Source organism: Microcaecilia unicolor, chromosome 7 (assembly GCF_901765095.1).
Source record: "Microcaecilia unicolor chromosome 7, aMicUni1.1, whole genome shotgun sequence".
NCBI lineage: Eukaryota > Metazoa > Chordata > Amphibia > Gymnophiona > Siphonopidae > Microcaecilia > Microcaecilia unicolor.
Window position 1 is genome coordinate 41,692,525 of NC_044037.1, and position 72,089 is coordinate 41,764,613.

Consider the following 72,089-nt stretch of genomic DNA (forward strand, 5'->3'; position numbering starts at 1 on the left):
TTGTCCCCATCCCCGCCCCGTCCCTGTGGGTTCTGTTTCCTGTTGTGTATAAATTGCAAATAGAAAACAATAATAACAATGAGCGGCTATAATAACCCTCCTTCCCACCGCCACCCTCTACCCTTCCAACCCCAACAATAGGTGATTTCTACTACACCAAGGAATCCTAATTCACACTGTTAAAATGTCCAGGGGTATAAAATACAACCCGTTCTATGTACCCTAGAGGGGAAAAATATGCCCTATGAAGCACTGCTATGTTTTTTAAATCTGTTGGTAAATAAGAAGTCATCAACAATCTCAGGATTCAATCTAGCGTTCCTGTCTTCCACAGTCCTTCTCTGTGGGCTCTGTCCCTGTCCCTGCCCCATCCAAGTGAGCTCTGTCCCCATCCCTGCAATTACTGCAGTTCCCCATCCCCATGTCATTCTCTAGTGTATAGTTGGGGGTAGTGGTTTTGGGGGGGGCTCAGCAGACAAGATAAGGGAGCAATGGTGAGATGTGTACCTGGGAGCATTTTTCTGAAGTCCACTGCAGTGCTCCCTAGGGTGCCCCATTGCTCTCCTGGGATGTCGGTGTGGCCAGTCTTCTAAGAATGCTGGCTCCTCCTACATTCCAATGGCTTCATTTTGTGTGTTTTTCACTTGTGCATTTTTATTTTTGAAAATGGACCAAAAAAAATAACGCACTGAGCACAAAAACATCTAGCAAACAGCCATTAAAAAACTCCAAAAAGATGTTTTTCTGTTTTGAAAATCGCTATATTTCCCACTTGAATTTTGGACTTAGACATCATATCGAAAATACCCCTCCATGTAATTTTATAAGTCTAAGTGCTTTGAAAATTCACCTCCAAGTAATTGTGTAAGTCTAAGTGCTTTGAAAATACACCTCTTTGTCTTTTAAAAGCGTACAATGACACAGTTGTTCAGAATTTGCCCCTGAGAAAAACATTTTGGGCATTTGACTGAATATTTGAAACATTTAGATCCCTATTTGTTTGCAAAGCTGCTCATCTAATAAACTTATTATTTTATAACTGGCTGTCTCCAAGGTTGTTTCCTGTTCTTGAACTTAGTCACAACAGAGAGGCCAAAAACAGAACAACCATAATGACTGCTATTGAATTTGTTCTATATCTCTTCGCTATTTTTAAAATAAGCCCTAATGGACATAGAGCACCTGAGCACAGCATTGTTTTACATTGAGGCACTAATTTAGCACCTTAATAGTTTAGAAGGAGAGAATAAATTGATTACGTGCAATGCACTGTAATTGCTGTACAAAATGCAATGTGCCGGTTTTAATGCCAATGCTTAAAAAAGGAGAAAACCAAGAACCTCCCACACAGTCATACAGCGAAAACAAAGGGGTGGAAGATGATAATGCACCAGGATGTTCGGAAAGTGGTGATAAAACAGTTCCTTTATTTAGTAATTGTAGATATATTTCTTAATCAGGTTGAAATGCCGATACACAGTCCCAGACAAACTCAACACTGGCCATGTTTTAGCTTTACATCCTTCTTCCGGAGTTAACTGTCAATGCAGACTGAAAATAAAAAATGAAACGTGGCAGAAAAAACTTATGACAGCAACTTCAACATCTGTATCATGGGTAGCTCGACCCAAGAGGGAAATTAAAGCCGCAGTAGAAGTATCAAACTCAAAGTATTCGAACACAGAACTTGAGAGACACATGATAGCATTCTCTAGCATGTGCTTCTCAACTTCTGCTTTTGAATACTCTAACAGTGGGCATAGAGGGCTTTTAATGTGTACAGTAATTGTATAGAGTGTAATTCGTATAGTAAAACTTGTTACACCTTGATTTAAGTATTAAAATCAGGACACACCAGGAAACTGCAATTACATCACAAATTGCAGCCTTGGTTTAAAATACCCTTATTTCCAGCACTTACGGCATCTATACTGGGTTGTAAATTGTGTTTCTTTATTAGCACTGGTGCTATGGTTGAAGCACTGGGGTAAAGGAGTTGTAAATGAGACCAGTATTCATTAGGAAAAAAAAAAAAAAAGACCTTTGCCAAACAGACATGCCTAGAAATCATTTGTCTAGGCCTCCTCCCTCTGCAGTTTATTAGACTCCAATGTGACTGTAGAACTACTTCTATACGGATATATTAAGTTAAATGGGTTTCTTTAAAGCAGTGATGCTAATAAAAACTTTTTTCTTTTTTTATTTATTGCATTTGTATCCCACATTTTCCCACCTATTTGCAGGCTCAATGTGGCTTACTTAGTTTTGTTATGACATTTTGTCATACAGCATATCAGATACAATTAGTGATGTGCAAAGATTAAGTGAAGGGGAGAAAAAAGGAGAGTGTTAGGCGGGTAAGTAGAAGGTGGGTTTTCATAACTGGGTGGTTGGTGAGGTGGATTAGTATGGTTGTGGGTTCTCTTTAAGGTAATTCATTTGCCAACTGAAACAAAGGGGTCAGTAAGTTTTAGGCTTCGGGTTTCATATTTGATATACTTGCGCATTGATAACTCATCTGAATGGTTTACAATAATCAAATATTAGGTAATTAAAGAGGTATAGAGAGAAAAGGATAAACAAGACCGTGGAAAAGAATTAATACACTGTGGCAAATAAAACAGAAAAGAAATAACAGATCACTCTTCTATGGATTCCAGCTCCACTCTTCCTTCATTCTCTCCCATCAATCTTCAGCATTATGTGGCAGTAGAAGTGACGCTCAAGAGTAAAAATCTTAAGGCCATTCAAACTTTGAAAAAGATGTCTCTAATTTTAAACATAAAGGAAGATTATTCTACAGTATGGGGGCTGAAATACTGAAAATTGATTTTTTTTTTTTTTTTTTTTTTACAAATTCTATATCATTTGTCTTTAAGTAGGAACCACTAATAAGTTCTGTTGTGAAGACCTACAGTAAGATCTTGAGAATAGGTATAAAATGAGATAAAATAATGGTAGATGAGTAATGTAGCTTATAACTAATATCAAGATCTTAAAAGGGATTTTTGAAGAAATTGGTAACTGATGCTGTTCTTTTGGGAATAGGATGACATGATTGAATTTTCAAGCACCTATCATGACTTTTACTGTTACATTCTGGACCATTTGTAACCATCTGATATCAATAGTCCACACTCCCCGAAATGAAGCATCACAATAATCAAGACAATTTAAAACCAATGAGTGTGTAAGGAGAATGCTTTCCTGTCTAGTAATCCCTGAACAAATCAAATCATTTTCAAAATGAAAAAAGCATTTCCTAACTAGGTCTGAGAAGAATAATTGAAACCATAATTTTAAAATGTCCAGAATCACTCCTAGAATTTTGATGGAGTTAATTAAAGGGACTTATGAGGCAACAATACCACTTTCTCCCTCCTACAGAAAATAAGCTTGGTTGATTTATTAGACTTAAGTTTAAACGTATTAGACTTCAACCACCCTGTTATCTTGGAGAGCTTATTGTTGATGGACAGAGTATTGATTGAGGGGGTCAGTTTTTGTGAGTATCTGAATATTTGCATTGATGAATGGTGATAGTTCTAGAGTTTGAATCAAACAGGCTGGTGAGGCCAAGAAAATACTAAGCAATATAGGTGCTAAAATGGAACCTCGTTGGACCCCACAAGGAAGGGAGAAAACAGCTGAAAGCGAGCCCTGCTGTTGTAGTATACAATAAGAGCAAAACTATTCTAGGACTGTTCCTAAGAGACCAATATCTATCAATTTGTTTAAGCAGTGTAGTTTGATCAACCAGGTTGAATGCTGTAGAAAGAAGTGGATAAATAAGCATTTTACAGTCCTGGTTTAGGTTATCCTAAATGAATGTGGTCATTTCTAGAAGAGTTGTTCCTCTACTGTGGTGTTAGTGGAAACTGGTTTGATGGGGATGCAGTGTATTTGTCTTCTCCAGGTAGTTTAATAAGTAGCCTCTATGGGTCTAATATTCATAGTGATGTAACTGGGCAGGAGAGGCTCCTGCCTGGTTAAATTCCTTATCACAGCTTAAGTGGTGATATTCAGCGGCACTTAACTGAAGAGTGCCGCTGAATATCACCACAGACCACCCCTGTGCTGTCTGGTCAGTGCCAGGGGAGTCGATGGGCAGAAGTTGGGCGGAGCTGGAACCTAACCAGTTAGTGGCCATATTCAGATCGCTAACTGGTTAGGTAAGTGACTAAAATTAGGGCAGCGAAAAGGCTGTCCCAACTTTAGCTGCAAAACTAGTCAGGCACCTGCCTGAATATTGACCAGTGCTTGATTAGCTTCTAGGTTGCAGCACATTGCTGCCTGCTGCCGCCCTCCCTTCCCCATGACCCTGATCCTCCCCTCCTCCCACTCCACACATATTTGAAGTTGCCCAAGGCCTCACAGGCCTACTAGGAATTATCTGGTGGCCCAGTGAAGTCATGAGGGCAGGAATGATACCCACTCATTCCTGACCATCTCAGTATTCACAGATCCCATTGGACCTAGTGGTTTTAGTAGGCCTGGGGGGAGGGTGGAAGGGAAGAGGATTGGGGTTGTGGTGGAGAGAGGGGGGATGTGGAGGATCAAAAAGCAATTTATGTGGGTCCTGGCTGATATTCAAGTGTCTTATATGGGTCCCTTCTGAATTTTGGCTGCTTCCTTATATGTATTTAGCCCCAGATTTTCAATGACAGTGGTCGGACATGCCTGACATTGAATATTGGATGCTAAATGTGCCTGTGGATCATTTAAAAATACGCTGACTGCCAAATGCTGAATATTTTTTTTCTTTCTTTCTTTCTTAAAAAATTATGGAGGCAAAGGGTACATTTGCTGCAAGGCAGTAGTTGATTATTTACTAAAGCATAGTTAAGTTTTTGCACTTAATGCATGTTAGTTCCAAAACTTAACATTTGGTAAGTGCAAAGCCTGCTGTGCAGTAACATGAGGATGTGGCCATCTCTGCCCCCAAATCTTCCATGCAAGGCAGATATTTAACACATGTTAAAAGTGCACTGCTGTTAGTGTGGTTACAACTGCGCTTTCCTCATCATCTCTGACAGCCAGTATAGGTCCCCCATTCTCTACTACAAACCCCCCACCCCATCCCCTCATGTGGCACCCCCAACATTTATGTATTTATTTTAAAATTTTATGTATCGCCTATAACCTAGGTGGTTTACAAATCAAACATACATAATAAAATAAATAAAAACAATAACAACATACTACATATCACAAACCAACTACAAGTTTTATTTATTTATTTATTTATTTATTTGTTACATTTGTATTCCACAGTTTCCCACCTATTTGCAGGCTCAATGTGGCTTACATAGTACCGTAGAGGCATTCGTCAGTCCGGTAAAGAAACAAATACAGGTGGTATTATGGTTGAGTAAGGAACAAATGTTTCAGTTACAATGAGAATCAAGGAGAGGAAAGATTATTTAGTGTCCAGTACAAGCTTTGGTTATGTTGTGTTGCAGAGTGCAGGCATTTATGTTAGGTCGGCGGGGTATGCCTTTTTGAACAGGTAGGTCTTTAATGATTTCCTGAAGTTTAGGTGGTCGTAGGTTGTCTTCACAACTTTTGGCAGTGCGTTCCGTAATTGTGTGCTTGTATAGGAGAAGCTGGACACATAGGTTGTTTTGAATTTAATTTTTTTGCAGTTTGGATAGTGGAGGTTTAGGTACGTTCGAGATGATCTGGTTATGTTTCTGAGTGGTAGGTCTATAAGTTCTGTCGTGTATCCTGGGACTTGGCCATAGATAATTTTGTGGACCAGGGTGCAGATTTTGAAAGTAATACGTTCTTTGATTGGCAGCCAATGCAGTTTTTCACAGAGTACTGGAAGTACTGCTCTTCATTAATAAAATAAGCACAGAATGCGCCTACATGAAAGCTTCAACAAACAATTGCGTTTTTAGCAATATCTTGAACTGAACCACATTGCTGTATAAGTGAAACTGTCCATGGAGGGAGGTCCATAAATGAACCCCAGCAAAAAAACAAATAGTCCTCACTTTGCCAGATCCCCTGTCCCCAACCTGTGACATCACCTCCTAGTTCCTACCATTGTGGTGTCTAGTGGGAGTAGGAGTGATCCCCAGCTGCTCCTACTCTGTCTTGCATCCTGGGTTCTAAGTAATGGCTCTGACCCTTAGTGGTAGTCTTGTGGAAATACTGCTAGGTTTATAGCAGCCAACAACTGGGGATCACTCCTGCTCCTTACTAGATACTGTGGGGGGCCGTCGGGGATTGAAAGGTCGGAGGAAGTGAGGACTAATGTATTTTCACATATTTACCCTGCAGCCTTATGTTACCTCCACCCTTGTACAACCCATGGGGAAACACTGTTTTTGTAAGTAAAATCATTTATAGACTACGTCTTTGTCTATTATGTGGCCATGTAGAATTTGGTTTGATGGTCTTTTTAAAGGTCATAAACTTCTACACAGGAAGCATTTATTTTGGCATTTCTTTGGAAGAACTATTTCTATTTGGTGGTTTATAAAATATAAATTAAGTTTTATCTTGACTTTGGGAATAAATGCAGTAACATTATCAACTGGCATATTGACTGTGCATTAGTGTTTTAGAACTGGTCTACCCTGACGAAGGTACTTTGAAACATGGCCATGTTAGGTTTTTACTGAATTAGTAAATTTTACTGCTTTCGACTCCTAACCATGACTCTCTTACTCAACACCCTCACTTATCACCCCTACCACTGCAATTTCCCCACCCCTAGCTGTCTGTTCGTCTGTCCAATTTAGATTGTAAGCTCTGTTGAGCAGGGACTGTCTTTTCATGTTAATTTGTACAGCGCTGCGTAAGTCTAGTAGCGCTATAGAAATGTTTAATAGTAGTAGTAGCAGTAGTAGTAATTAGACTAATAAAATTGGTTTTGGACTTTTTGATTGGTGGTGATCTGGTTTCTTCTGGGATCCTCTAGTTTGTTGCTCTTCTGCTGTGGGTCTTCACCTCCAGGGCCGTGCCAACACGGTAACAGCGCGAATTCCAAGGACAGGACGAGCAGGGAAGAGAGGATTCACCTTCACCTTGTTCTTCAGGTTTGCAAAGAACTGAAAGTCTGGACCATGCAAAACCAAGTTAATAAAGAAAGCTCACATTTTGGCCACGTTTACATATGTAAACGTGGCCAAAATACGAGCTTTCTTTATTAACTTGGTCCAGACTTTCAGTTCTTTGCAAACCTGAAGAACAAGGTGAAGGTGAAGGTGAAGGTGAATCCTCTCTTCCCTGCTCGTCCTGTCCTTGGAATTCGCGCTGTTACCGTGTTGGTTTAGTAAGGATATGAGTGTGTTTTTGCACAAGTTTGTGTATAGCATTTTGCAGTGGAGAGATTGTGTGTTGGCCTTACTGAGGTGGCACCAAAACAGCGCTCGGCTCTTGGCACTACCCAGCACTTCCACGCGCCTTGGAGCCAGGCAGGTCCGGGGGGGCGCCAACTGATAGTCTGCAGGGGGGCACCAGAGACCGGGCTTGGACTCCTGTCCGGTGTCCTTGCTCGAAGCCTATTTGGAGGTTCACCCCAGGGGCCTGGCCTCTCTACTAGTGCATGTGGATGGCTCAGTTTTAACAAGATATCAATTCGCAGCTATACTTCGCCGCTGTCTCGCAGATGTGGGGGAAGACCCGAATCAATTTGGCATGCATTCCTTCCGCATTGGGGCGGCTATGAGTGCCAGTCAGGCTGGGTTGGGGGCAGAGGCCATTCGAAGCATTGGCAGATGGACATCAGGGGCCTATTGAGGGTATATTAGGCCTTCGTGAGTGGACGGGGAGGGGTGCAGACTGTGCATTGCCTTGAGCTGTCAGTTCTGGCTTGCCTTGCTTTACAGTTGTCTGTCTTTTGGTTGGGGGTCTTTAACGGAATGCATGAGTGTCATCGATTGCCCAATGTTGTGGTTGGCCCTCCCCTTTTAGATGCTAGAGGTGAGGCATACTCCGTATGGATTGTGGGACATTCCTTCATCCACTGGGCTGGCATCAGGGCAGCACAGCGGCCAAGAGGGATTCACCTTGGACTGGCTCAGCGAGGGATCCGAATATCTTGGTGAGGAGAGCGTGGCATGCGGTGGTGTCAACTCCTGCCTTTGCTCTATCGGTTGCGCAGCAGACCCCGGCACCCCCAGATGCTGCTCATTCATTTGGGGGGCAACGATGTTGATGGCTGGATGGGCAAGAGGCTCATTGACACCATGCAGGAGGACTTGCTTTTGTTAATGGACTGGTTTCCCCATGCCAAAGGTGGCCTGGTCAAATATAATATGCTGGCCGGCCTGCCTGCCTACAGTCGTGCAAGTGGCGACGGGGCGTAAGTAAGGTAAACCAGCAGGTGGGGGTTCGGGTCATGGCAAGGGGGGGAATCCAGATTAAGCACAGTTGGGTTGACACTATGTGTACGGGGCTATTCGCAAGGGACCGAGTGCATTTGTCTGATTTGGGTTTGGACTTGTTTCTGCTTAATATTCAAGAATGTTTAGAGCGCATTTGTGGGACAGGGTCCTAGTAGGCCACAGCTTTTGGGAGGGAGAAGGGTCTTTGCAGGTGCGAAGGCCCTCCCCCTGTGGCAAAAAACAAACCCTGAGCTACGGAGAGTGGGCTCAGGGGGTCTGAGCCAGGGCTTGAAAGGCAGGTCGGGTGACCCGGAAATTGTGTGGAGGTCCACACGGATCGGTGCACTTGCTGTGAAGGTGGAGCCCAGAAGATGGCGGCCAGAAGCGGAAGTGCCGCTTTGCTAACATGGCAAGCGGTGAAGGGGGGGTCGACTGCTGAGATTATGCCTGGACACTTGTAGCTCGGGGTGGGGGGGGCTATACTGTTATAATGTTAAAGTTGAATTGTTAATAATAAATCAAGCTGTGGCCTATGGTTATCCCACCTTGGTGTAAAGAGTTATTGGTGATGGGAAAGGTGAGGGGGTAAAAGGCGAGAAGGGGGAGGGGCATGCCGGTTCGAACGGGTCCCGGCTCCAAGGTTTAAAATCAGCCCGAGAGCTTGTCTCGAAGGGCCCCCCTTAAACGAGGGCTGGGCCCGTTCGAGAAGGCTCAAGGAAGAGGAAGCGAGCGGGGGGGGATAGCGACCTGAGTGCGTGAACGGGGGAGCATGATTGGCTGATTCGTAGGACGCTGGGGTGCCCTTTTACCCCAATGGAGCTACCCGTTGAAGGAGAGGTGGCTAGGGGGCAGGGCTAAGGGGGAAATTAAATACGAGAGCTCCTCCGAGGCTCTGGGCATTCCCTGATCCACGGAGGTGGTTTGCCCACCCTCCCACCCTTACATCAGGTGTAAGAGGTGAGGCGGCGTATTGCGGTGGAGTCTTGTTTTTGTTTCTTTCAGATGGATGGCAGCGGAGTTGTCGCAGTGGCAAAAAACAAACCCTGAGCTACGGAGGGTGGGCTCAGGGGGTCTGAGCCAGGACTTGAAAGGGGGTCGGGTGACCCAGAAATTGTGAGGAGGTCCACATGGATCGGGGCACTTGCTGTGAAGGCGGAGCCCGGAAGATGGCGGCCAGAAGCGGAAGTGCCGCTTTGCTAACACGGTGAGTGGTGGGGGGGGGGGTCGACTGCTGAGGTTATGCCTGGACACTTGTAGCTCGGGGTGGGGGGGCTATACTGTTATAATGTCAAAGTTGAATTGTTAATAATAAATCAAGCTGCGGCCTATGGTTATCCCACCTTGGTGTAAAGAGAGTTATTGGTGATGGGAAAGGTGAGGGGGTAAAAGGGGAGAAGGGTGGGAGGGGCTTGCCGGTTCAAATGGGTCTCAGCATAGGCGCAGACTCTGTGGGTGCTGTGGGTGCTCGAGCACCCCCAATATTCACCCACCGGAAGTTTGTTCCCTCCCTTCCAGTTCCAGGCCCCCTCCCTCCGAATTTTAAAAGTAATTTTGACTTACCTCGTCAGGGTTATGGCGGCTGGCAGCAGCGGTAAAAAGCGTGCAGGCTTGGCACTTACTTCAGTTTCCCCTTCTCTGTCTCTCAGCTCTGGTCCCGCCCTCATTTCCTGTTTCCACAAGGGTGGGACCAGAGCTGAGAGACAGAGAAGGGAAAACTGAAGTAACCGCCAAGCCTGCACGCTTTTTCCGCTGCTGCCGGCCACCATAACCCCGACGAGGTAAGTTAAGATGACTTTGAAAATTTGAAGGGAGGGTGCCTGGAACTGGAAGAGAGGAAGGGAAGAAGGGAGGGATGATGACCCTGGAACTCGGAGGGAGGGAGGGACGGACGATGACCCTGGAACTGGGAGGGAGGGGGACCCCAGATCTAGGAGGGAGGGGGGACCCTGGAACTGGGAGGGAGGGAGGAGACCCTGGAACTGGTAGAGAGGGAGGGAGGGGTCCAGGAACTCGAAGGGAGGGAGGAGGGACTAAAACTGGGAGGGAGGGGGGCCTTGAACTCAGAGGGAGGTGGAGGGGGACGGGGGGCGGGGGATGAGGGGGACGGGGGAGGGGGGAATGCACCACCTGTTAAAAAAAAATTTCAGCACCCCCAATCATTTTGAAAAGTTGGCTCCTATGGGTCCCGGCTCCAAGGTTTAACATCTAGGTAGCCTTCAAAAATGTGGAGATATTGGAAAATCATTTATATTGTTCATTATGTAGAGTTTACATTGAAAATCAAAATTTTAATAGATTAGATAAATGTCAACATTTTAATTTTAATGCTTGTGTAATATGCTTGGAACCATCAATATTTGTCCATTTGTACAGAATGGTAGTCGGTAAGCAAAATCCCTGATCCCCAAAACTCATTAGTACTGCGGTATGTGTAAATCCGGGAACTGATCAACCTTCTTGCCACATATAAGAACACTGAAAAACACAGGGTGGGAACAGGCAGCCACATCAACGCAAGTTGCAATAATGAATTCAGATAAGACATCTTTCTCCTTGTCACTTTTCGGTATGATTTGCACAGATTAAAAATAATCGAAAAAGAAAAATCACTGAAAAAATTCACTGTGGCAAAATTAAAAAAAAAAAAAAAGTTTTCAAAATTGTAGCCATATTTTGGAATAAAGTATTTAACAAGACATAACAAGACTTAAGTCAAGGTCCATTCAAATGACAGAAGGCGTAGCTGTAGAATTTATAACATCTGTGAAGGTGTAGTCGTTTATTACAGAGAAATATATTTTATATGGTGCTTTATGTTTGGCCAAAACATGAGATAAACAATGAATTATTTTCAGGGTTTCATGCTTCACAAGAATGAAAAATAAAGCCATCAACCTAAAATTGTTTAGTTTCTTTGTTCTGTTGATTTTCACTTTTAAACATTTTAAGGAAAATCTTTTTTAAAATTCCTGATAACATGTATACATTTTAAAAAGAAAAAAGTTAAAACATATTAGTTATACTGGATATTCGCCATAATTTATCCATGCAGTATATAAAGTCGATTTATAAATGTACACTCATATCAAGGAAAAATATATTATAGATACACTGTATAACATTGCAATATGCTTTGTCAGACATTTTACCTATATAAATTAACCTTTTTATATACCAAGCAAGCTTAACTTTATTGTATTACAGTTTCCTACATTTTCAAAATAGTGCTTCAAAACAAACATATTATTTTAAAAAATTGAACCTATCCAAATAAAAAAATGTATATAAATTGTAATTACATTGTCTGCTGCTGTCGAAAGTGCATTCAGAAGCAAATCGGCTACCATTTCATTCTAAGGTAACTGCCCAAGCCCACTTATAAAATGGATGCATTTGACTTATTTATGTGAACGGTAGTTTCTTGTACTGAAGCTTTTTACCTGAATGGTTTGCATTTTGCACAAAGCTGTAAAAATCATATGCGGCCATTGGACAAACAATGATCGGGACTCCAGATTCCCAGTGTCAAGTTCAAGATGTGACTGTCTGGTGTTATTCACGGTCATTGCAGAGAATCCACAGTACTGCAATAAATATTGTCCAAGGTCGAATTATTTATAGCTTTGTTCATCTCAATTATGCATGTCTTGTATTAAAATAACAAACAGGCAATTTACTTATTGAAACAGACCATTTTCTATCACAACATTATACAGGACAGCCTTTTCCAGTAAAGTGCACCTGAATATATCAATGGTGTTTGTCATTGGTATAGGTAAGGGTGATAATTAATAGATAAATTTATTAATGAATTTATTAAGTATGCAACACTTTGAAAGTTTTGAATGCGAACTGATGAGTTATCACAACATAAACCTCACCAGAATTTTTTATTCTGATTAAGTGTATGCTTTTAGCTTTAAAAAATTTTTAATTGTCATTAGTGTAGTCCTACTGAAACTAAACTGAAACAACTAATGCACTAAAGCATAGCTAAACTTCCTGAAAATGAGAGAAGTAATTTTAGGGATCAGCTTTCCCATTGCTAAAAAATAAATAAATAAAATAAAATAACTAATCGACAATTTGTTGAAAGATTTTTTTAAAAAAACCCTTCAAGATACTGAAAAATACTAAAAAAATAAAAATTCCATTTCAAGAAAATATTTCTTTTGAAAAATTATTTTATAGTTCACAATTTTTGAAATAGACATGTAAATAAATATTTAAATGAACATTTTACTGTGCAAATATACATATTTAAATTTCCTAATATTTCATTTGATCAATGTGTTTATTTCATTTGTGTGTTTCTTTTAAAAAGTGCCAATTTAATTACAATAAAGATCACTGCTCATGCTCTTACTTACCTACAGCTTACTGGTGATTGGTAAAAAATATATATATATATTTATATAACATTTCAGTTTATACTGAGGGGTAGTTTCCCCATCAGTGCTTTACAGATACATCAACTGGATTCTTAAAAATAATCAAGTTCATAAAATTTGCATCAATAAAATATTGGAGTGCACATTTTTCTCTCTGGGAAAATGTCCCTCACTCTGTAACTAATAAATATGGTTGCATAAAATATAAGTAAATTACATATAAGCATGTGCATACAGATATTCGGGCCATAAGTTCTTAATCTGTACTTATTAGACTCTTTCCAGTGATGAGCAGATAGCTAGCAGTCAGGAGGCTCATTAGTAGGTTACCTCTTTAAGCGGTGGAACGATCTTAAATGCGGCTTCTGCTTTCAAACCCAGGATGGAGATGTCACAAATGTTAAAATGCCAGCACTAAAGGGCAGACACATTGGGCTCTTAAGTGAAGGAAAACACATCGACACAAAAGCCTAATATTGGCCCGGTACAGGTGATATTTGTACATGCTTATACTTCAGAGTGAATACAGTTAAGAAGCCCTAATTTATAATACGGAACTAATCAAAAAAAATGACTTTTCTCTCTGCATTAGCATTGTTTTTTGAAGATATCCACTGAAAATATTTCACTATATGTGGACAATGTGTAAAGAAAAAGGACTCATTGGTTCAACTTCCTGTTTTGTTCCTTCAAAACAATAAACTTTTAATGCTAAAGCAGTTATAACCAAAAGCTGTACAGAGTTTTGTTAGAAAACGCATTTTCCATAAATATTGTTCAGTTCCCGGCACTTGTTCAATAATTAAATTACAAACGATAAATATGGCATAATGGATATGTATTTACAAAAAGTTATTACAAAAAGGGAACTGTATACTTAACTGTCACAATCTGTGTAGTAACACCACATCCCCAGCTTGAAAAATACTGAACAACAGTTTCGACCCCATTAGACAAAGAATACATTCACAAGTGTAATGCTTTGAAAAAGTTCAAGACATAACAGGACTTTGGCACGGTTTAAGACTGTGAGAGCTTAACAATCACCACTAAGGCGAGAGGAATTCCCATCATTTAAATACACCACCTAAAAGCCTTCTTTAACTTATTTTGCAAAACAGGACAATATTGTTAAAATGAAGGGCGGTGGGAGGGGGGGGATATTTACTTCCAATGCCAAAACGTGTTTTCTAATCCTGAGAAAAGGGCACGGTTAGTCCAGAGCCTGAATCTTGCCAACAAAAAATATATATATTAAAAAAAAAAACCAGCGTGGATAATTGCAATTAACAAGACGTAAGCCCTGTATGTTTTGCTTCGGGGTGGGGGGGGAGGGAAGGAATCCATTTTTCTTCTGAATGTTAGAACAATCAAAGTGGTTTCGGTTGTCTTTGAAAATCATTTGGTCCAATCTGTTTGCTTTTTTGAGTTTCTCAGATGTACCATTCGTTAAAATTAGGCGGAAGAAGTCCAGGGTTGTGACTGTTGCTGTTAGTCTGAACCCCCACTGCTGCTGGAGGGGTTTTACTAGATTCTTCTCTGTTTCCAGAAACCAGAGTAGGTGGGGTGGAAGATTCATAGCCTGAACTAGCAGCAGGAGAGGAATCGGACCCTTGAGATTCATGAACCTAAAATTACAAGTATAAATAGATATTTATACATATAATTCTAATGCCTGAAAACAATTGAATATACTGTAACAAAGAATTATACATTTTTATTATTTGCATGGCACTAATGGGTTGCATGTGATCCTAGAACAGGCTAGTTTGAGACAGTATTTTGTCTTTTATAAATGAAAAATATAACAATTTCTAAATATTTTTCAAATTAAAATAGTAGGTAAAATTATCCCTGCCAATACTTGTAATTTTAATATTTTAATCTTATTTTTTGAAAGGTTTGTTTTATGTAAGATTTTCATGCCAAAAATTACTTACTAAAATTGTTCTGTTTCATGGCCTAAGTAAAGTTTCCTCTATTAAAAATAATTCCTGGGGCTCTTAAAAGAAGGTTATCTATAGATACTTCAAAATTATTGTAGGAAAGATTTTCCTGATCACTCAGCCCTTAAATTCTCCTGCACTACAACTGTATGGCCGAGTAATCAGAAAGAGCATTCCTACACCTTTAATTGTACTATTTGTGTCTCCTTTTAAATGGAGTGTGTAGATTAAGGTTGTAACCGGGCAAACTTGAAGAAGAATTATTATTAGTCCTTAACTCCTTAAACGCGAAAGTGGAGTTTCAGCAGCAGAGGCTATGTTTACAACCAGTAAACCAAGTAACACTAAATTACCTTCATGTGTTTCCTAAGTGAGCTGGGGTGTGTGTAAGACTTGTCACACACTTTACAGATATATGGCTTGTCTGAAGTGTGAACGTGCATATGCTTCTTTCTGTCACTGCTATTAGCAAAGCGTCTATCACAGCCTTCAAACTCACACTTAAACGGCTTCTCACCTGCAAAATGAAAAAGAAAAAAAAATGATTAGGACACAGTTCAGAACAGCAGATGCTTCTAATGCAGATAGTGACACATTTGTGTGCTGAATTTAGTCTCAATTTGGATTTGTGCAAGGTCCTATTTGAAATGCTGCGGCTTTCTCTTCATTCTGTTTTTTCATAGATTTTCTGTGTTTAATATAGTATAGAAAGGTTTAAAGCACAGAACTTTTTTTTTTTAAACGCTACTCCCCCCCCCCCCCCCTTTATTTAAACATTCACTAAAACAGCTCAGCAAGGTAATATGTAAAAGTAGCAAACAATAGGTCAATTGTTAGATTGCAGTTAAATCCAATCCGGTCTTTGTTGCTTTTAATTTACTTCTTTCACATGCAAGCATTCTGCTAAGTGAAGTGTTAAAGGCAGAGAGTCCTAGTACTTAATGTTAGAGAATGGGAAAACTATATCAATTCAAGAGCCAAGGCATTTTTAAGATGGAGCACACAAAACAGGGAAATACTCCTGTCCTTCCTTTTTTTTTTTTTTTTTTTTAGTTTCACTTTATTTGTGAAGGGCTGAATTGTACCCAGAATTCCAAATAAAAATACTTTGACAAAAGTATCACTGATTTAATTAGGAGATATGCCAATCAAGGCTAAAAAAAGAACGGAAGTAAGCGAAAATTAGATTTAATTAGCATTTCTATAGTTTCCTTCACAAAATGTATGCAAAGAGCTAAATCACTTGTAAGCAATCCACACTGAACAGTTTCTGCTTTGCCCCCACATTAGTGCAAGAAACAGAGAGAGACAAAAAGCTGGCAAAATCCTGCCTATTCCACCCGTCTCCGCATCCGAAGCAGACAGCAAATCCACATTTGGCATTCTTCGGCTGCAGTAGCAGAAAGCAAATCTCGAAGAATATTAATCAAGGCAACTAAATGAAATTATCCAGTTAAAAATTAAAGAAAGTGCGGGAGAGGGGGAAGCAAAATTAGGGCCCTGAAAGTATTCACAATCTAAAACTAAGCCACTTGGAAATGAATATTTGGAGGCCCTTTATAGCTATCTTAGGAACATTTTTGATTTCCGAGGGAGGAGGCGAAACACCCTGTTTAAAACCATTCTATCACATCTTACCTGTGTGCGTCCTTTTGTGAATTTTAAGGTTTTCAGACCTTGCAAAAATTTTTCCGCAGCCTGGGAAGGGGCAGGGAAAGGGTTTCTCCCCCGTATGCACCCTGATATGATTCACCAGCTTGTATTTCGCTTTGAAAGACTTGCCTCCCCTAGGACATTCCTCCCAGTAGCATATGTGGTTGTTTTGTTCTGGTCCCCCAACATGCTCCATGGTCATGTGGGTAACCAACTCGTGCATGCTGCTGAATGTCCTGTCACAGCTCTTTTGGGGGCGATTCATCTGAGAATCCTCCAGCCATTTGCAGGACAGTTCTTGTTTTATAGGTTGCCGCATGTACCTGAAGAAAGCCCCCGGGCCGTGATGGTGCGCTGCCACGTTCATGCCCATGTTCATGTTCATGTGGTTGTAGTTGTGGAACTGGGCAGCGGTGTAGGGATCTGCACGGGGGCTGGACACTGCCCGGTACGGATCCGGCCGGCCGAAGAGATCTCCCCTTAAGCCTAAATGCATCTGGCCGTTCACCACATGTCCGTTGGGGGAAGTGTGACTGGGGTTCTGCTCGTGCAGTCCCGGAAAGATCAGGTGCCCCGGAGTGTCCGTGATGCCAGGGGGCCCGTGCAGGCTGCCGGCCGAGCCTGCAAAGAGCCCGTGCTGGGCGCTGGGAGAAGCCGACTCCCCGATGGCCGAACCCCGCTGGCGGAAAAGAAAGTCCCGGGTAGAGTTGAAGGCTGCGCCGCCGTAGGAGGACACCTGGCCGGCGTGGTGCCCCAGCGCGTTGGCATAGCCGGAGCCTTGCGGGGTGAAAGCCGAGCTCTGGCCGGAGGAGAGGTCGTGCGCGGCCGGGCTGAGCTTGAAAGCGGCTCCGTGCGAGGACTCCACGAAGGGATTGAGCGCCATCGCCCCGTCCCGGCTGGACATGTCATGGTGGTGGTGGTGGTGGTGGTGATGGCGCGGAGTCCCAAAGCCACCGACTCCCAGGCTGGGAAACTGCGGTCCTCCGTCTAGTAGCATTGTCATGAAGCTTCCCGAGCACTGGATACCGCCGCCCGAGAATAAGAAAGGCAATAATAATAACAACAGCAACGAAGGTTCACGCCAGGGTGACCACAGTTGAAAGAACCATAAACTTTTGCCTTAATTCCCTTTTTGCTGCTGTACTTTATTTGCAAAAAAAAAAAAAAAAAAGGAAAAGAAAGAAAGAAAAATCCCGGAATATTTTGTTGTTGTTGTTTTTGTTGTTGTTTTCTTTTTCAATGATGCTGGGAGACCACAAAAAAGGCAAGACGTGATGGGGGTGGGAAAAAAAAGTCCTGGAAGGAAAACGGGGGTCCCACAGAAGAAGGCTCCGAGTTCACCCTTTCCAACAGCGTAATGTCCTTGGACTGATAAAGTCAATCACTCACTCCTTGCACATAAACCAACTCAGGAGGCAGCCTGTCTTCCGCCAATCAGCAGTGGGATGGGGGCCAGCCACGTGACCCTGGCCCTAGGCGCCCATTCGCTGTTAGAGTCTTGATTGGCAGCGTTTAATATTGAATATGGCAGCCTCATTTAGTCGGGGTCTGTGATTGGTCTTCTCGGGTTTAGTAGTCGCAGGTAAGGTTAAAGGGTGTCAGATCTCCAAAATATTTTGTTTACTTGGGATCTGTGGTGCATATTACAGTTATCTTCAAATATGCATAATTATTTTATTTTAGCGGATAAACTCTTTGACGTAGCTCTCTGTTTTTGTCGAGTCGGACTTTGAAACATTTTGAATCAAATTGCAATCCTACAGTATTCATAATTGATTTTTAAATATGCATTTCTTTTAATTTTCGAAATAAGAAATATGCCAATTAAATACGTCTGACTACAGTTTAAAATGTTAATATGATTATTTCATAGCTAGCCATTTCGCCTTCTAGGTTTGTTTTTTGTTTTTCAATTATTCCACAGCATTGAACTCTTAAATCATTACTGTTGTTCATAATATTAAAATGCTTCAAATCCAAATCATTTTTCAATGCACTCTGTAAAATGATGATTTGTTTATTTTGTTAATTATTAAGAATAAAAACTAGGTTTCCAAAAGCCTGTTTAGAAGAATTTTAATATAGGCCTTGATGCCATTGAAATATAGCTTTTCTTTTAAAACCTATACGTTATTTGCACAAATAGAATAAAGTTGAATAAACAAGTATTTCTAATAACTGTTATAATTTAATCTGCCCTTACATTTATATTTTGCAGTCGTGTCAACCCTTCAAATCTGTAATCATTGTACCTATAAAAATTGTAATTAGAAATCTAAACAAGTACATAAAGCTTTATTAGTAGTCGTAGTCGTAGTAATATTTAATAGCAGTAGAGGTAGTAGTAAAGTGTCTGTTTTGGAATAGTTATTCGGATTCCAGACAGGGCTACGAATCCACTAATTTTCTGTTCTAGAAAGTATGTGCAAAGACCTATAGGGAGCAAGATTGCAAATAAAAGGCAGAAAGAAAGATGGCCGTAATTGTAATATCCTGAGATTTGCTGAGCCCCAAAAAATCTGTCTATTGAGCCGGTTTCACAGGATTGCCGCCGTCTCTCTCTGCAGGAAACATAAAATCTGATCAAGTTCAGAGACACATTGAGAGACTGCTTCAAGCAGCGCTTTATAACTGCAGGCCTTTTCACATCTTTCCCCCCCAATCAGCCCCAGGAAAGAATTCACATTCTTTTTTCGTTTTGGAAAAAAAAAAAAAAAAGAAAGAAAGAAACAACTCCCCCTATAAAATCTCCTTCAGTAGCAATACCATCTTTCATTAAAACCAATCAAAATTCATACTACACATCCATCAAGAGCAAACTAAAAGTTGGGAGGTGAGTCACTTTTCTCTTACATTTTAGCATCTGCAAATCATGCAACGTTTTAGTGCTGCCTGGTTACGTTTATATATATATAACGGATCTGTCAGTAAAGATAAGGCACGTCTGTAAATCAAGCCCAAGCAATCTGCTTTAGAAATAAAATTAAGATTTTGTTCTTCTAGGATCAGTTTGTTTTGAAAGCTTGTGTTTTTATGGATGTTTGCCTGGGACGGAGACGGGTTTTGGTTTTTTATGTGCTAGGACGGTGTAAAGCCCTGAGCCCAATGAAATAGCGCGCTTTGATGTTCCTCTGGTGAATGCAGTACATTTCAAATACCCTCCTAGCCTCAGACTCTTTCTGTAGGAAAAACTACGACGGTTTATGGTGACTTCAGTTGTTCTTTCCTGGGTGTCAGCAAAGTTTTTCTAACTTCTTCTTCTTTTCATTGGTTTATTGGTTTATTACAATGACGGACGAGCACTTTGTTGCCGAAGTTATACCTGTTTATGTGTCTACCTATGTATATGGTCCCAATAAGATAATTAATTACCCCAAGCACGTGTTCTGTTGCCAGTGGAACAAAAAGACATAAATCAATTAGGTCATCAACTGAGAATTCTGTTGTGTAACATCTATGAAGTTGCCGACCTAGGGCATGGGAGGGCAAATGACCTTTGATTTGTAGAAGGCCTCACGTGTAGTTTTCATTGTCTTTTATTCTTAATATAATGCAAAACAATCTTTCTGCTATATTAAAAAAAAACAGGATGGAGTTATGTACGTCACAAATGTAGATTTGGAGTTCAGGTTGTAATTTTTTTTTGTTGTTGTTGTTGTGTGTGGGGGAGGGAAGCGGAGCGGAGGAGTAATGGGGGGAAATGAGACAGAGGAAAACGAGAGAGAGAGAGAGAGAGATTTAGGAGGAAGTTGATAAATTCATCCAGATGTGTAAATCTTGTCGGCTGTAAAAATAAACAGTCTTCCGAGAAGTAAGTGAAGTTCGTAGCGCTGTGTCGGTCTGCTACACTTTAAAAAGAAACCTTCCCGCACGTTCAAGAGAAGGACTTAAACTTGGCATTTCCCAGGAAAGTGTAGACAGTTTTGCAAACAAACAAACAAACGAAAAAAAAAAAAGTCGATCATTAGCTGCAGAGCCAGGGTGAAGAAGCGAAGTGGCTGGAGAGCGACAGGAAATGGCAGCTTAGTTTAGACAACACAAAGGCGCTACCGAAATATTTTTCGCGCAAAAGTTTAAGGAATGTTAGGTTGAAATACCATTGTTTTGCACGTGCAACCATCTACATCAGCAAACCTCCATATAATTATTAAATGGTTGCTATTTCTGCATATTTCTGACGGCACAGTAAAACAGCATCCCATGATATATGTTTTGAGGTTTTTTTGTTTTTTGTTTTTCTTTCCACAGGTTGTAAGGAACTTATATACATCCAATCTTTACCATGTTTTTAATATCAAGCTATATATTAACCATTTCATTAAAAGTAAGGGAAGAAATGCAACTACAAGATCTCTGGATTCGTACTCGTGTGACTTTTACATTTATTCCTTTTCCTTTGACGTCTTAGAAACTTAATTTATGACACTAGGACACTACTGTTGATATGTTTGTGTCGAGGCAATGGGTACATAGTGCAGTGCATTAACCCTTTCCATTCTAATTTCGATCAATCACAGAAAGGGGTTGAATTAGCACAGGGTTCTGAAAGTTGTGGGTAGTGCTGCCAATCGTCAAGGCTTCAACCTCAGATACTGTCCGCAGTTTTTATTGTGTAATTTTCGTGAAAAGAAAAGGAACCGAATGTAATAGTTATAGGAGTTCACCATACCTAATCAAAAAAAAAAAAAGTGTAAGGGTGAGCAATGCTCTTGCTTCTGTTTTAAAAGTACATATGTTTTCTATCATTTTCCTCCCCCTCCCCCCCCCCCCACACTTGGTTTATAGTGGTGAAATCTTACACCCATATGATTTTCAAAATCTTTGAAAGCAGCAGGTCAACTTTCCGCAGGCTGCTGTTTTCTGATTTATTTCTGTATATAATGGCATGAACTGTTTTAAATATGGCATTCCTGAAAGGAAAAATACACTCTTTCCAGGCTGATTGTCCCTATAATTTTAGAACAGGAAGGACGATTTTTTTTAATTTTTGTTACATTTGTACCCCGCGCTTTCCCACTCATGGCAGGCTCAATGCCGCTTACATATTGTATACAGGTACTTATTTGTACCTGGGGCAATGGAGGATTAAGTGACTTGCCCAGAGTCACAAGGAGATACCTGTGCCTGAAGTGGGAATCAAACTCAGTTCCTCAGGACCAAAGTCCACCACGATCCTATACCTGATCAGAATACTATTTCTAACTTCCCTTCTTTTGCTTTTATCTTTCGTGAGGTTCCTAGTCTCTCTCTGTGTTTTAATGCAGCTTTGTTATTATTTTATTTTTTTTTCCAGTGTAATTAATGAGTAAACTGTTTGTACAGCAGTGAAGGATGGATAGCCTTTCAAAGAGATTTTTCAGTGCTACTGAATCAGCTGGCAAATATTTTAATTCTAAATGTATGCCTAAAGTCACTGTATTATAAACAAACATATCACTAATAAGCCTGAAAGAAAATAGTTTTTATTCTGCCCTCCACAGTCATAAACATCTTGCAGTTGTGAAGTAATTAAATGCAAAACCAGAAGAGAATGAGGTATTTGCATTGTGACTGTCAATCACTGCAATTTAATCACACGTACCCTTGAACTTCGGGTGGACTCGGGGAGGTACACAGGGCTCAGCTTGTAGAAAAGAAAAGAAATAGGAAGACTGGTTTTTGTCAGTGGTTCTCGAAGTGCAGCTACAGTGGTAAAAAAAAAAAAAGAAAAGAAATAATGCTATCTTTTGAAAATGTAAACGATATATATTATATACACAGTTCTGCAGTCTGTGTAATACGTCCCACTGCAAAATGTTAATTCATCTAAGAATAAATGAAAATATGTGTGTAAAACAGAGACCAAACGCCGGATAGTGTGAACTTATAGGAAGGTAAGGCATTTCACAAATGACCACCTAAAGAATAGAAACTGTCAAGCTGTTTACGAGATCACGTTACATTTACCAATCCCCTCTTAACTGTGTTATGCGTTTGAGGAAGTCGTGATTTCACTGAGATACAATAAATAAAAAGAAGACAGATTATGAATTCACTTCCATATTTTGATGTCTTCTGTCTGGAATAAATTGGGTTCTGTTCTAGCGTGGTGGTGGGGAAGTTGGAGAGTGGGGAGTGGAGCTTAGGGAGGGAGGATCAGTGCAAAATGATTAGTTACAGGAAAATTCTGAAGAAACATTGGCGTATTAGGCAATACAGTTCTGTATTTATTTATTTATTTATTTATTTACATGTAGCTCAACATTTTATATAATCTCTATAATCAAGAACTTATGGGAAACAGTCTGGCCAATAAGTTCTAGTAAGGATTGTGAGCAAACATGGAGAAATCTGAGTCCATAAGCTCCTAGAATGTACTTTTTGTAGTGATAAAACTGTATCTTCTTAAATAAAGAACTCTGTCTATCTATCATTCCTGGATAAACACACACGCACACACACACACACACACACACACACACAGGGATAGATAGATAGATAGATAGATAGATAGATAGATAGATAGATAGATAGATAGATAGATAGATAGATAGATAGATAGATAGATAGATAGATAGATAGATCCAGGAATTATAGAATTAAATGTGTTTTGTCCCTCTCAGTCTATTGAACTTTTGTTGGACTATTTCACTACACACTCCTCCTTCTCCCTTCTTGACACCTCTCTTTTAGAAAAATAAAATGTATAGCTGTAAGATTAGGTGATTCAGGGGCAACCGAACATCTTTTTGTTGGAGAGGGCCAAGCTGCGTCCCAGCCCCTCCATCTCTCTGCAAAACTATTTGTAGGGGCATCATGGCCCCTGTGGTCCATCCCATTCCGCTGCTTATGATGGTGATTGAAGCAGCTTCTGAAAGATTACCTATTCTAGTTCACATCAGGATCATTAAATATAAAGCTACATAGCCATTTCTGTCAGCTCTTGAATTTGTCAGCAGTGGCAAATGCTGGACTTTATTTTAAATACTAATTTCTGAATGCATAAATATTATATTGTTGAATATCGTTGAACAGCCCCTTGTTGTTTTCATCTGCTTAGAGATGTAAAAATCCAACAAAACGTGCTACCTAGAAAGTGCTTTAATTTTAAGTAGCAATAGCAAATTTCTTTTTAGGTCCAGTAAAGTGCAACTACTTTGAGGACTTTGTTCTTGTTGTTTGTTTGTTTATTCTTTGTTTGTTTGTTTGTTTTTGTTGTTTGTTTGTTTCCAGAATGAGTAAAGGATGAGAGAAGACAGTTCTCTTCAGGAGCTCTTTCTGTTTTCCCTATTTATATGTATGTATACTTCTATGCATGTTGCCAAGATCAGGTAGAACAACAAACAAATGAGTTTTGACATAACTTGAAGCAAAGAATGTACATCACAGAACCAGTCAAGAATCCACATATTGCAGGCTGCAAATACAAACCCGTTCCTTTGAAGATTTTCTTTATTCTCCCCACATTAATCAGCACTCCTCCAGAAATAACGGTTTTCTAAAATATTCTTGGCTTTTAAGGGGAATAAAGTTGTGAATATCTCAATCAGTGAGGAGGTGACCTGTGACCCGGAGGGTGGTTTTATTGTCCTGCTTTTGCGGGGACACACAGTTTATTGACCCTTTCCGCGTGACTGCATCCTGAGGGGCAACCAGAAGCACCAAACTGCTCGAAGGCATGTGAGCTGAGCAAGTCACCAGTCGCCATCTACCTAGGCTATCAGCTGGCAAGTTCCAAGATAAGACAGTTTTATCTGGCTGGGGGTGGCAGAACAGGCTTCCACTAAGTATAGATTCTTCCATCTAAAATATGAATACAGTTCACAATTCTTGCCTTTGATTTGATCCACATAACAGAGGTAAAAAAATAACATTGTTATATTGTAGTAGTGATGTTTAAACACATTATAGTAATATACACCTGTATTATCCCAAACAAACAATTTATACATATCATTTGCTTTCCGAAATGACATGTGCACAGGTTTTTGCTTTGGGGTTGTTGGGTTTTTTTTCATTCAGTTATTGGACAAATTCAGAAAAAAATTACTTCTAACAGATAATGGAATGGTACTTGTCATTTATTTAAACTGTAATTTTTTTTTTTATAGAAAATGATCACTTCATCATTATTTTGAAAAGCTGTCCAATGAAAGCTCTTCCATTACACATTTTTTTTTTGGCTGCTTAAGAACATGCATGACAAGAAAAAAAAACACTGAGTGGACACCTTTTTAAATGTATAATATAAAGGAAATCTGTAGCCACCTATCAAATGTATATAATGTGAATATTATAATTTACTGTGGTCTGATGCTGGGTTTCTGCCATTCCCACAAGCATAACCTTAGAGATCAAGTTATATATGTCAATAAACAAAAGTTTCTTATTTTTATCAAATTCCACAACCTCCAAAGAACACAGTAGGCTATCATCAAAGTTAACCTGAATGGTTTTTTTCAAACATTTTTCTTATTTGTGTGAAAATTGGTAGCCAGATATTTCAAGATTTCCAATTTTTCAGAAGTTAGGCTTAGATGTGGTGTAATATCTATTATTTTCCAGATTTAATTTTTTTTAATATCTAGACAAACTGTCAACACTTAAAGCTTCATTTAATTACTTCACAAATGCATTAGAAATGGTTAACAAAAGCACAACACTATGATGCCTTTTTTATTGGACTACATTTTTTTCTTGATTAGATTTCTGATCTGAGGAAGGAAGTATTTGCTCTGGAAAGTTAATCAAGAAATGTAATAGGTTAGTCCAGGAAAGGACAGCTTAAGTAGCAAATCCAGCAGTTGGGAAGTAAGGCTAGTGCCGGCAGACTTCTATGGTCTGTGTCCTGATTGTGACTTGTTAAATTTGGTTGGGCTGGAGCCAGCTTCAACTGCAACTCCAGTAGTTGAAAATTAAGCCAGTGCTGGGCAGACATCTAGGGTCTCTGCCCTGAAAATGACAAGGACAGCTAAAGATTGGCACCCCATTAAAGCCAGGATCTAGTTCAAGCTTTGTACCTTTATATTCCAGATATTACATGGCCTGGCTCCAGATTATATAAACCATTTAATAGAAATATCTTCACATAAAGCCTTCCTTGGAAGCAGGGCCTCTCATACTTCCTCCACCAAATTTTACAAATGTGGTATATAAATCAGTACTTTCTGCTGATTTCACCTATATTGGGACCAAATGTTGGAACGTTCTCCAAAAATCTATTAGATTTCATCCTAAATACTTACAATTCCAAAACTTGCTAAAAACTCATTTCTTTGCCAGTGCATTCCAGAATTCATTACATTAGTTAATATAATAATAAGCAGTTGATAATCTTGTCTCTTTTCTGTATTGTGAATCTATCAATCTGTACACTTGTAGTATATTTGCTAATCTGTTACTCTCAATTCAAGCTTTGCTTTTTTATGCTAAACTGTAAGCCACATTGAACTCGAATTTGTTTTTGGGATAATGTGGGATATAAATGTCATAAATAAATAATATAATATAATAAATAAAATAAAGATCAAGTATACATATGTTATCATATCATATACTAGGAGCTTATCTTGTTGTGCAACCTGGATGAATCGCAGGTCTTTGTCTGCTATCATCTACCATGTTACTATGTTACTATATCATCATTAAAAAAAAAAAATAGAGTGTGTAAAATAATTTCCGTGCACTCAAGTGGACTGATAGGGTAACTACATCACTTCATCACAAAAGAATACATGGTGATTCAGTATGCACTCTATTTTGTACTGATGATGCTGTGACCAGGTTATATAAATAGGAAAACTCATCTACAAAGCATCCATTGTAAAGAATACCCAGTACACTTGTATTTCATTGGAATCAGTTTTTATAGAAAAAGGTATCCCTTCTCTAACTGGGTTCTAAGCAAGTTATTTCATGTGCCCTAACTAGGAAAGAGTGCCTCCCTTCATACCAGAATTGTTTGCCAAAATATGGATAGGCTACACTGAGTTTTTCCATTCCTCTTGCCATTAAAATTTAGCATTATCTAGCATTTGTGCAAGCAAAAATAATGCTTTCTCAATCTACATAAGAAAAAAACATGTTTTCATATAATATTTAAATCTTACCTCACTGTAGGTTTGACTGTTATTAGGACGTTTCTGATAATTCACAACTCTGAGTTAATAAGCTTTTCACAATTCAGGATACAGCTCTCAGTAGCTTACCAGTTGATTTCTTTTCTCCTATATTCAGTGTTCAATAAATATGAAGCACTCATCTCTAGGAATTGTATAGTTATGGAAGCTTGTATTTAAACACGTATTTGCAAAGTACTGGAAAGATCTCCTTGTATTTACATATTTATTTAGTCAGCAAATCCTCTCCACGTATTCTATCTTCTGCAGAACTTCCAATAAAATATCAAAACGGTTACTCTAAAGTGTCCCTCACTTTTTATGATACTTTTTTGCCAGTAGAAAGGATCGTATCGCTGACGAACTTTCATCTGTTAATCTTTTTTGTTGGAAAAGGATCAAGTTAATTGATTTGTTTCCATAGTGTGAATGATGTAAACTATTGAGCAAAACTTGTAAGCATTTCTGCTGATTAGACTTTCTTCCTCGCCCCCCCCCCCAAAAAAAAAATATAATTTATGAATCGTCATTCAAGATAAAACGGAGTACTGTAAGACAGTCATTAAGAAGTTTTAAGTTGGCAAAAATCATTTACTCTTATTTGTATCTGGTATCTGTTTTCGAAATAAGCAGCATATGGACTTGCATTGTCGGAGTTTTCTGACGGAAGGGATGTAGGAGTTGAAGGAAATCCTGCACCCCAAATGTTATTATTTCAGTTCTGATAGCGCTAAAAGGGCAAAGCTTCCACTACATTTCGTTTATGATTTCTAAACTTGAGGAAAAACTCCAATATAGCATACCCTATGCGTGGTAAAATATCAATACCCGTACCAACTTGTTGCAAAGTTAAAATTAACAACGTTCCCTCTTTCATTCAAAAAATATATATACACAGCTTGATACTGTCTGACTGGAATCTTGACAGTAATTTAAAGATCTCGATACCAATTTAGATCATAGTTGTTGTTTTTTTTTTAATTCAGTACTTTTTTTTTTTCTATCCGAGTTTAAATGTCCACATTGGCTGCCATTAGATAACACAGATAGTTCTTGGTACCTTCGAGCTAATAAAGGTCACCTTACAGACCAGGTGGTAACAATAAGCCGCCTGCAAGTTGGCCAGGAGAACCTGGAAGAAATTCAAGTTTCCATTGTTTAGCATGAGGAGAACCAGCCCCAGTCCTCATTCTGGATCCCTGTCCTCGGCTATACAGGCTTACTTCCTCAGGCACTGTCAACGCGTTAATATGAATAACGGGGGACATTTTTAATTTTGTGAGCCATTCTTATGCTCATTTCTTTATAGTATCTGTGGTGTGTGTGTGGGGGGGGAGGGAGTTAGGAAATATAGCAGCATGTTAATTCTGAGACTTGGACCATTGTCTGTCTCATTGGGTATTTTTTCCATGCTTTCAAATACAAAGTGATATAACAAGTAAGTAAAGCAAAGCAAATTAAAAAATATATATTATTGCTGACTATTCTGTCCAGGAAATAAAGACGTTTTGACTTGTACCAAAAATGAGTTTAAGATGGATTATTATTAAAACAGGTATTCAATAGAAATAGAATAAAATAAAATAAAACAGAGAAAAGAAAATAAGATTGGACTAACGATACATTTTTTTGATTAGCTTTCGAAGGTAGCCCTTCTTGGTCAGATCAGACATAAGCAAATTTTGATAAGTAACAGCATGAATAAGTGAAACATCAGAGTATTTCAGTGACAGTCTGAAAGGACGAGGGAGGGGTGGGTTAGGTGAGAGACAGGGAGGGCTGAGAGGGAATCCACATTTTTTCATTACTTTCATTTCCTTGTTTTAAACTGTTTCAAAGAAATCCAACTATGATCCACTTGATAACTACCGTACGATCAACTTTCACTTTTCAAACGAGACTCTAACTAACATTCAACAAATATGAGGGGAAAACAGCTTAGTCCCATGAAAGAGAAGTAGAGATTACACTGCATAGTGAAGTCCCTTTCCTTTTTCTAATTTGTTGGTCTTGTAAACCGCTCTGCTGCTATTGGATTAAGGGCGATGCAAACAAGCCCAATAAATGTAAACATTTGAGGGTTTATGTTAGTTGTACGGGATTTCTAGAGTTTTCTTTCTTTGCACTTATTTCTTTGGATTTGACCTCACACCTCATTCAGCAGTAGTAGCTCAAGGTGAGAGTTACAGTCAGGTACACTGAGTATTGCTGTCCTTGGAGTCTAATAGAGTGATTGTACTCCAGGCAATGGAGAGTTAGGTGGTTTAACCAAGACCACAAGGGGCAGCAGCGGGATTTGAACCTGCGTTTCCGCGGTTTTCAGCAACCCCGTGTTCTAACCACTAGACTACTCCTCCCCTATATGCAGCCATATACCTACAATTGATCATATGCAACAGGAATATCACCTCTTAAGAAAAAAGTATAGAACAATATCAAATATAGCTCCAATTTAGGATTTATATGTTCGCTTCTTTTTTTTTCTTTCCTGATAACAAAGCTTAAGAGGACAGGAGAAAGTATAATCAGAACAATTATAAATCATGGTATGAATATTAACATTGAAATTATGTGAACACCTTTCTTCTACAATCCATAAAATCTTTACCGACATTGTAGTTTGGAATGATTTAAATAACGTATTTCATATAACCCAATTGTGTTTGATTTAAGGGTCTGAAACATTCTGGTAATTTTGTTTTTATCAAAATCTCGTGAACATTTCAAAGTATTAAGGGAAAACAGTATCTTTATCATTTAAGCTAAATTCTTACATGTATTTTTCTTATTTTGTGCTAATCTCAAATGTGTGGTTGATTTCTTTGGAACACTTTTTATGCTATGTCATCATGCTTTATTTTACAGCTATGCAACCTTATCAAATTGCATCTTTATCAAAATGATCTTAGGGCAATCCATTATCCAAAACTGAACATTTAAAATGTGTTGCCTTTTATTTTATTCAATCAGAACGGACTGTTTTTAATATGTTATATCAATTTGTCACTTATATGTCACTTCTTTTCAAAGTATGAGTTTTAAATTCCGAACTATTTATAAATTTGGTTTCAACGCATCCTGTGTGTAAATATCTTAATTGTTATCCGTTGAATTATTTTTTTTTAAAGTACCTTGCGGACAAATCAAACATTTTATCTCTCTTTCGGGATTTTTATTCAATGAAGTGTCAACAGATACCTATTTCCCTTTCTGGTAGACTTTTGTGAATTGTTTCCTTCCTCTTCTAACAGGAAGACCAGAAATACTTCTGCTAATGAACTTCTTAAATGTTTACTCAATGATTCCCTTAGTCCTATTAAATTATTAAAGATAATAATAAAAGATAAAGAAGTACCGCATTCTTACTGATATTTAAATTTAAACATTAATTGTTACAACGTACTCTGCTCCAGCGATTTCTACATAAAACAATATCAATATTTAATCCTATAACAAGTAAAATATATAATATCTACACAAATAAACTCTATTAGCTTAACCCCTCCCCCTAGGTAACATGTAAGACTTGTCACAAACTTGACTGCTAATCATTTCCCACAAATATATAAGAACCTGCATGCTTAGTTTTAATCAACACTTTAAATGTTCATTTTATTATATATTAGGTTAAGCATCAAGTACTGACGATAACCTAGACTAATATTTTTTGAAAACAATATACACATGTGTGACAGAGACAGGACTGAAATTTTATCAGGATGAAGTAATATCAAAGTAATACTAATTCCATGAGTCAAATTTGTGTGGCATAAAACAAACCGAAACCTTGATATGAGAAAGATGAAATTATACACAAACTGTCCGGCATCTCAGAATATAGGTTCCGCCCATGGAAAAGAAAACGTAAACGTTTTATTTGCCATTAGCCCTTCAGAGAAAACCCTAAAATACAATATAATTAACACAAAGACCACCCCACTCTCATCTTTTAGCATACATGCTACAGAAAATGACCTTAATTAGTTCTAGGTCACATAGTAGTGAGTTGTCTTAGACTTGTTCGCTAGTTTTTACATCTCCTTAATCCTGTTACCGCTGTAAACAGTGTTATAGTAATCCTTAAAGTTATGATCCCTTCTCTGTTTTTTTACTGCTACTTTTATATGTGTTCCATATTATGTATTAGTAAAATGAAGGAAGGTAATGAACTGAAACAGAATTAAATTCCAGTCTGACACAGTAATAAACAACACACACTACAGGAAAATGGCAAAGTGGCATATTTAACAATGTCACGTGTTAAGCATGATTTCATAAAGTCCTCATACAAAAGAGAAATGCCAATTGTTCAGCATTATCTATGTATTATATCATAACTATGGTTTTGTGGCCTCCGAACTAGTGTGGGTAATTTACCACCGGAAAACATAAGGACCCTGAAGCTGCTTCATGGAGTAGTATTGTGAGTTCTAAGTTATACCGTCTTCATTTACTTGTGACCTTGGTAGATAATAGCAATTAAAATAACGCACATGTTTTTTTTTTAACACTGCACTAATTTTATTAACGTATTTGTTTGTTTGCGTGTTTATTTATCAAATTTGAGATGTCACCTTACATTCCAAGGCGAATACAATAAAAACATAGAATACAGTACTCCTGAGCCATCCCCCCCCCTCCCCATTTTACTCTCAGATTTTTCCAAAAAGAAAATTGGCACAATTTCCAAGTATTTCAACCATCTGCAAGTTTCTATACAAGGAACTTTCTGGTTTAGTCACAGTGTGTTTTGGGTTTTGTGTGTGTGTGTGTGTGTGTGTTTTGGTTTTTTTTAGTTCTGCCTGTCAGGTTTTGTGCCAAGTGTACAAAGGAAAAGGTTGTGATTCTGAGGTTCAGGGGTAGCTAACGGTTGAGTTTCAAGGGTACTCAAAATATGTACCAGCACTGAAGAAACAATGACAGAACAAGCTAATTAAAACATTTTATTTGGAACTTTTTGTTTTCGTTTGTTTGTTTGTTTGTTGTTCTTATTTTTTTTTAATTTCGGTTGTATTTTTTTTTTTTAATCTTGCTATAAAGCCAGCAGTGAAACGTTATTTTCTTATCCTGTGCGGTGCTTTTCAAAGGATAGTGTGATATATTTTAGAAAAGATATCATGCTGGGAAAGCTTGCGTGTCTTCTTTCTACCAAACTAAGCTCTTGCCAATCATGCCAAAGCCTATCCAATCATCAAACCCCCTTTCTGAAAGCAGATCGTCCCGCTGTGCTTTTATATATCACATTGCAGGCATGTTTTGATGCATTTTACTATCACTTTAAGGGCTATGAATCATGAGGGCATAGTACAGCGCAGAGCCCCCCAAATGTTTCAGAGATATTGCCAGCTTCTCGCAGCCTTTCAAGTGCTGACTGTATTTGTTATGGACGCTAACATCTCGGCAAATATAAGGAATAAGGCTAATTAATTTTGCTTGTTCTCACCCACCTATAGCCAGACCAATATGAGAGAAGGTTCAATAGTTTCTCTCTCTCTCTCTCTCTCTCTCTCTCTCTCTCTCTCTCTCTCTCTCTCTCTCTCTCTCTCTACCCTGGGGATAGTAATACCGAACTCAGCATGGTGCTGCCACCTTTGCTACTGGAAAATTTAGGGCACCCCACTGGCAATTCCTTAAAACTCGCCTCCACTCACAGTTTGCCCGATTCTAGAGAGGCTTCGTCTTTCTCTTAGGTCGGATACCCACTTTTCTTTCATTTTGCTGCTGGTTATTGTCACACTATCTCACCCATAAGCAAGATCTCTCGGGATCAATCACGCCCGGAGTTGCAGATCAGTTTTACCTTCTTCAAGCAACTTTTGACCACCGTGTGTTTGGGATGTACCAAGACCCAGCCAGTCACGGAGAAAGTGAAACCCGCCCTTCCTCCACTTCATCACAACAAGTGCAGAAGCCAAAGATCACTTCTGGAAATATTAATGGGCAGGTAGCCCTGGGGCTCTCCAGAGATCTGATGGGAAGGTCGGACTTCGGCAAAGTGACTGGAGTCAAAGGGGACCACTTTATCGCGCCGTTCTTAGAAGGTTACAAAACAATGAACATTGCACCGAACAGAGGGAATGAAGCAGCATTTCTCACTTTTACTGGACAGTCCATCAAGCAAGAACTGATCTGCAAGTGGTTTGACAGCAAAGAGCACATTTCGGGGCCATCCTGCTCCAGAATATTCAGCACTTTGTATGAGTTAGTTAACCATATCACCGCTGAGCACGTCGGGGGACCAGAACAAACCAACCATATTTGTTTCTGGGAGGGCTGCGCTAGAGAGGAGAAACCCTTTAAAGCCAAGTATAAACTGATAAATCACGTCAGAGTGCATACAGGGGAAAAACCATTTTCATGCCCGTTCCCTGGCTGTGAAAAAGTGTTTGCGAGATCTGAAAACCTGAAGATACATAAAAGAATCCACACAGGTTGGTTAGTTAGCTAGCTGGTTTAGTAGTAAATAACAAAATCCACTTCTAATATTTGTGTCTTTCATCTCGAAAGTACAAAACCCGGAGAAAACCGTACGGTTAATTTCCCTACAGGTTAATATGGTATAATATTAACTGTTGAACGCGATAGCTGTCACCATCTGCTGCTTAGTTTGATGTCATTATTAAAATCTGTTCTGCTAAAATTCTTCTGGCATGAGTTTAAAAAAAAAAAAAAAGCAGTCTCCTTCAAATTTAGCACATCAAAAGCACAATCCTATACATGGTTAGGTGATTTTTTTTTTTTTTTTTTACTACAGATCAAAAATAGTTACAACCCACTTTGTAAATGCGGGCAGTGTATTCCATTGCAAATGCATATCAACTAGTTCATTCTATTAATATATCTGCATGCAGCTCTGTGCCTACATGCACACACTTTATGGGTACAGAGAGAGATTTTATGTATAATAAATCTAGAATGCCAGCGCATGCGATTCCAACCCTAGAAATGTTCAAGCAATGGGGTGGGGGTGGGAGGGAGGGGGTTCTCGGAAACCCTAAAATGATTTTTGATTGAACTTCTGCAACTTCTGAGCGAGCCCATTATAGCGAACAAAAAGGGATTCTTTCCTTTTAACTATCTATTTATTAATCTAGGCAGCAATCGATGGATAAAGTTGATTGTCCTGCTCCTGTGTAGCCCTAGCAATGTAACACAGTCCTGAGCAACGGTAACTATGGCGGTAAATGGTCTATGGAAGAAGAGTAATCCAATGAAAAGGCGACATAGCTGCTTTTTCTTTTCACAAATTCGCAAGAGCCTAACGTTTTACCAAATGTTGAGGTATCCCCTGTTCTAGATGATATATTGTCCATATTGTAAGCACCAGAGATCACAGAAAATTCTACAAAGCTAGATAGTGTAAAGTTCCTGGTATGAAAAATAATCCCTAAAATAATAGGTTCTTTTGATCTTGGAAATTACTTGTTGCCTCCTGCTAACACGTTATTATCATCCTTCTTACATATTCGATCGCTTCAGTTCCTTTTTTTTTTTTTGTGAGCATTTGGGTTTCTATTCTAGGGGAGAAACCATTCAAGTGTGACTTCCAAGGTTGTAATAGAAGGTTTGCCAACAGCAGTGACCGAAAGAAACACACTCACGTGCACTGCAGCCACAAGCCCTACATTTGTAAAGCAAGAGGGTGCGAGAAATCGTACACACACCCCAGTTCTCTGCGAAAGCACCTGAAAATGCACATCTGCACAGATGCAGACGCCCCAGCAGCACGGGATCGTTTTAATTCAACCCAGACGGCTGCCTCGGTTCAGCAGAGAACAGAGAAGGAGCGAGCACCATCGCCCTCATCTACCGCCAGGCAGGAGCATTCGGCTCTGTCGGACTTTGGAATGGAGTCTTCCTGCCCTTCCAAGAGGCGCCATGTCTACATCAGGAGGGTTCAGTCTTCTTCACAAGAACAACAGGCAACGGGAAACGCGTTGCCTGTCCCCACTGAGACGTCAGAGCAGGAGCAATATTTTCTTTCGGGGAGAAAGAGGAAAACAAATCCTTTCCAGTGGCTTAAACCAAATTCACCCTTAATTCAGGTGCCAGTTTTGCAGGCCTTGCTAGAGCCTTCCCCTTTAACGCTGCCCACTGGCCTGGGAAAAGGGTGCCAGACATGGCACCAGTACGCCCCACGCAAGTTGCCCGTCAAAGTTTCCTCAGGGGGCACTGAGCCAGGAACTTATAGGTTTGGCATGAATTCTGTTGTTGATTAAAGATTATGAAAGCTAAGGCATAATGAATTTTACCCACCACCATTGTTCAGCTGTGTCAAAACGCTAATATCCAGCAGCAGTAACTTCTGGGGGAAAAATTAGTTTAGGATATTCATAAAACTGCTATCCAGTAGATGATTTTTTTTTTTATTATTATCCTCTGTGTTACGTTTAGCCCGTTGACTTGTGTTAATAAATTATGGAGCTACACCTGTAAAATAAGTACAGTTATTCATAATTCAAGAAATAAAACCCCATGAGCATAGTTTAATAATATTACAAAATCCTCGTTATTAATTTTCAGTATTGGCTGGGAAAAGTGAAAGGTTTAGTTTTAAAACGTGCTAAATAATGCCTTTGGAGCTAATTATTCAAAAGCCTTTGGCAAGACGCTTTTCAGCATGCTGAGTTAAAGGAAGTCTTATGAATCTTGGTTTTGTAAAGTTTAGGCCAGCTCTGCTGTAATGCAAACCTGGCACAAACACCCAGTAATCTTCCCCCACAGCTTAGTGGTGCAAGACGAAGCATTTTTAAAAAGAAGTCTTCAACTGTGTTTTGATAGGTTTATTAGCGACTGTAGACTAAGGTCTCAGCAAATGACAGTTCCTTTCACTTATCTTAGGTGTGCCCATTCTTTCATTAAATAGGATGCAATAATATTTTCCTTAACTGTACACAATAAGGTCTTGATACTAAATCAACTGATCATTGGTTCCTAAATTAAAGTGAAAATTTTAGGTAGGAATAATTTTCTTGAATTACTATTGTGGAATGGTCAGCAAGATCTTACTGTAGTTGTTCAAGCCTAAACTGAATTTGGGCGTTTTGTGGATGACCTTTAAACAATACCATTGGGGTGCAATTAAATATGTTGAGTAAGAAGGGATGGACTAAAAAGACCTTTCACTTTAAATCTTTAAGGAGAAGATAAGTGACCTGTTAAATACAATGCCAGGTGCTGAAAGGGAAAGTCTAGCTGGAAACAGAAGTCTGTATTGCTCATGTAGTGTGTGTCTTTTATTCTCAGAGTTGCAAGGTGTATGGTTGTCATTCATTTCCAACACCTCCATTTTTCACAGGAAAGGTACAAATATTACAAAGGTTATCACAATTCACTGTTAAAGGAGTATGATTCAGGTGTTTCCCCACTAAACAGATCATGCTGATAAATGTGCAAACATTACCTTTCCTGCAAAGGTGAAAAGGGATAGCAAAAATGTAAACATAATAATGGCCTTAATTCTACCAGGTTCCAAGATGTCCAAAAATCATGTAGGGAAATAAGAGAGAGAGAACTAAATAAGAATTATCAGGACTGGAATCTCTTCCTGTGTTATGAAAATATCTCTACATACTGGGCTAGATTCTATATATGGCACCTGAAAAAATCTGCATGTAAAAAAATTCCGCCAAGACCTATTCTCTAAAGCATGTCTATATTTCACAGAATAGGCTTAAATTTCCACGTGGTATATGTAATATTCTAAGCGCCTCTCCACGCGATCAAATTTAGTCATGGCCATTTAGACCATGTTTTACTTAGTGTAAATCCCGATGCCTAGATTAGGCGCAGATTGGGTGTATTCTAAAATAATGCGCATAGATTTTAGAAACACCCACACTCTGCCCTTTTCAACTACATAGAATATATTTAGCAAGTTGTGAGCATAAATTTCAATTAATGCCAATTAGTGCTTGTTAACATCCAATTCAAAGCACTGATTAACTAGTTAACCAATTAAGTTATGTGCACTGTTATAGAATACACCTCGATTTCCATGCAGATTTTTAGGCATGATATATAGAATCTGGGGGATTATGCAATTTGCCTGGCTCAGGAATTTTGCAGAATTGAAGCTATACTGAAGCTGGGCTGGAATTAGGGAAAGAGATGCAAACAGGGCAATTACCCTGGGCCCCCATGCCACAGAAGGCCCTAACCTGCCCAAAGTAGAAGAAAGTGCAGCCTTCCAATGTAAGTTTGCCTCCCTCCCCCCCCCCCCCCCCCCCCCCCACCAGCATGTCCAACACCAGCCCTGTATTGATGCTACTTCGTAAAGTGGTTTCTTCTGCATTGTGATTTGGGGAAACATCTTTCAAAATTAGGCTTTACTCCCTCCTGGAAAATATGCTTGTTGTAGGTGGCACAGCTGTAGGTATCTTTAAGAGCGTGTATTCCTGAATGTCATAGTAAACCATATGATTCAGAAGATGTGCTTTGTTCCATTCAACTATTTTTTTTTACTGAATATACAATTAATGATGTATTAAAATAACATCTAATTTACTGACCCTGGATATATTGATACTGGAATTTAAATGGTCCCTTTCTGCAAAATCAATACTTGAAATCAATGTCTTTTTTATCCTTTTCTCCAGTACAGAAAGAAAACCCATTCCCTTATATTTAGTATTCTGTACTTCAGATGGAACCAACTTTATCCCTGCAGAGTGTCAGAAGAGGCAGCAAGTACATAACAATGTAGTCTGAACTTTTTCCCACAGGTTCTTCTTTTAAGGCTCAAGTGAATGGCTTTCAAGAAATAGAAAATGCAAAGAGGTTTAGGTCTTATACAGTAAACACTTCATAAAGAGAAATTTAGTAGCTTAGGGGGCCCTTTTACTAAAGCTCGGCAAGCCCACCGTGGCCTTGCCATGTGGCAATTCGGCACTAGAGCCGAGCTACCCCAGGAACCTCTACCACATGCCATTTCCAGTGCTTCATAAATATTTTTAAAGTTTTACCAGCGGGTTAGCGTGGGAGCCCTTACTGCCTCCTAAACAGGTGGCAGTAAGGGCTCCTCGAGGAAATGGCCACACGGCAAATGGTTAACTTAACACACAGCCATTTCCTTTTTTTTTAAAAAAAGGCCTTTTACCTGCTGTGGAAAAAGGGGGCCTCAGTTCAAGGCAAACCCCTGCACCGACATCACTACTACTACTACTTATCATTTCTAAAGCGCTACTAGACGTACGCAGCGCTGTACACTTGAACATGAAGAGACAGTCCCTGCTCGACAGAGCTCACAATCTAATTAGGACAGACAAACAGGACAAATAAGAGGTAAGAGAATATTAAAGTGAGGATGATAAAATAAGGGTTCTGAACAAGTGAATAAGGGTTAGGAGTTAAAAGCAGCATCAAAAAGGTGGGCTTTTAGCTTAGATTTGAAGACGGCCAGAGATGGAGCTTCGCGTACCGGCTCAGGAAGTCTAGTCCAGGCATATGGTGCAGCAAGATAAAAGGAACGGAGTCTGGAGTTAGCAGGGGTCCTTTTACTGCAGCTTGGACCCCTTGGTAAAGGATAGCACATTTTGAACGATAGTTTGTGGTGTGTCACATCAATTGTAAGGTTTTCAGGGCAGAAAGCACCCTTTACCTGTCTGACTTGTCTTAATCATTCATGGTGTCTCTATTATATAAACTTATCTATATGTTCTTTGGACAAAGATACCCTATAAAATAAAATAGTAATAACTTATCACTTTCCTATAGCTCAACTATCGAAACAGAAATCTTGGCCTCCCCTTTTTTATATTTTATATAATTTTTATAGCCCGTACTTCAAAAGATTATCCGCTTTATTTATCTTTATAATTTGTAGAGGTAGCATCTAAATCTCATGGCCAATACTTTTCCCCACAGGTGAATGAAGGAACTTCATCCACGGTACATTTGATCTTATATGAGAGGAAAGGATTGATTGATCTCCCCTGCTCTAGTTATGGCAGTGATAGCACTACATCTAGGTTAGGGGCGTAGCTATGGGGGGGCCACGGGGGCATGGGCTCTCACAAATTTCATCCAGGCCCCTGGTTTGGCCGAAGCCTTCTTCAGCGCCGGTCTCTGGCGCAGCCGCGTTCGCTGCCCTGCTCTTCTTTCTTCTTGCGGAGCATCAGCATGCACAGGAGGAGCAAGAAGAAAGAAGAGCAGGGCAGCGAATGCGGCTCCACCAGAGACCAGTGCTGAAGAAGGCTTCGGCTGGCAGGGGTTGGGGACCCTCACCAGCAAAGGTATTTCTTTGTGAGGGGAAGCGGCAAGGAGGTGAGGTGGTGGTGGGGGCGAGGCGAGATGGTGAGGTGAGGTGAGGCGTGGCGTGGCGTGACGTGGGGGGGCGGCGAGGTGGCACTCAAAATGTGCCTCCAACCTCAAGCTCTGGCCCCCTTCCACCGTGAGGTCTGGCTACGCCCCTGACTAGTTATGCCAGTGAACTATATCACTATGTAGAGCACTGGCATCAGTAATTTAGCCCCAGACAAATTTTTTATTTGACACTAAATTGATGAACCATAAAGTAAATTAAGTGCTGTTTTAAATCGTCTGGTCTGAATCTGGTGCTATAAATCAGACATGTATATTACAATGGTGAAGTGGCACTGTATACTTAAAAAAAAAAAAAAAAAAGCAGCACAGTGGATACAAGTTCTTTATGAAACAAAATATACTTTGGAATATCTATGGCCAGAATTTCTACATGTGATGGGGAAGAATGTACCAGTGGGGTTCGGCAATGTCCACTTAACCAGAATAATATAAAAGACTGTGAAATTCTTGCATAGATTAGGCAGGCCCCTAATTACTTTTCTTTTTATTTTCTTGAGATTCATTTCTTACAGCACCCTTCAAATTTGTATCATAGTGGAAGCACAATAATAGTGGGAGATTTCAACTACCCATTGTCAATTGAGTGAATGTCTCATCAGGACATGTCGGAGAGGTAAAGCTTCTGGATGGCAAAAATGACTATTTAATGGAGAAACTGTACCCGAAGCCAGGAAGAACTGACACTGATTTAGGGCCTGGTGAAAAGAATAACACTGCTACTTGGCAATAATAATACTATCAAACATGACATAAGCACTGGAGGAAAACAATAAATAAAGCTATTGCAATAGTATTTCATTTTAAACAGGGAAAATATGAAATAATTAAGGAAATTAGAAGGAAACTAAAAGAAACAGTTGTAAGAGTTTAAAGTCTGCATGAGGTGAAAAAAATTTGTTTATAAAATTCCATCTTGGGAGCCCAGATAAAATGTATTCCTCAAGTTCAAAAAGTCAAATGAAGACCAAACAAGTACTGGCATGGATAAGTGATTCTATGAAAGAAACAGAGACAGACAGGAATCCTTTAAAATGGATAGCAGACCCTAATGAGCAAAATAGGAAAGAATCTAAGTACTATCAAATTAAGTACAAACCATTAATAAGCCTGGTCATGAGAGAATCTGAGAAGAAACTTGCTAAAAAGGAAAAGCCTAATAAGTACATCAAAAGCAAGAAGCCTCCAAGGGAGTCAGTTTGATCATTACATGACTAAGAGGCAAAAGGGACACTGAGGGTGAGTAAGGCATAGGAGCACAACTAAATTATTTTTTACTTTGGTTTTCTGTGCAAAGGATGATGAGTAGTTACCGATTCCAGAACTATTCTTTGTACTTGATGACTTGGAGAAACTAAAACAAATCACTGTGAATCTAGAAGAGAAGCCAGAACAAATTGATCAATTAAATAGTAGCAAATCACTGGGACCTGATGGCACTTACCCCAGAGCTCTGAAGGAATTCAAATATGAAATTGCAGGCCTGCTACTGGTACAGTTTAAATAATCATTAAAACATGTCACTGTATCTGAAGACTAGAAAGTAATGGCAATTTTTAAAAACAGCTTTAGGGTTGATCTAGGAAACTACAGACCAGTGAGCCTAATATCAGTGCTAGACAGAACAATATAAACTATTGTTAAGAACAGAATTACTGGGCCTACAGATAAACAAGGCTTAATAGAGAAGATCCCACATGTATTTAACAAAGAAAGTCATGGATAAAGCTAAGCAGTCAGTAAGGTATGTCTGGACTTTCAGAAGATGTCTGATGAAATCCTTTATGATAGATTTCTGAGAAAGCTTTAAAAAAATCATCGGATAGGAGGCAATGCTCTATTGTGGACTAGTGATTGGTTGAATGATTTAAAACTTATAGCCATACTTAGAATGCATAGATTTGATCATAGCAATCCATGCACTAGTATCTACTATACTAAACTACTCCAACTCACTGTATATTGGTCTAACTAAACCCAATTCAATAGATTACAGCTCATTCAGAAGAGACTATACACATATAAGCAGAGTTTATGCCCCAAAAATTCTTTTGCAAATTATCCTCAAAGTGCACTATAGCAGGCGTGAAGCAGAACAAGATCTAGTAAGGGTTTATTGGTCTCTTCTGTAGTGATGCCATATTGGCAAAAAGGAGAGGAAGTACAAAATGAGGGCTAGAGTTGGCCAAGTAATGTAGCTTAAGCCAAAAGAAGTATGCGTTAAGTCAATAAAAAATAGCTGGCTTTGGAAAATATGGTTCTATGTATGCCTCAAAAATTTAGGGGTCCTTTTACAAAGGCGTGCTGAAATATGGCTTGCAGCAGTGTAGGCGCAGGTTTTCGGCACGCGCCGATCCATTTTTTAGCGTGGCTGTAAAAAAGGCCTCTTTTTTTTGGCTGAAAATGGATGTGCGGCAAAATCAATATTGCTGCACGTCTATTTTGGGTCTGAGACCTTACCGCCAGCCATAGACCTAGTGGTAAAGAATCTGGGCAGTAATTTGTTTGTTTGTTTTTTACATTTGTATCCCATATTTTCCCACCCATTTGCAGGCTCAATGTGACTTACATAGCGCTGTAGGGCGAAAGCCTCCTCTGGTGAAGAAACAAATATAGAGTAATGACCTACGCGCGTCAAATGCCACTTGGCGTTTGTCCATTACGTGCGCCAGAAAATAGAAAATGTTTTCCAGATATGCACCAAAATTGAAATTACCGCAAGGGCCACACGGTAACCGGGTGGTAACTTCAATTTGGCGTGCGTTCGGCACACGTAGGCACCTACGTGGCCTAGTAAAAGGGGCCCTTAGTGTAACACAGCTGAATGAGCAGCAAAGAAAATGATTTCTTGGGCAGTCTGGCCTACATAGCTGATAATATAAAAATTGTGGTCTATTCATCCACTTTGTAATCTTGTTTGCATTGCCATTGTATTATTACAATAAAGACATTTTGCAACAATACCGTGTCTTCATTTTGTGACGGGGAAGGAAAGCATATGGAAACAGTACAGTGCGTCAGTGTTGTAAGAGTCGTTTTGATTGCTCCATCTCCAAAACAAATAGCAGAATTTTTAAAAGGTACAAAGAAGAGCAACAAAAATAATAAAGAGATCCTTTATGATGAGTTTAAACAAGATAGGGGCTGTCAATTTGAAGAAGAGACAACCATGAGGAGAGAGAGGCTTATAAAATCACAAGTAGTAAGGAACACGTTAATAAGTAGCAGTATTTACCCCTTTATTCCATTTAAAAAAAATTAGCAGCAGATTTATAAAACAAATAAGACAATATTTTTCCATCAATGCATAATCAAGCTGCAGAATTTACTACTACTACTACTATTTAACATTTCTAAAGCGCTACTAGGGTTGTGCAGCGCTGTACAATTAACAAAGAAGGACAGTCCCTGCTCAAAGGAGCTTACAATCCAAAGGACAAAAAGTGCAGTCAATCAAGATTGAGGCAGTCTAGATTTCCTGGATAGAGGTACAATGGTTAGGTGCCCAAAGCGACATTGAAGAGGTGGGCTTTGAGCAAGGATTTGAAGATGGGTAGGGAGGGGGCTTGGCATATGGGCTCAGGGAGTTTATTCCAAGCATAGGGTGAGACAAGGCAGAAAGGACGGAGTCTGGAGTTGGCGGTGGTGGAGAAGGGTACTGAGAGGAGGGATTTGTCCTGTGAGCGGAGGTTACGGGTAGGAGCGTAAGGGGAGATGAGGGTAGAGAGGTAGTGAAGGGCTGCAGACTGAGTGCATTTGTAGGTTAGTAGGAGAAGCTGGAACTGTATGTGGTACCTGATCGGAAGCCAATGAAGTGACTTGAGGAGAGGGGTGATATGAGCAAATCGGTCTAGGCGGAAGATAAGATGCGCAGCAGAGTTCTGAACGGACTGAAGGGGGGATAGATGGTTAAGTGGGAGGCTAGTGAGGAGTAGGTTGCAGTAGTCAAGGCGAGAGGTAATGAGAGAGTGGATGAGAGTTCGGGTGGTGTGCTCAGAGAGGAAAGGGCGAATTTTGCTAATGTTATAGAGGAAGAAGCGACAGGTCTTGGCTATCTGCTGGATATGCGCGGAGAAGGAGAGGGAGGAGTCGAAGATGACACCGAGGTTACGGGCAGATGAGACGGGGACGATGAGGGTGTTATCAACTGAGATAGAGAGTGGAGGGAGAGGAGAAGTGGGTTTGGGTGGGAAGACAAGAAGTTCGGTTTTGGCCATGTTCAGTTTCAGGTGACGGTTGGACATCCAGGCAGCAATGTCGAATAAGCAGGTCGATACTTTGGCTTGGGTTTCCGCAGTGATGTCTGGTGTGGAGAGATAAAGCTGGGTGTCGTCAGCATAAAGATGATATTGGAAACCATGAGAATTTGTTGCCAGAAGCAGTAGTCAAGGATGGCAGTATATACAGTAGCTGGGCTTAAAACTGGTTTTAGAGGATATTTATTCTGCCTAGGTATCCTTGTAAATCAGGGAATGAGCAAGAGAATAAATCTCCCTATTAGAATCTGTCAGGTATTTCCAAGTGATGCAGACTGGTCAGCATAGAAGGCATGCTTAACTAATTCTAATTCTTTATGAAGTGTTTATATGTATATGTTCACAATCAGTGCAATGCAAGTACCCTACTTTAATGCAATCAAATTTTACTAGGAGCAGAGAAAGTAGCATATGTAGGGCTCCTTTTAATAAGCTGCGGTAAGCACTAGCACAGGCTTTCCACACCTTAACAAGGGCTTACCACAGGAAGCACTGAGGCATCCTGCATGCGCAAACCACGCATAAAACATATTTTCTTTCTTTTTCTCTGAAGGAGCATGTCTGGGGAGCTGGAGAGTGGATGTGACAGCATGTACTAACTGATTAGTGCGTGAGCCATTAATTCAGCAACTTTAGCACATGGCCATTAATTTGGAAAAAGGAAAATTAGCCATTTTCTGGCTGTGGTAAAAATGGCCTTACTGCTCGGGAAAGACCGGTGTAAGGGCACTCTAAGGACATTTTTTCCCACAGTAAAGGGACCTCATAATATGTAAGCAGCTTTGGTTGTACCAGATGAAGATGGTATATCAAGAACCAACCAATCAGTATAATAAGGAAGTAAACGCTAAATCTCCATCTTCTATTCTTTTTTTTTTTTTACTTGTTGAATTTCTGAATCCTTTATTAGTTAATGATTGGAGTAATATGCACAGAAAATATGGAACAACAAATTAAGCAAGTCCTATCTAAAGATGGATGAAAGGATCTTCAGACAGCCTATGAGCACTAAGACTACGCTTAACAATGACTAAATTTTTCATTGATCCAACATTTTTCCAATTTTTGTAATTTTTCTCTCTTTTCTCTATTTTCTATAAAGCTTTTAAAACATCAATCAGTCTTTCTTAACTAAGCACTTAATTAAGCACTTATCTTATTTTTAAGTCCTCTTGTGCTCACAAGTGAAAGTCCACCTCTTCTGACAAATTCATGTTTCATCGATCTGTGTCAGGGTCGAGGAACCTAAAGAAAAAAACAATTTAGAAGACTGTCCAAGTCTTAACAAAATTCAAAGTTCTCTTGAAATAAAAAAATCCATACCACATGCACTACAACATCCACTGTGGCCAGTAGTTCAAAATGGAAGATGGCGGCGGTGTTTCTGATGGCTTTTAAACACGCCCATTGATAGATGACATCATAAATGCTGCAAATTAAAGGGACATTCACAAAAAGGATTGACTTCATATAAGGCTCATCCATCAAGTTCTTCATTCAATCTATCTAGAGCAACAGAATTCAAAACAAATATCTAGCATTGTTCTTTAAAATTTAAAAGTTGATCTAAATTCCCTCCCTCCCACCCATCTTCCAAAACATCAATAACTCTCCATTTTAAATATGCAATTGAGTGTTTCACCACTAGCCAATGCTTTACTAGAGGAGCAGCTTCAGTCTCAGTACTGACCCTGGATTTATCTTCATTTAAACACAATTTTATTGGGCGCAATGTCATCTCACATATAAAAACTGCAAGGGCATTGATTGATATATACTACTCGAGATACATCGTAGGTAGTATCACACTGAGCATAGTAAGTTAGCCCCAATCTTGGGTCTCTCCAACTCACACCACTCATAGTGGTGGTGCACCATTGGCAATTACCACGTGCTTCATATGACCCGGAAAAATACTGATGACACCTCAAATGAGTCATTTGAAAAGGCCCACACAAGCCCAGGGAGGGGGAGGTAAAGGGACCAAGAGTTACATAACCTGCCACCAGGTAGCAGAGGTGGTCCCAGAGGGCAGTACTCGATTGGAGAAAAAGGTCATATCCTAGCTGACCCATCAGGACAGAGTGAGAATAATAGTAAAGGCATTATACACATTTAAGGATTACGCTATAAAACTAGCATAAGGCTACTGGGAGTAGCCACTCTCCACCTGGTATTGATAGATACCACTATCATTATTATCGCAATTTATCATATTAATAGCATTATGTGCATTCAGGCTGTCCATTGGCTACGGAGTCTTCTTCATCATCTCTCGGGAGCTGAAATGAGAGACAGACAACAACAACAGTAGACAACACAAAAAGAGAGAGAGTCTCTGGTCTTCACAGGTGGATGGCGGTTCACATTGCTCATGTTTCTTCATGCAGCATGAGAAGCATGATCTCGGTGATGGGTCTGCAGAAGTTCTTTGCTGTCCCTTGTTTCACAGTTCTGACATCATCCTTTCGGACATTCCCATCTTCACTGGGGATAGTTTTGGTGACCAATGCCAGGGGTTATCCTTGAGTAAGCAGGTCACCTTCATGGATGTTAACCTTACTAGTCTGCCACTTGTTGCAGGTCTATAGGGTCAGGAGGTGCTCTAGCTTCCAGCGGCTCCAGAAGGTGTTGACAAGGCTTTGGACTTGTATCCATTGCCATCTGCAGAGATCTTTTTTGTCAGAGTCTCCAGGTGGGTTTGGAGTCACGCCTGTCTTTTGTGTTCAGTGTGTGGCTGGAGTCAGGATCAAAGGTGACTCTGGGTCAGAGGACACTGGGATCAGAGGACTCACATTGATGATGGTAGCAAAAGCGGAGCCAGGTTGATGGCGCGGGGGAGTAAGGGTACTTATGCCGGCGCACATTTTCAGTGCAACATGATGAGAAAAAATAGGTGCCGGTGCAACTCCATTTGGGGGAACGGCCGCTCGCCTGGCGCCCTACCTAGCTATGCCACTGGATGGCAGACACTTTTGCCAGGAGTGTGGTCAGAACCTCATGGATGAGGAGGTTATCCCCTATTTCTTATAGCATAGAGTCAAGAATGTGGTAAGCAATCCCAATCATGCGCTCCCAAACCCCTCCCATATATGAAGCATGGGTAGGGTTGAATACCCAGGTGCAGTGCTGGTCGCTCAGGTATTTTTTGACAATAGGACTGTTGATCTTCTCTAAGTTCATTCTCAGCTACTTGCAGGCACTCAAAAGGTTGGATCCACAATCCGAGCAGATCTTCTTGTATGCACCACAGATTAAGAAGAACCTTCTGAGGGCATTTATGAAGCTTGAAGCATCCATAGACTCTATAACTTCAACGTGGACAGTGCAAATGCTCATGCGCATGAACATAACAGCCCATCGTTTGCTGTTCGTACTTCCTCCTCTGGTTTGTCTTCAAATGACAGGCCATGGCCCAAAGATGTCCAACCCTGTCATGCGAACCTTATAGTGCTTCTTTCTCAACCCTTTAAATAACAGCACTAGCTGGCATGAAAAATATGTCCCATTGGAATTACTCATGAAGCAAATTAAACCACCTTATTAAGGATTGTCCACTGGTTCAATACACCCGCAGCCAAACTGAAGCACCGGACTGCACCCAGCAAAGGTAGAATGACAGAACAGTTTAGAAGAAAGAAACCCCAATTCTCAAGCAAAATTATCAAATTCAACACAGAGAATATCTCCTCAGCCTCAACATTCCATTCCCACCTGCCCGTCTTCCCAGATTTCCAATCACATCCCAACTTCCATTAACCCTTTCCTTCTCAGCACTCCTCCCAATACCCTTAATTAAATTTCACATTATGGGTTTGTTTGTTTTTTTACTATGCCGCAGTAGCATTTTTAACTCAAGATAGAAATCAGCTAGCGGTAAACGCCAAGACCCCATAGGAATATAATGGGCATCTCGGCATTTACCGCCAGCCGATTTCTACCACAAGCTAAAAACACTACCTCAGCTTAGTAAAAGACCCCCCAAGTTCCCCAAACCTCTTCTTAAATGTATTTAATTTAATTCCAATTTCTTTTAATATAAGCAGCTCCACATTAATTAATGTTTATTTTCTCCGAATCTGCCTTTGCTAATCAAGCAGCGGAAGCAGTGGCCCGTCTCATCTCTCTGGGCAAAGTTACATATGCCCTCCAAATATCTAGCTTTCCCAACTTTGAATCTGCTCATGACAGGCTTACACCATCAGGCAGTATGGACTCTTGTAATTAGAAAGGAACCCAGTATGTAGTAGATATAATAAGATAGTTTATTACAATCTTACCAATGGTAATACAGGTAGGTTAAGCATTCACATAATGGAACCGCATATCATGGCACGTCCTCTCTCTCTAGCCTTCTGGAGTCTCCCTTCTCTGTTTGTCTTCTCCTCTCATCTCCTTCTTCTTCTCATCTCGTCTCGTCTCGTGTGAACTAATACTCCTCAAACTGCTGCTTATATACAATTTTGGCCCTATTCATTTCAATGGACCCCAGCTGTCTCAACTGGGCTCCTAGTCCTTATCAGTTGATCAGAATGACTTCACATATTCCCAAACCTTCCTGTAGCCCCCCCTTTGGATGTTCTCATCTGGGGTGCAGCTGACCCAGCACTATCTCTACGTAACCATAGCAACTCTTGCTTATGACGTCTTGCAGGTGCCAATCTCAGGATTGTTTATAGAGTAGATCGCCCCCACCCTTGCCAGTTCAGCACTTGCCACAGTGAAATGTAACTGTGTCAAAGGTGATCTCTGATTTTTACAAGCTAGCTCTCTTTTGTATCAGAGATTATTCTGATTTTAAGAAGCCTAGCTCTTATTATGAGCCATTTGCTTGCAGAGGCCTAGCTCTTTAGCCTGAGCCATTGACCTGTATTTTACTGAGAGCAAGGGCGGCCATATATATACATTAATTAATTAATTTTACTTGGATTGCCCAATTCTATTAAATGCTTCCTTCTTACAACATAAATAAATGTTAAACTAATTTCCATGCCATTATTCCTCCTTTTTTTCATTTCACCCCCCTCTCCCCACCCTATCCCACATCATAAATACACTACCCAGATGGCATACACTTCAGCTGGAGCAATTCCAATGTTATATTGCCTTTGGGTAATTCCTCGCGTTTTCTTTATAGAAAATAGACAAAAGAAAGAAAATTATAAAAACTGGAAAAAATGTTGGATCAATGAAGAATTTAGCCATTGTTGAGCACAGTCTTAGTACTGCTATCTGAAGATCCTTTCATCCATTTAATTGATATTAAGATGAGACTTGCTTAATTTGTGGCTTATTTAGTGATAGGCCCAACTACTGAAGACATTTCTGTAGTGTTATTATTGACATTTAGCAGAAAATATGGAAGGCTAAGTTCTAGCCACCTACTTAAGCCTTATTGTTTTGAAAACCTATCTGATGATCCCTAGTTATAAAAGAGGTGACGGGAAAGCAAGAGATGAACTGGGGTCCCTATGGAGAGGAATGGAAAGAAAAACTGGGCTCTCCACCCAGAAATAAAGGGACCCTTTTGCTAAGATGCGGTAGGCCTAACCGCACGGTTAAAGGGCACTACTGTGGGACATGCTGAGGTGTCCCACAGTAATTTGGGCATCAACACATGCTACTCCCGTGGTAAAACATATTTTTTGCTGCGGAAAGCGTGTCTGGGGGGGTAGAGAGTAGGCATGCCTGTGCTAATCAGCTAGTGCAGGCACATTACCGCATGCTACTGAATTAGCATGGGAGTAGTGTGGGAGCCATTACCGCTTCCTAAATAGATGGTTGTAAGGGCTCCCAGTGGTAATGGCCACATAGTAATGAAGAAATTAGCTGGTGGCCATTACAAAAATAGTGGCCATTTTACTGTCGTGCTAAAAGAGGTCAAAGCACACGGGAAACCCACGTACTGACAGCAGCACCAGCCACTTTTTAGCATGGACTAGTAAAAGGACCCCAAATTGAGTAGACGATGGGCCTGGCAGGCCTTATCTGTTTTCACTAAAACAAAAAAAAGATTGGAATGGAGTGCTAAAACTATCAAACAGATATATAGCAGCTACCTATCTGAATTAGAAGACTTCATTTTTACTGAGAGGAAAACACCTCAACAATCAACAGAGCTGAACCACTGAATTATAGTCCCCGATTCCCTGACACATCTTGGCGAAATGCTGGCCATCGTTGGATATGGGCAATATGAATCATTTGAGTTCAATGAGAGAGTTACCACAAGACTTTGAAGCTAAGTAAAAAGTGAAAATCATTAGAAAGTAAAATTATTATTAGTGAACGTTAGCAGTTCATTGTAACAAGAGGTTAAGATTGAAGCCAATTAGCAAACTTTGGGGTCCTCATACTAAGGCGTGCTAATGGATTTAGTGCATGCTAATGATTAGGGTGCACTAAATTATAAGATGTCCATAGGAATATAATGATTAGCACATGCTAACGGGCCCTTTTACTATGCTGCAGTAAAATGGGCCCTGTGGTGTTCTCAGCACGTGGATTTGTCATTCGCCGAGGCCCCTTTTACCGCAACAGTGTTTTTGTGAGAAAAGAAATGACTGTGTGATAAGTAAATTTTAGGAGTTATTATTGATAGACACCTTACATTAGAAAGTCAAGTTACGGACATTATAAAGAAGATATTTTATTTGATGTGGAAACTAAAATGTATAAGGCCCTATTTTCCAAGGGATATATTCCGCAACTTGACGCAATCGTTGGCATTAAGCCATTTAGACTATTGCAATGGATTGTATGCGGGTTGTAAAGTTCAGCTTCTGAAAAAACTCCAGACAGCCCAGAACACTGCTGCCTGATTGATATTCAATGAAACGAGATATGATAGCGTTACATCTCTTCATCACATGCTACACTGGCTCCCAATTATGGACCGTATTACCTTCAAGCTTTGTACTCTGGTCCACAAAATAATCTATGGTGAAGCCCCGGATTATATGATTGATTTACTTGATCTTCCGGCGAGGAACAGAAACGGATCATCTCGTAATTATATGAATCTTCATTATCCCAGTTGCATTGGTCTTAAATACAAAACCACCTACACGTCTAATTTCTCCTACTTAGGAACGCAGATGTGGAATGCATTACCGAACTGTGTGAAAACGCTGCATGATCATCATGACTTTAGGTGCTCATTAAAGACCTATTTGTTTTGTAAGGCCTACCCTACTGATGCTACTCAATAGACTCTACATTATATTGCCTCAAAGGACCATTTTATTCCTTACTAGTAAAAAAGGCCCGTCTCTGACACAAATGAAACGGGCGCTAGAAAGGTTTTCCTCGGAGTGTGTATGTTTGAGAAAGTGTATGTGAGAGTGACTGTGTGTGAGAGAGAGAGTGAATGTGCGAGTGTGCATGTGTGTGAGAGAGAGTGAGTCTGGGTGTGAGTGTGTCTGTGAGAGAAAGAGTGTGTGTGTGAGAATAAGAGTGTGTGCAAGTGCGTATGTGAGACACAGTGTGAGAGAGAGTGTGTGTTTCACACAGATACAGTGTGTGCGGGAGTGAGAGTGTGTGTGAGACAGACTCTCTGTGAGACTGAGTGTATGAAACCAAGAGAGTGTGTGAGTGACTGTGTGACACATAGAGAGTGAATGTGATACAGTGTGAGACATAGAGTGTATGAGAGACAGTGTGTGAGAGTGAGAGAGAGAAAGAGAAAGACATTGACTGTGAGAGAGAGTGTGTGAGAGAGATACCTCCCCCCCCCCTCTCTGGTGTCAGCCCCCCTCCTCTCTCTCTGGTGTCTGAGCATTACTGTGCAGGACACTGAGCTCTGGCTGTGCTTCAAGGAACTGACCAATCCTATTTAATAGAATGTACCTCCAACATTCTGAAGCCGAGAAACCTCGTGTGGTTGGTCACTTCTGCTTGTGATGAACCCGGAAGTACGTGATGTCAATTCAGGAGATGGATACAGAGAGCAGGAATGCCTCAGCCATGCAGTCAGCAGTGGCGTAGCTACATAGGGCCTGAGGGGGCCGGGGCCCCCGCAGATTCACCCCAGGACCCCCCTCCCGGCGAACCCGCCGCCGCCGCCGCCTACCTTTACTTTTGCTGGCGGGGGATCCCACTCCCCACCAGCCAACGTCTTCTCAGTCCTTCCTGCTCTTCCATTTGTTTGCTGACGTCCTGCACGTAATTGTACGTGCAGGACGTCAGCAAACAAATTGAAGAACAGGAAGCGACTAAGAAGAAGACGTCGGCTGGCGGGGAGTGGGATCCCCCGCCAGCAAAAGTAAAGGTAGGCTGCAGCGGCGGCGGGTTCGCGGCGGGAGAGGGGGCGGCAATGTCGGCGGTGGGGGGCGGCACCGGGGGGAGGGCTAAAATGTGCCCCCTCCCCCGGGCTCTGGACCCCTCTCCCACGGAAGGTTGGCTACGCCCCTGGCAGTCAGCTTCAGAATGTTGGAGATGCGTTTTATTATATAGGATTATTTTGTACCTTATTTTACACATGTACCCCTCACTTACCTGACCCTATTTCTTATTGACTTGTAAGCCACATTGAGCCTGCTTGTGTGTTGGAAAATATGGGATACAAATACTGCAAATAAATAAATAAATATACTTACTACACGGCCATTTCCTGGAGAAGCCTATTTAGGAGGCGGTAGGGGGTCCCCCATGCTAACTCAGCGGTAATCAAGCACCACACGGCGCTTCCCGGTTACCACTGGGTAAGCCCCCCAATGAAGAAAATAAAAAATAATTTCTGACCTGCCAGAAATGGTGCATGGTGGGGGCTGCACTACCGCCAGCCAGCAGTAATGCCGGATTGGTGCATGACAAAGCGGCAGTAGCTCCACCACCACTTTGTTAAAGGACCTCTAAATCTGTTAGCACCTTAGTAAAAGGAACCCTAAGTAAATAGAATCTGGACTCGTTGAGGCTTTTACCTCTTGGTAAAAATTAATAGGTCCTTTTACTAAGGTGTGCTGAAAAATGGTCTGCGTTAGTGTAGACACATGTTTTGGGCGCTCGCAGAATTATTTTTCAGCGCACCTACAAAAAAAATGCCTTTTTAAAATTTTTGCCAAAAATGGAAGTGTGGCAAAATGAAAATTGCCACGTGTTCATTTTGGATCTGACACCTTACCACCAGCCATTGGCCTAGCGGTAAAGTCTCACGCAGTAACCGGGCAGTAATGACCTATGCGAGTCAAATGCCACTCGGCGCGTGTCTGATATGCATGTCCGAAAATACAAATTATTTTTTGGATTGTTGTATCAGACGCATGCCAAAAACGAAATGACCGCAAGAGCCACGTGGTAGCCAGGCGGTAACTCCATTTTGGTGCACATTGGGCATGCAAAGGCACTTATGCAGCTTAGTAAAAGGGCCCCTAACTATTCTAATTCAGACTCGTACTCACATTATATTTGATTGCAGGTAGCTGCTATATTTCTATTTGAAGGCTTTATCTGTTATCATTTTCTCTGCTTCTATGCACTGCACTGGGCCTAAAACAGTGAACACTACATTTTTTTGAAGTATATATACTTTACAACAACAACAAATTGCTCTCAATAAGGAGCACAGCTTTTTATTTTCCAAATATCTAGGTGGTTGTTCAGGTCTAGGGTATAAACATCAGCCATCTTAGTGCTTACCAGTCACATAACTGGTACGTTTCTGGGCAATGTCGTTATATTTAGGACTGCTTATATTTGGTTAAAACTATAGTGAGGTTTTGATAGCTACTGTACCCAAGAAAGGTTAAAAGTTTTCAGCAAGCTGCCACTGAAATGTTATTTTCCTGTTGTTACACTCAAATGCAAATCAGATCATCATCCTTGATGATAATTGCACTCAGCTATTGAGCATAAACCATAACATACTGAAGAAACTAAAGTAATCTGAGTTTTACCAACCTATTAATTTCTCCATATCCCAAGATTTGTAGCAAAGTATACCCCCTAGCACTAATACATGTTCAGATCCATTCTATGCATAACCATTATTTCAGTGCCATAAACTTTCTGGTTATCGTAAGCCAAAGCACTGCATTTCATAAGTATTTAAAAAGTATTAAAATGATATTTAAAACCTGCATTAAAATCCATACGTTTACAAATATTTTGTGTCTGGCTAATCTTGTATGAACATGACATCGGTTCATCTTAAAATTATACTGACTCAACTGCTTCTCATACTCAGAAGTCATTAAGTTGGCACTGAAGAAAAACATTTTTTACGTTTCTCTAAATCAAAAATTAAAATTAAAACAGTCATATAAATTCATATACAGATTCTCTTTAACAAAGCTAAAATCAAGAATTGTAGCTCTGGTTGTTCCATAAACCATAACTGTATCTCTTTGTGTTGTCACTACATCATAAATGTCTTCAATATCTTTAGCTCATAATTTATCTGGCTTCATCTTACAATTATGTGAAATACAGACTTCATTTTCTGCCATTGTTTATTCCTTCAAAACGTACACAGACAAGGGGACACATCATGAAGTTACTAAGTAGTACATTTAAATCAAATCAGAGGAAGTAATTTTTTGCTCAGTGCATAATTAAGCTCTGGAATTTTTTGTTGGAGAATGTGCACAAAGCAGTTAGCATAGCTAGGTTTAAAAAAGAGACAAATAGATTCCAGGAGGAAAAATCCATAAACCATCATTAAAGTGGACTTGGAGAAAAATCATTGCTTATTCCTGGAAGGAAGCAGCATGTAATCTTGCTACTTTTTGGTCTCCTTCTATGTTCTTGTGAACTGGATTAGCCACTGTAGGAAACAGGATATTGGGCTTGACCCAGTATGGCAATTTTTGTTCTTTGTTTTATGTTTATTTAGAAAAGTAATAATCAAACAATTCTGTCAACCCCAAGGTAGATGATAGTGATGGGAAAGAAAGAAAGAAAGAAAGAAAGAAAGAAAGAAAGAAAGAAAGAAAGAAAGAAAGAAAGAAAGAAAGGTGCAATGTGTGGAAGAGTAGGAGTGAAATAAGCTCAGTGGAAGAGAGGAAAGGGGGAACTAATTTATTTATATTTATTTAACACATTTATACCAGTGGCGTAGCTAGGTGGGGTGCCAGGGGAGCGGCCGCTCCCCCAAACGGAGTTCTGCTGGCGCCAGCGCCTATTGTTTCTCAATGTGTTGCATTGAAAATGTGCACCGGCGCTAGCGGAAGTCTGCTCTTGCGCCGCTTTCGCTCCCCCTGCGCTGTCAACCTGGCTCCGCTTCTGATTTATACCCCACGTTTTCCCACTAGTTGTAGGCTCAATGTGGCTTACACAAAACCATAGGGCAGGTTACAATTCAGAAAATACAATTAGACAATGTAATGGATGATAATAATCATATAGGTATCGTAAAGATAGTAAGGTCCATGAATTTTGCAATAACAAAGAAGAAGTAAGTTAGGTTGGGTCTGGAGGGTAAGCCTTCTTGAACAGGGCGGTCTTCAGTAGTTTTCTGAAATTTAGATGATTCTGAGTTCATTTTAAGATTTTGGGTAATGCATTCCATAGCCGTGTGCCTATGAAGGAGAAGCTGGATGACTTGATACAAACAGACAAAAGATACAGGAGGAAAAGTTTGCCTAACTGTAGAATGATGTCAGAGTAAAATCCATTTGTGAAAAAATACAGTTTAAGAGGTGTTTGAGTTTTGGTGTCCATGGTACCCATAACTACATTTCTTAATTTTTTAAAATTATTATTTATGCTAGAGCCATAGCAATATGCTAATGTGCCTTTTATAAATGAACCATCTGCTTGTTTGTGATCTCATAATTCCTGGCTATTTTATTAAGTTAAAGCAACTAATTTCTCATTAGGTTTAGTATGGTTATAATGTGTAAGTGTTTTTGAGGTCCTTGCAGTTTTAAAAATTATGGTAAATGGGAATGGTGCTATGAATTGCAATTTTTACATTTCTAGATTAATTTTCTCAGACTGAAAAAGGGTCTACCCTTGAATTTGAAATCCAGAAAGAATAACCAGTTGAGGCAAATTCATCAACAAAACTAAACCGTCTTTTACCTTTGGATGGCCCTTTTTGAGCAAAACAAAGGGCGTGATTGAGTAAGCTTTTAACCCGCAAACACAGAATGGCAAAAAAAAACCTTATTAAATTGGGTCTTTCCTGTGTATTCAAGGCAGCTCATAATTCATTGATTTTCTATGTTGTGGGAAACAATATCATGATTAGCAAGCTGAAGGCAAACACATTTCCTATCCCTCAGTGATTACTATGGAGGCCAACCCAGTGATTCAGCAGCAAATGCTGTACACTGTCATATAGAGGATGGATTCAATTCCAAGATACAGTCTTTCTTTTCCTGTGGCCAGTCAGCAGTTAAGGATGCTGTGGAGGCACTATTCACAGTCCCTGGGAGAGGGAATCTTAACAGTAATGTCACTTAGAGGCAGTGGCGATCCTAGGTCGGCTGCCACCCGGGGCGGATCGCCACTGCGCACCCCCTCCCCGGGTGCAGCGGCGTCCGTCCCCCCAGGGTGCAGCACGACACCCCCCCTGGCGTAATGACACCCCCTTCCCCGGCGCATCAAGCCCACCAGTGCAATGACACCCCCCCCCCCCGCCCCAGCGCATCAAGCCCCCCCCCCTTCCCCGAGTGCATTCTTGGCTGCTGGAGGGTGCAGAGAGCAGCCGTGCGCCTGTCGGCTCCACTGGCTCCCTGCTCCCTCTGCCCCGGAACAGGAAGTAATATGTTCCGGGGCAGAGGGAGCAGGGAACCAGCGGAGCTCTCTGCACCCTCCAGCAACGTGCACCTGGGGCAGACCACCCCCACCGCCCCGCCCTTGCTACGCCACTTCTTAGAGGCCAGGTTTAGAGCAGCAGTTTAGAAAGGACATACACATCTGATCGGAAACATCCAGGTTGGGCTATCTCAAGCTTTGCTAGCATTTTAGAATATGATCTGCATTTATGCCCTAGTTACATGCAGCTTGATGTTTTAAACAAATAAACATTGAAAATATCAACTGATCAAAGCAGGCACATAAACATTTTTGTACCAGTGTTTCAACTCACCTCAACAAATTGCACTGGTTTCCCATAGCAGAAAGACTCAAGTTCAAAGCTGCTTGTTTAGCTTTTCAAATCCTACAGGGTTTCACCTCTGAACTGCTGACTAAGACAGCTTTGCTACATCTTTCCAGTCTAACAGACTGAAAGAACAACTGATGCTAGCGTCACCGTTTCAAAAGACAACTCGATATCAGAAGATGTACAGCTCTCTTTTCCCCGTACTTGGAGTTAAAATATGGAACACTCTACCTATTGCCATCAGAACAGAAAACAGCTACCTCAACTTCAGGAAGAGGCTAAAAACCTCTCTCTTCCCAAAATCACAAAATCATTCAAGGCGAGGCCCCAAGCTACATGGCAGACCTTATAGACTTACCAACCAGAAACACAAAAAAGTCAGCATGCACATACCTAACTCTCCACTACCCAAGCTGCAAAGGATTAAAATATAAATCAACATATGCATCCAGCTTCTACTACTTAAGCCCACAACTTTGGAATGCACTATCAAACATTATGAAAGCAATGCATGACCTAACAATCTTTCAGAAATCACTAAAAACCATCTTGTTCAAAAAGGCATACCATAACGACCTAAGCTAAACACCTGAACCCTGCAACACAACGAAACTTATACCAGAACTGGACAATACTTAATTCTTCCTCGTAGACTACCTAATTCATTCTATTACTTATGAGCTTTAATGCAATCACCACTCTGCTTTTCTCTACCGGAAATGGCGATCGCCATCACGGTACAATGTAAGCCACATTGAGCCTGCAAATAGGTGGGAAAATGTGGGATACAAATGCAACAAATAAATAAATAAACAAATTATTACTTCTACCTCTTAGTTTCGCCCACTATCCTTTCTTATGATATTTTTGATCTTTTACATCAATGATATCTAATTTTCTCATACCTCACACTAACACTATCTGCTTTTGTCTCACCTAGATTGTAAACTGCATTGAACCCTGGAAAGGGGATATTAACGGTATGCAAGAATTGATTTGGATTTAAATTTAAACATTCATGTTGCAGAATAGCAATATACATGTGTACGTAACTGAAAATAAACCTTTATCTTATCCTGAAATTGACACAGAACCCAATATCCCTTGCCAGTTGTACTTTTACTTTTGGGTGGGGCGAAGAGACATCAACCACTGGGAATTAAGAGGGTGACCTCTCCTAATCCCTCCAGTGGAGTTCTGCTCAATATGAGCACTTTTTGTGAAACCTAGACATCCTGAGTTGCATGTGTAAATTTTATTTATTTATTGTGAACATTTATATCCCACATAATCCCACTAAGGCAGGCTCTATGTGGTTTACAACATGTAATGAAAGAACAGCATAAGAAGTCTAGTACAAAACAGAGAATAAGGTTGAGGAGGGGGAGGAGGAAAGCAAGAGAAAGGAGTGCGGGATTGCAGGAGATCAAGCTGCAGAGGAGTATGAGCGATCACATAGACAGGTCTTTAGGGACTTCTTGAACAGACTGTGATCGGCTGTCTCACGTAACGTTGATGGTAGAGCATTCCAGTAATGGGGACACATAGAGCAAAAAGAGGAGGCAAAAAGTAGTTTGTATCTTAAGTTCCGGCAGTTAGGAAAGTGGAGAGTGAGATTGGTGCGGGACGACTTCTCTGAATTTCTGAGAGGGAGGTCAATCAGGCTGTACCTATAAGCAGGAGCGTCCCCGTGTACAATCTTGTGGGGAAGAGCACAGATTTTTAATTCGATGCGTTCTTTAATCCCTTAGTGGGATTATGTAGGATATAAATGTTCACAAAACATAAATAAATAAATAAAATTTACACATGCAACTCAGGATGTCTAGGTTTCTCTAAATCCCCATGTTGATCTGTTAAGACAGACCTTCTGAAATGGGGAATAAATTTTCAGTTTTTAGATTCATCCTAGTCCCACCCAGAACACACTCAGACCACACCCCTTTGCCATTTGCATATTCTTCAATTGTAGATGTGTATATTCTGGTTTGGTAAAATTGTGACTTAGACATCTGTACAGTATTAACATCTAGGTGCCAGTTTATGCACATACAAGAGGGGGAAAAGATCCTAGGCAGGCTTAGTAGAGATCAGATCCAGTTGAGCTGGAAGAAGGTACAGACAGGTGCCAACATACTAGCAGTTCCAGGCCTTTTAACATTGCACAGCAGAGATTGCATAAGGCAGACAAATTTACCATCATGTTGGATACAACAGAGAGTAAAGGTACCCAGGATGCAGCTGTGTGTAGCAGTATGTGAAAGGGTTGTTTAATAAAAAGAATGAGAGGTTTTCCTAAAAATTCTATTCAAAGAATGATTTTTTTTCTACAATTGTCCAAGTTCTTTTTAAGGAAATAGAAAAAAAAAGTTTGTCTAATAAAAAAAGAAAGAACCTTTGAGGTATTTGACTATACCCTGTGAACCCTACCGCAATGTGAGGGTTATCATTGTCTTCTGTGTGTAACAAAGTAAATTTGGAGACAGACCAACATGTTTGAATGTTTGTTTTTTGATGAATACCAGAACTGAAAGTCCATTAGATCCCATTCTCACAGTGTTTACCAGGCAAACAAGACACCCAGAAGTGTTGAAGCCATTACAAATTCTTTCCTAATTCCTACAATGCATACAACTTCCTTAATTGTCAAGGATTTTCATTGACTTTGTCCTTTTAAAAGTCCAAGCAGAATCAGAGAAAGGATGTGGTAAGCTCGGAGGATGCCTAGCTATGAGGATGTGAGGCTAAAACTTGAGATCAATTAGGCATCAAGACTAGGCATGCTAAATAGGCCCTATAGTGGAGGAGTAGCCTAGTGGTCAGTACAGCACACCTTGATCCTGGGAACTGGATTCAATTCCCACTGCAGCTCCTTGTGATTTTGGGCAAGTCACCTAACCCTCTGTTGCCCCAGGTACAAATAAGTACCTGTATATACTATGTAAACCACCTTGAATGTAGTTGTAAAAACCACAGAAATGTAGCATATCAAGTCCCATTCCCTCCCCCCCCCCATAGTCCTTATCTGTAACTATTGTTAAAAAATACTTTCATTTAACTTCTGGCTAACACTATAATACAAAAAGGGCAATCTGCTATGTGGCGAGTATACAGTATATTCAGGTGAATCTTTGACACACTTCTAGATTCACACTTCCAGTAGGATAATTACAAAATCAGTGAAATAGTGTAGGACTAACACAAGGGAAGGCAGTCTTTATACACAGAGGGCCACACGAATGTCAGAATTATCCCTAGCAGGCCACAACATTACATGGAGGGGCATTTTTGAAAAGACGTCCAAGTCAGAATAGGGACATCCAAGTCAGAACATTCCAATTGGACGCCCATCTCACATATATTTTCGGATAAAGCCTGTTAAAAAATATATGAAATGGACATCCATGCCCTGGAAACGTCCAGCATGAACATCCATTTTACAAACTGAGGGCCCCTTTTACAAAGCAGCAGTAAGTCCAACACGGGCTTACTGCTCACTAAATAGGAAGTACTGCTGGGCTACCGCAGCAGCCCAGCGGTGCTTCCCACCCCTAGCGCACCATCATATCCGACGCTACAAACAAATATATTTATTTTTGTAGCGTCAGTGTGTACCCGGCGGTAATCGGGCAGTGCCACGAGCTGCTCAGGTTGGCGCTGGAGCCCTTACCGCCACCTGAATGGGTGGCGGTAAGGGCTCCCCCCTGAAATGGTCACACGGCAAGTGCTTCACTTGCCACGTGGCCATTTCTTTAAAAAAAGAAAGACCTACCTTTTACCAGCTGCAGTACAAGGGGGCCTCGGCACGCATCAAAAGCATGTGCCGACACCAGCATAGGCCCCCTTTTGCCATGGCTTGGTAAAAGGGGCCCTGAAACATCTAAATTTAACACTTTGTTTTTGTAATTGTTAGCTCTCCAGGAACAGAAAAAAAATCTACTGTACCTGAATGTACATTACTTCAATAGCCTTCAGACTTGCAGGTGTCTTATATATTTAGGTACAGTAGATATTTTATTTGTTTCTGAAGGGCTCACAATTAAAAAATAAAATTAAGCAGAAGTCAGATTTGATCCTGGTTCCCTTCGTGTACAGTCCACGGCACTAACCACTAGGCTACTTCTCAGACCTACTTACTGTTCTGTTAATAATGCCTATAATACCTGAAGCTGTTATACAGACTGGTACCCCCTTTTGGTTTCATTTTCAGGGGAGAGGGCAATAACCACTGTGGGATTAAGGAGGTGTCATACCTTAATCCCTCAAGTAGACAGCTGCTCAATCAGAGCACTTTTCTGTAACCTGGATGTTCCTGATAAAAGTCTAAATAAGGATGTTCTTCTATTTAAACATGGATGTTTCTTCCCCTTCAGTAATCACTGTTGGATATCTCGATTTCAGGCCCTCACACAACGTGCCAAGAGCACACCCCCTTTGTTATTTGAACGTACTTTAGTGTTGGATGTTCCTATTCTGCCTTTGTAAAATCAGAATTTGGACTTTTTTGAGATATCCATATGGCGGCTGCGGCGGGGGAGAGTCAGAGGTGGCAGGAGGGGGGGTCAAAAGTGGCGGGGGAGGGGCAGCGGTGGGAAGGGGGTTGAAAATGGCGGTGGAGGGGTGGTGGCCAGGAGGGGGTCGAAAGTAGAGGGGGCCAGGGCTAAATCTGTGGGGGCCCATGCCCCCACCTAGCCACGCCCCTGCTAATCACCAGCCCACTCCTCCACTCCACACTATCAGAAGGCCTGCCTGAACAGCCAAGTCAATTGCTGTTTTAAATTTTGGAGGAGAAAACTCTCCATGAATTTCCAAGGGGAGATTGTTCCAAGCTGCAGGGCCAAAAAATAAAAAGTATGATGTCGAGTATGCTCGTATTTGGCGCGCTTAAGACCGGGAAGATAATTTTCTATAATAACAAAATAGGAGAAAGAATTTATTATCATTATTTGCTGCATTTGTATCCCACATTTCCCCACCTCTTTGCAGGCTCAATGTGGCTTACATTATGCCGTAGTGGCGAACGCCGTTATCGGAATTAGAAATACAGAATATTATTGTGTTTAAGGTACAGAAAATGTAGTAGAAATTAGAAATGAGTAGATATACAATTCATTTCAGATATTTGAGAACAAGGATAAAGTATAACATTCAGTAATATCAATGAGATTAAAGTAAACACACACAATTTAGCAACATTAAAAAAAAAACAAACAGTAAAAGAAAAAGCACAGGTTTCTCATTTTTCACCAAAAGCTCACCTCCTGTACATTAATGCCACAGAGGTTTTTAAACATCTCTTTCATACCCCCTCTTTCCCATCTTTTTACCAATGTAAACATATTGAGAGCCTTAAGTCTGTCCCCATATGCTTTTCAACAGAGACCATAGACCAATTTTGTAGCCGCCCTTCTGTTTATATCTTTTTGTAGGTGCAGTCTCCAGAATTGCACGAGGTATTCCAAATGGGGACTCACCAGTGACTTATACAAGGGCACTATAACCCCTTTTCTTCTGCTGGCTATTCCTCTCCTTATGCACCTGAGCATCCTTCTAGCTTTGACCATCGCCTTTTCAACTTTGTTTGGCTACCTTGAGATCATCCAACACAATCACCTTCAAGTCTCGCTCTACTTTTCGTACACAGAAATACTTCCCCCCCCCCCCCATACACTATGCCATTCCCTTGGATTTTTGCAACCTAAGTGTATGCCCCTGCATTTTTTAGCATTAAATCTGAGTTGCCAATTGCTGGACCATTCTTCAAGCTTTGCCAGATCCCTCCGCATGCTATCCTAACCCTCAGGGGTGTCTACCCTATCTCAGAGTTTGGTATCATCTGCAAAGAAACTAACTTTATCAGACCGTCCTTCTGCAGTATCATTCACAAAGATGTTAAAAAGAGCCTGCCCAAGGACCGAACCCTCAATACACCACTGATAACATCCTTTTCCTCAGCGCAAACTCTATTTGCCACTACCCTCTGTCTCCTTCCACTTAACCTGTCAACCCAGTCACTCACATACCGAGGGCATTCAGTTTATTTATCAGTCGCCTGTGGGGACCGTGTCAAAGGCTTTGCTAAAATTCAAGTACACCACATCTATTGCCCTTCCTATATTCAACAGTTTGGTCACCCAGTCACATCTATCGCCCCTCCTATATCCAACTGTTTGGTCACCCAGTCAAAGAAATCAGATTTGTCTGACAAGACCCGTCTCTAGTAAAACTATGCTGCCTCAGGTCTTGCAGTCCATTCGATTCTAGAAACCTCACAACCCTCCTATTTAGAAGCATCTCCATTAGCTACTCACCAACAAGTAAACTAATGGAAACAAGGTCAGACAAACAGGTCTGTAATTCCCAACTTCCTCCATACTTCTGCTCTTGTGTAGAGGGATCACATCTGCCCTTCTCCAATCCTATGGGACCACTCCAGACTCTAAGGAAGCATTGAAGAGGTCAGACAATGGAGCCACCAAAACTTCCCTTTAAGCACCCACGGACGTATCTCATCAGGCCCCATTGCTTTGTCTATTTTGTAGTTTAGCTAGCTCCTCCCGAACACAGTCTTCTGAAAATCGGTCCTGGTCTACCAAACATCCATTTCCATTAGCTATTGTTTTCTGCAGCCCTGCTCCCGGCCTTTCAAATATGAATACCGAACAGAAATAAGAGTTTGCCTCTGTACTAGCCCTCAACAAATGCCAATGTTGTAGCATTATTACTGTTGTTAACATCAGCTAACCAACCCTGAATCTTACAAAGTCTTCTTCCCATTTCTTTTACAAATGTGAGTGTCACCAGCCTGTCATCGTGTATTCATACAACCTTCACAGTTTGGGGAGGGGGGGGGGGGTTATGACTGGCCAGAGAGATGCTTCTTCTACCTGAAATGCATTGGTCCAGAATTCATTGCAGCAAATGAGGTTTTGTGGATCAGAAGTGCCCATGTCTTAAAACTAATTGCTGTAAACAGCTTAGCAAATAACCCAGCAGTGTAGGGCAGAACTGCCACTCCTGAAACAGAAGTCCCTTCACTGTATGCGTAGTCTAGCTTTTGCTTACCAACTCTCTTGCAAATGTTTTTTTTTTTTTTTCGGGAGTCATTCAAGCATATAATAAATAGCACTGCAATGAGCTCCAGCTGATGTTCCAGAAAATTGTTTTCCTGCCTGCAGCTCTGTCAGCATATTTGTAGTCTTGACAGAGTGTCTAAAGGACTCACCAAATTATGCACACTGAGTAAGAGCAGGTAAAAGCAATATGACAAGACGATTCTGCACGGAACACCCTCTAGGAATAATTCTCTATTAATGCATGTACAGGTTTGACTGTTTGTGACTGCGTCAAGGTTAAGGGTAAACTCCTTGCTGCATTTCCCTCTGACATTAGATGTACAGAGCCACAATCCTCTGTAGTGTACATTCTCTAGGTAAAACTGACAATTGAAGAATAAAGCTCAGGGACTTTAGTATAAGCTTAAATAATATAGCTGCCTTAGAACTGAAAGTTACTGATCTGCACTCCTTTCATCCCACCTTCTAAGGGAATAGTTCCTGCCTGGTGGAATTATGTGAACGCAATGCTTCATAGAAGAGAGCTCAATTTCCCTTCTACATTTCCTCTACATTATCTCACATTTCCTTTCATGTAGTCCTTTCCAACATGGTGTTGAACGTAGAATAGATTGCTCACATCGTCAATACATTAAAAGTTCAGCAAATAATTATAAATCTGAAGGAAAAGTATGTGATCAGGTTAGAAAGATAAATGAGAGAAATATGATTAAGGTATGAGTAAGTTTAATCAGAGGACAGCCAATAGTGTAGGGAGGAATTTCTCCAAGGGGGGTGGGGGCAAAGTAATTTTTTTCATCACCCAACAGGGCTTTCTATGGAGCAGGTAGTGTGAGACTTGTTAAGATTATTTTAGTTAATGGAGGAAAAGGCCTCAAATGTCTTGGCTCGGCAGCAGATAAAATTTCTAAGCGCCGACTCTTCATAGACTCCAATACTATCACTTGTCAAAAACCTCCATTTTTTATTGTGACTTCTTTCGTGATCCTTGTGATTTTTTGGGGGGGGTAATTTCTAGTATATATTTCAACACATCTTCTTCAGTACTTATTTTTTTCTTATAATCAAAGACATAATTTAAACATTTGAAGACACTTAGCTTAGCTTTCTGCCCAACAGGGCTCTCCATTTCACTTCTATTCCAAGCTTCGTCAGGGGACTAAGTGCTTTTAAGTCCTGAAAAAGATTTCATAATGTCATCTCACAATTCATATAACATAAATATATGTCTATATAATCCTCACTGAGGAATATTTCACCCTTACTTATTCTTATGCCCAACCTTCAAACATGGCGTTCTATGGCTCACTAGATGCCAACCTTTTACATTTGAACCGGAAGTAGAATTGAGATCCTTAAATAGTTTATGCCTTTGAATATGTTTGCATATCATTATCAATGGTTAACCTCTTAAAGAAAAACAGTCCACACTCTCTGTGAATTTAATCGCTGTGGTTCCAGAGAATTAAGGGTAAATATCCATCATTGTTCACGTCCTTTGCTAAACAGCGAAAAGATTCAAAATCGTGGCCCCTTTCTGTACAATGTGCCACTAGTCCTTTTTCTGTGTTTTAATACTTGAACGATGTTCTATTATACGCTGGAGTCCTCTCATGGTTTTTCCCACATATATTTTTGGGCATTTACATATCAAAATATACAGTAGATCACATATACTGATTGACAGTCGGTATTATGTTTCAACAAGAACAATTTGCTTATACCCTCCAATGTCAATTAAAATGTTCTATTGCATATTGTGTTGACATTGTAAGTAGTATATCATGCCATACTTTGCATTGTTATTTGATTATTTTTACTGCTGTAATTGCCTATTGCTCATGTTTGACCTATCCTTACTGTACACCGCCTTGAGGATTTATTTACTGCCTTCAAAAAGGCAGTAAATTCCTAATACATAAATAAATAAATCTACCATCAAGCGGGTTTCTGAATTCTTTTGCCTCTACTGTTATCGCACAGGTTTTACAATGGTGACATTTCTTGTGTCCATTTGATGTGTTCAAAATAATGTCCGATTCTTTCGATGGTAAACTGGCTGTACTTAATATCTCCTTAAGGTTACGTGATCTGGAAAAAGCAACTTTTACCTCATGATCAGCGAGTATTTCATGCCATTGCATTATTGTCCAATTTCTTTTGATAATCTTACTCAGTCTATCTCCTCCACAAGAAAATTGAACCACAAACGTGTTTGTTTTCCTAACATAGTCTAAATTCCAAGATGTTTTCTTTAATAAAAGTTCTCTGTTGTTGTGTTTGGCTGTTTTATATGTTGTTCTTATCACTTTGTTGGGGTAACCTAGCTTGCCTAAGTCTTTGATGAAACTTTTAGCACATGTCTTAAAATCTTCTTCCCTTTCACAAATTCTTCTAAATCTCAAAAATTGAGAAAATGGTTGACTGTTTTTTAGTTTTACAGGATGACAACTCTGGTATCGGAGAAAAATGTTCCGATCAGTATTTTTCTTTGATACTTTACTGATAAACATTCGATCTTCCAAAATCACTTCTATGTCCAAAAAATGTACTGTTGTATTTGAGTAAGAATATGTAAATTTTATACTCTGATGGCATGAATTAAGCCACTGGATAAATTGGCAACCTGGGTTCGATTTCCACTGCAACTCCTTGTGACCTTGGGCGAGTCACTTAACCATCCATTGCCCCAGGTACAAAAACTTAGATTGTGAGCCCTCTAGGGATAGACAAAGTACCTTCATGTTACATCTAGTAGCACTATAGAAATTAGTAGTAGTAGTAGTAAGAAGAAGATGCTTGGTCATATTAACCTGGGTCATCTACAGGCATAATGTACCTAGAAGATAATCATCACTTTCTTTCTATAAACCATCTCTGATTTCACAGCCTGCATTTTTTAAATTAGAAATAAAATGTGATTACATTTTCAGATGTCACGAAACTATTCAAAGTTTTTAAAACGCATGCAGATTGTGAAAAATTGCAGGAAGACCATAAGAAACTGGAAGACTGGGCATCCAAATGGCAGATGAAATTTAATGTAAAAAAATGCAAAGTGATGCACAGTGGGAAGAATAATCCAAATCATAGTTATCTGATGCTAGGGTCCACTTTAGGTGTCAGCACTCAAGAAAAAGACCAAGGTGTCATTGTAAACGATATGCTGAAATCTTCAGTCCAGTATGCAGCGGCGGCCAAAAAAGCAAACAGGATGCTAGGAATTATTAGGAAAGGGATGCAAAATAAGACCAAGAATATTATAATGCCTCTGTTTCGTTCCATGATGCGACCTCACCATGAGTATTGTGTTCAATTCTAGTCACCATATCTCAAAAAAGATATAGCAGAATTAGAAAAGGTTCAAAGAAGAGCGACCAAAATGACAGAGGGGCTGGAACTGCTCCCATATGAGGAAAGGCTAAAGAAGTTAGGGCTCTTCAGCTTGGGAAAGAGATGGCTGATGGGGGATATGATCGAAGTCTTCAAAATCTTGAGTGGTGCGGAACAGGTGGTGGTGAATTGATTTTTCATTCATTCAAAAAGTATAAAGACCAGGGGACACTCAATGAAATTGCATGGAAATACTTTTAAAACAAATAGGAGGAAATATGTTTTCACTCAGAGAATAGTTAAGCTCTGGAACTCATTGCTGGAGGATGTGGTAACTTTGGTTTATGTATCTGGGTCATAGGCGCCAACTCCGTGGGTGCTGTGGGTGCTTGAGCACTCCCAATATTTCGCCCACCGGAAGTTCGTTCACCCACCAGAAGTTCGTTCCCTCCCTCCCTCCTCCCTTTGAGTTCCAGGCCCCCTCCCTCCGAATTTTAAAAGTCATCTATTTTACCTCGTTGGGGGTTAGGGCGGCAGCAGCAGTAAAAAGCATGCAGGCTCGGCTCGGTGCTTAGTTGTTTTCCCTTCTCTCTCTCTCAGCTCTGGTCCCGCCCTCATTTCCTGTTTCCGCAAGGGCAAGAACAGAGCTGAGAAAGAGAGAAGGGAAAACAACTAAGCACTGAGCCAAGCCTGCATGCTTTTTACCGCTGCTGCTGCCCTAACCCCGACGAGGTAAGATAGATGACTTTTAAAATTCGGAGGGAGGGGGCCTGGAACTCAAAGGGAGGGAGGGAGGGACAATGACCCTGGAACTGGGAGGGAGGGAGACCCTGGAACTGGGAGGGAGGGAGGGAGGGAAGGGGGACCCTGGAACTCGGAGGGAGGGAAGGAAGGAAGGAAGGAAGGGGGACCCTGGAACTCAGAGGGAGGGAGGACCCTGGAACTCGGAGGGAGGGGGGACCCTGGATCTCAGAGGAAGGGGGATCCTGGAACTCGAAGGGAGGGAGGGAGGGGGGCCCTGGACCTGGGAGGGACTGGAACTAGGAGGGAGGGAGGGGGGCCTGGAACTTGGAGGGAGGTGGAGGGGAGACGAGGGAGGGGGTCAGGGGAGAGGGATGAGGGGGAGGGGTCAAGGGGGAGGGAGGACAGGGGGAGGGGGGAATGCACCACCTGTAAAAAAAAATTCAGCACACCCAATCATTTTGAAAAGTTGGCTCCTATGATCTAGGTTTAAAAAAGGTTTGGACAAGTTCCTGGAGGAAAATTCCATGGTCTGTTATTGAGATGGACATAGGGGAAGCCACTGCTTGCCCTGGGATTTGTAGTATGGAATGGTGCTACTAATTGTGTTTCTGCCAGGTACTTGTAACCTGGATTGGCCACTGCTGGAAGCAGAATACTGGGCTAGATGGACCATTGGTCTGACACAGTATGGCTATTCTTATGTTCTTATGTTATTAAAGGTATTTGAGAGGGCATTGCAGCTAATGCTACCAGTCTTATTTGGGTCGCTTTAATATGAAGGAGAGATATATTAGTGGCCTCTACAATTCAGGATATAATAATGCTTCCTGCTCATTTACCCTTATTATTCATTTAATATCCCATACATGTTTTTCTTTGTTACTTTCCAACAGCAGAGACATCAGCGTACATATTTCCATTGAACAATAGGTTATTATCTTAATTATAGCTAGCTGATGTTTTCTACACTTTTACCATTTTATTAAACACAATTATCTGCAAAGAGCCATTCTTTTGTAATCCCTATCCCATTGTTCTCACTTCTGATGAGGTCTTTTCAGAAGGTGTTTTATTCATAATTATATGCTGCAGGGAGTATGCTCAGAAACTGACTCTGGATGATATTTACGTAACAGTTTGTTAAAATACTTGATCAAATTAGATTATAGTGGTTTAATGCAGCAATGTATTATTTTACAGTAATAAATTCAGAACCAAATATATATGAATGAGTAACCTATGCCCATCTAGCTATGAAAGGGAAAGACTATTGTGTTCTATATTATATCAGCTCAGTAAATACTTCACTGAAATCATTATTTGAGCAAATTTTATGGAAACTTCCAGCTCCTTAATACACTTTCAGGAAGTAATTTTCAGCAGAGCATTAAGCTAAGGCTGCTAAGTTAGAACCTACATGAATATCCTTGTAAACAATGTCTCCGTCCTGCATAGCATAAACAATTCACATTCAGTCATGAGCAGTGGAGTCACCACATAGAGGCGGAGCAGAAGATTGTTTTAGGAAAAAAGCAGCTCAGGATGTGACAATAAAACCAGGCACATATCCTAAGGGCAACGTGGTCTTTTTAAATGCCACCCAAGATCGTGTTGCTCAGAAATGCAATGACATTATACAAGATATTACATCCTCTCCTCACCCTTGCTATTTAGAGGCTCCTTAATGACTGAAGGCTTGAGAAAGAAAAAAAAAAAAATAAAACAGGCCTTCAGCTTAGCTTTAAAATGAAGATAGACAGTTTCCATCTTTAGTTCCAGTAACAAGAATTCCATAACACTGGTACCACATTGTACTTATCTGCAAAGTTCTTCATGGAAATGAGAATTTTTTTCTCACAATACTTGCTCATTGAAATATAATGCAAAACACATTTTTTTGCCAACCTCTATGCCAGCCTCAAATGTCATACCCAGCTCCATCACAGCACTCTGCAGGTCCCTGGAGCAGTTTTTAGTGGGTACTGCAGTGCACTTCAGGCAGGTGAACCCAGGCCCATCCCCCCCTACCTGTTACACTTGTGGTGGTAAATGGGAGCCCTCCAAAATCCACTGTACCCACATGTAGGTGCCCCCCATTACCCTTTAAGGGCTATGGTAGTGTTGTACAGTTGTGGGTAGTGGGTTTTGGGGGAGGGTTGGGGGGCTTAGCACCCAAGGTAAGGGAGCTATGCACCTGGGATCAATTTGTGAAGTCCACTGCAGTGCCCCCTAGGGTGCCCGGTAGGTGTCCTGGCATGTGAGGGGGACCAGTGCACTACAAATGCTGGCTCCTCCCACGACCAAATGGCTTGGATTTGGCTGGGTTTGAGATGGCCGCCATTAGTTTCCATTATCGGCGAAAACCAATGGCGGCCATCTCTAACGCTGGTGATCTGTAAGTGTGGCCCAAATGTTGAGCTCTAGTAGTAGAGCTCAACTACACTAGTAACACAGATGGAATCATATTAAGGAAGAGGTATGTGACACAAGAACACAGCCCTATAAGACCAAACACCCTTTCAATCTTGCAATTCTCCCTCCAATATTTCTGGATTCATATGTTACTGCCACTGCAACCATAATCCAAAAAGGAATGGCAAAGCACATACCACCAGCCTCTCACTAAGCACTGAAATGTGCATAGGTCCTGCACCTCCATTTGCCATCCCTGACCTCAACATGTAATGTGCCATGTTACCTATACCCCACCAATGTGCCTCCTGAAATAGAGGCAGTACTTATCCCCAGACCTCATTGACCTAGCTGTAGTTTCTGTTGTATGGCCTACTGATACATCACTTTCATGGCAAACATGGCCATGTCCAGCAGCAATGCATGCTGACATTAGCATCCAGTTCCCACCATGTGCCCTGCCTGCCTGATCTTTCTGCATGGCTAGGGGAATGCATGTTTGTTGAGAATTCTGTTCAATGGTAGCCTATGGAACCTCTCTACCTCTCAGCCAAATATGTCACATCTCTTTGAATGTGTTCTCTCAGACCAAGACTGGGCAAGGTGTTTGGAGACTGTGCTGGTTCCCCTACAACATGTTAGTGGCTGAGACAGTAGTGTGTCCTCCAACCACTTGATGTCACCCAACATACCACAGACAGCATATCTGTAGATCTGTCAAGTGGAAGCATTCCTGCAAGAGATCTGAAAGTTTGACAGGTGTGGGAAAACGACTGGGGTTTATATACAGGTGTTCTACATCCATTTTGAAGACCATGCTATAAGTCTAATGCTATGCCACCCTTGCTGCCTAGTGCACTGCTATCTCCAGTCCTCATGAATATGTATTGTGTGGTCCTGTACACATCTCTGCAAGTCAAGCTTTCCATGTCTGATCCACTGCTATGCAAATATGTGTGACTCTCTGATGAGCTTTGCATAATATTTTTTTGTAGTCAACATACACCCCTCACATGGCAGCTAAGACCTTTTTCCTCTCTAGTTACATCAATTCCTTCACAACAATATACTGCCCCCCCCCCCCAAGTGAATGGTGTTCCCTGACTTCCATAATACTGCGCAGTGTGCATAGCTATTGGAAGAGGTGTCACCTAGTAACTCAGATACTAGTAGTGACAGTACATGCAGAAGACCTGAATCATGGGCCAGCCCTGTGGTGCCTAGGTTGGAGGACGGCAAGGATGCTTGGGGTAGAGGCTATGGGAGGGGAAGGTGTGGATAATAGAATGGAAGGATTTGGCATGAATTGAAGGTGGGAGAACTGTGTGTGCATGGGTTTTGGGGAGAGGTTGCTGTGTGTGCGCAGGGGGTTTGGGGGGAGTGAGAATGTGTGTGGGGATGGAGTTGGGGAGGTGGCTGTGTGTGCATAGGATTTGGTGAAAGAGGGGATTGTGTGTGAGGTTAGGAAGAGGATTTTATGTGTTTGGGAGAGGGTGCTAGATGATCACATTCACCAATATTTATTTTAATAAATGCACTTAGGCCCTAATGCTCAAAACTCCGGCACTGTGCTAAACAGCGCCGGAGAACAACTCCCTAAGGCTCAACACTAATGAGATGCAAATGTAGGCGCGCTCATAGCGTTCAGCATCAGGGAGTTGTTTGGGAGTTAGGGTCAGGATGGTGCCTGGCGTATGCACTCTGTAAATGCCTATATATTAGTTCATTCTATGCCATCAGGCCCAGCTGGTGTGGTTAAGAAGATTCATTTTCTGAGTGTGTGAGTTTGTATCCTCCTCAGTGTCCTGGCTCGGCGTCTCTTCTCCCCTGTGGTAGGGGCAGTCTGTGCCTTTGAGCAAAACTAGGTAGCATACAGCAAGCCATGAAGCTCTTACAGACATTTTCAGGCCTTTACAGTAATTTATTTAATTATTTATTTTTGGTACATTTAGACCCCGCATTATCCCACAAAAGCAGGCTCAATGTGGCTTACAATATTACAAATGGTTACAATTCGGGGAGGGTACAGAATCAATAAAGTCAGTGGGAGGGGTAAGAACGTGTGGATAAGACAGAGGTGCATGCCAGTTCCCAGATTGGTGCAGGCAATTGAAGTGGCTTTTCTGCATGCCAAACATTCTTCCAATGATGGCCCTGGTGGTAGCAGGGAGCCCTCTTGTAGTGCTCCTGTGTCTGAGGCCCAGATGCACTAAAAGTTTTTCATCGTTAAATGAGCCCTCAAGGAAGAATTTCCTATCCTTTCCATGCACTAAAGCCTATTTTCCGACGACAGTAGCAGCTAACGAAAACTGAATGCAGATGAGTAATTCTTCTACAAATCCCATTGAAATGACATGCACTAACCTTTTCCGATTCGTTTAACGCAGGAGAACACCATGAAATCTAACGAGAGTCTGTACCTCTCATTAGGGCTGTCTGTCTGCTAGAAGTTAACAAAATCCAATAAAAAAAA

General features: G+C 40.6%; 2 protein-coding genes across 2 annotated transcripts; one reads left to right on the forward strand and one right to left on the reverse strand.

Annotated features, from left to right (window-relative positions):
• Positions 1-14,163: 14,163 nt before the first annotated feature.
• Positions 14,164-17,332, reverse strand: ZIC3 (Zic family member 3). The gene is made up of 3 exons (XM_030209757.1): positions 16,315-17,332; positions 15,030-15,193; positions 14,164-14,358 (listed from the first exon to the last, which is right to left on the reverse strand). Exons 1-3 carry the CDS (start codon positions 17,330-17,332, stop codon positions 14,164-14,166), a joined length of 1,377 nt encoding a protein of 458 aa, XP_030065617.1.
• A 14,930-nt stretch (positions 17,333-32,262) lies between these two features.
• Positions 32,263-34,645, forward strand: LOC115474438 (zinc finger protein ZIC 4-like). Its single transcript, XM_030209897.1, has 2 exons — positions 32,263-32,857; positions 33,948-34,645. Exons 1-2 carry the CDS (start codon positions 32,263-32,265, stop codon positions 34,643-34,645), a joined length of 1,293 nt encoding a protein of 430 aa, XP_030065757.1.
• Positions 34,646-72,089: the final 37,444 nt, after the last annotated feature.

Bases quoted from the DNA above. Each gene is read 5' to 3' on its own strand.
- ZIC3 (XM_030209757.1), bottom strand. From the start codon at position 17,332: ATGACAATGCTACTAGACGGAGGACCGCAGTTTCCCAGCCTGGGAGTC. The intron at 15,194-16,314 runs GTAAGATGTGAT...TTCATTTTGCAG, and splicing joins TCACAAAAGGACGCACACAG to GTGAGAAGCCGTTTAAGTGT. The intron at 14,359-15,029 runs GTAATTTAGTGT...TTGTAATTTTAG, and splicing joins CACTTAGGAAACACATGAAG to GTTCATGAATCTCAAGGGTC.
- LOC115474438 (XM_030209897.1), top strand. From the start codon at position 32,263: ATGTACCAAGACCCAGCCAGTCACGGAGAAAGTGAAACCCGCCCTTCC. The intron at 32,858-33,947 runs GTTGGTTAGTTA...TTTCTATTCTAG, and splicing joins ACATAAAAGAATCCACACAG to GGGAGAAACCATTCAAGTGT.